Below are 72,089 nucleotides of genomic sequence, written 5' to 3'. Positions count from 1 at the left end.
GAAACTTCCTGCAGAACCAGACTCAGAGACTTTCTGCAGAACCAGGCTCAGAGGAGACTTTCTGCAGAACCAGACTCAGAGGAGACTTTCTGCAGAACCAGACACAGAGACTTTCTGCAGAACCAGACCCAGAGGAGACTTTCTGCAGAACCAGACTCAGAGGAGGAGACTGTTTCTGGAACCAGACCTGGATGTGGAAGCTATCTGCAGAATAAGACAAATGATAATCCATGGAACTGTATTTGAACGACACTCACTCCGAGGGCTGAGCAATTAATCAATTTTCAATCTTAATCGGATTATTTATAGAGCCAGTTATCAAACAGTAAAAATCAGGAAATCGATTTTTGAACAGTGAATTCAAATGTAGTATGAGACTCGCTGTGGGACGATATCGCCACCGCCGCTGTCAACAAAGCTGGAGACGCTTTGTTTTACAAAAAGAATAAAAAAACATCATAATTGAAAATTGAGTTTTCAGTGAAAACAGTCTGGATTTTGTTTTGGGGGCCATAATCGTGCAGCTGTACTCATTCATGCACATTGGGAATGAAGTCTGGCCTGTGTGGTCTGATCCAAGCCAGCAGCTGTTGCTCAGACTGCTGGAGGATGAATGCTTGTTGAGATGGAAAAGTGTGACGATGCTCAGTGCAGTGCTGAGTGAGGGGCTGCTCCGCCACAGACGGTCCGCGGCGCCCGTGCCGATCCCTGTCACTGCTAATAGCACCATCAGAGTAATGGGAAAAGGTGGCGTGGCCCAGGTAATCAAGTTCTTTGTTGTTGTTGTTGCTTTTACCATCACCTGAGTGCATATGTGTCACACACTTTAGGAACAAATGGCACCAGGATGCATTATGGGAGGAAAACGGTCTAGTAGAGGATTTTTGGTGTGTTTTTTTCTTTGTTTTTTTTTTTGTTTGTTTGTTTTTTTGTTTTTTTGCAATTTTCAGCAGAGAAAACATTTTCCTCTGAAAAGTACCACCAACTTAATCATTGTTGCTCCTCTCTGTAGCCACCTCTGCTAACGAACACAGTGATGAGTCTGAAGTGTTGACTCGTCACCAAGTGCCTTACTGTCCAGGCTGATCTGATCTGACCTGAGTAAAGCTCCCTGTTACTGCTGTTTCTCGTGTTTTGCTGGATCATAGACTGTTTTAGTTTCCCTTTCACTGACTTCTAGACCTCCAGCAGCCTTCGTTAAAGATCGCGGTCTGTTTTGCCCCATTCCGATGAGTTATATAATTCCAAATGAAGACTGAGGCGTAAACTGCAAGGCCAACAAATGATTCAAAAAACCATTAGGTCCTCTGTCAGCTTTGTTTTACTGACTGTGTTCAAAGTTATAGATGCATCCACCGTCCTCACTGAATACAGGCACAGTATTCAGAACCTTGACGGTTAGGGTGAATTTTCATTCGGGGCTTAGCGGGTTCGAATCCCAATACTGACAGGTGAACTCTGTGGCTCTGTGAGCCCACTGACCACCGTTTCCATGACAACGTTTCAAGTGAAAACATAAAATTTCACTGTGTTTTGGGGGTCCGTTGATGTGGATCCACCATGCACATTAAGAACAGTGTTTTCCTCCAGAGGGTCATGACTCCCAGTCCAGGTTCTCCTGGTCCTGGTCCTGGGCCAGATTCTCCTGGACTCGGTGGTTTAAGAGTCGACAGTCAAAGCATTGCCGTTTCCAACTTGTTGATCTGAAAATGCGAATGTCTGTGTTCTCATCAATGTTCATGTTCACAGTGTATTTTTCTCTGCAGACGTGTGTGTGTGGGTTCACTGTCACATTGACTTCAGCAGTGATTTAGCAGCCTTAAAGCTTATATGGTCACCTACTATTTCACAAAAAACTCTGAAAAAGCCTTCAACAATTTGTTTGAACAAGTTTGGCACAAGGAACATGAAGAGCTAATTAATTCAGTATTAGTCCAAGAAGGGAAATCCCTGAAACTGACCATGGATGTTTACGAACCTTTGGTCTGACTTCTTCTGCTCTCTCGTTCCAGTTTGATGTCGGGTCTGGCAGCCCTCGACGCCAAGTGCTCCAGCCGGCTCGGGCTCATCACTGTGTCTTATTACCTGTGGACCACCTTTGTGGCCGTGATCGTGGGGATCATCATGGTGTCCATCATCCACCCGGGGGGCGCCGCCCAGAAGGAGGACTCCGAGGACAGCGGCAAGCCCATCATGAGTTCTGCCGACGCTCTGCTGGACCTGATCCGGTGAGGCCATCGCCTGCGAAGAGTTCACTCAGATTGTAAAGGAAGATAATGGTTTGTTCCACCAACGCTGTTTCTGGCACCAGGCCCTGTTCACACGACAACGTTTCAAGTGGAAGTGCATAGTCGTGTTTCTAAACTGAAATCATGTTTAATCCAGTGAAAGGGAAGAATTTCTCTGGAACGTGCTTCAGCCAACAGGAAGTGGTACGAAGGGTCGAGCAGGTCAAGCTGCGAATGCATGGACTCACAACAGCAACAAATACCGCCTCATTTTTGTGATTTTATTTCAGAAAAGCTTTGCGTTTTGATGGCAACATTTTGTAAACAATCGCCTTGCAGACAGAAACAGCAGAAACAGAATCCAGTGCAGAGTGCTTCTCACCTCATCTGAGGCTGCTGTGGTTTTAATGACGCCCTCCACGTTTTGAACTTTCAAAGCACTTAACTGTGGCATCAATACAATAAAGTCACTCGAAATTCACTATTAGCCTATTTTTTTTCTCAAAATGTTGTCTCAAACTCAAAGTTTTCTCAAAAACTTTTCTAAAACAATGATAGCGGTCATCCACACCATCGACAAGAGACAAAACAGTACAAATGAGGTGCAAGAAATACAATTAAACATCCAAAAATATCTCATGAAATAAATACACATGAGACAGAAATATAGCATAAAGTGGTTCTAAGTCCGGTCGGCCAACTGAACGCTGTTAAAACTTTTTTTTTAAACAGCAGATCTTGAGCCTTGCTTCTGAATCCAACAATTCCGTTCTTAATAAATGAATTCCCTTCAAGTACAACAGAAGTATTGTGACAGCAGCTGGATGCTGAGCTCTACATTATGTCCTCTCCAGAGCATAACAATGAGTTCATTCTGAGGAGGATGCAGTGGGTTTCAATCAGTTATTTTAGGCCCAGACTGAATGTTTCCCAATCGTAGCCAAATGCCTCGAATACTAAATACAATTATACCAGGAAACAGGAGAGACGTGCATCTGTGTTCCAGTAAGACCAGGACCAGCCTTCCCCAGGGGTGGGATTACTTCTTGAGTCTGTTAGTCGTGATTTCATTTGGCCTTCTTCACAACACATCTTCAGGCCTGTACGATCGAGGAGTGAGTGGAAGATGAACTACCATCTTTCTCTCTGAGGAAACGTTGCCTGAAAGTGAAACTTCTCGCCCTGCTCGCTCCAAGCTCGTTGCTTTACCTCCTTACTTTCACTGTCACTGTCCTATATTCTGTCTTCCCGTCACAAAGAATCTGAAACGCCAAAGGCAGCATTCATTTCCCCGATCTCCTCCAGCTTTGGACTCACGTTTGGCTTTTAAATGCCACTGACTGCGTTCTGTAGGTGCAGCTCGGTGCCTCTCGTTCACGCTCTGAACCTTCGCTCACCTTCGCTCACATGTGGGATTAAACTGTCAGACACAGATCGTTTCAGAAAGTGAAGCATGAGAGGCGACCGTGAACAGGTCTGTTTGCTGATACTGCTTGTGAGAAGCTGAGTAACAACTACCTCCCGCTAAAGAAGATAAAGATCCTTTTTATTTTTTTGGTCAACAATGAAGTCATCCCAGAGTAAGAACCAAGTCACTTGAGAAGACCGATGTTTTTAATCCTGTCTCGGGATTTGTGACCAATCCAAACAGTTTGACCTAATCCCAGCGAGGGATGCTGCGAGGATGACGCGTGCTCCACAAAGGATCTTTAACTCCTGGAATTAATCGTCCAAATGTCCCCTCATAAACACATTAAACCGACCGAATCAGCTATTTATCTTTGCAGACCAACTTACAAGCCTCTGACCTTCACACAAAATGTGGAACTGATTCCTCATACCGACAAATAAATTGATTTTTTTACTAATTTCTTCTTAATTTCATAAGTGTTCAGCACTGTGTGTGAAGACGCTGTTGCCCATATTCCACTGGACGTGTTGTGGCTCCGTTTACTTGCAGCACGACGGTGGTTTTATATTTCGCGAGAGACGCTGCTGCTTTTATCAATTTCACCACATTCCCATTGTTCTGATTTCATTACTGTTTTGAGATCTTGATTTAAAGCCCTGCTTCCATGACATTTCAAGTGGAATTGCATCATTTTTGCATTTTCCATTCAGAAAACTTTAACGTTCTCACGGGAACATTTTGCAAAGTAGGCATTAGATCAGGGCTGGTAAGCCATGTGGACAACAGGAGGAACTTTCAAGCCGTGAGAATTACACGTAAAATGAAGTTAACCAAAATGTTTATTTAATGCTTAGTTTATTAAATTTAGCTGACACTATTTTAGCACAGGCATAAGACAGAATGCACAAATGGGAGTATCAGCATCAACGCTGCACTGTGGGAATATACAGAAATGATGAGAAAAGGCCTGTTGAAGTTTGAGAAGCACCAAGCGACAAATGCACACACCATCACTGGAGGGATGCTGGACATTTCACTGTGTTGGGCAGGTATCAGAGCCGATAATCGGATCAGTATGATGTCAAAGTCACATTTATATCTTCAGATTTTATGAGTGGAACCTTACTGTTATTCACATGCATGTTTTTGTACTCGTTGTGGTCGTAGTTGTTGTCTTTCCTCTTTGAAAAGCATTAGAATCCTGAACTAGAATGACCTTGAATCCCTCGATACCAGAACTGAGAGTCAGATCCGAATGCCAATAGGCATGCTTATTGAATGCCATAAAGACTTATTTACAGTCCATACACAAACGATATGCAGAGGCCTTGCCATAGTACTGGGTATGAGCTGGATCAGGGAACTTTCACGAGTACGACTACAAGGACTCCGTTGAGCATCGGATCAGCAAGGACTTGAGAGTTACTGCTCATACTTGAACTTGTGCTTCCCAAAAACATCCAAATCGAACTTCTATTGTCATTCTCATCACAGTGAAACGCTGGTGTGAGAGAGTGGGGCATCCATCAGCGCTCCAGTCATCCTGAGGGAGAGTAGAAATGCCCTATCTGAAAAAAAAACACACATCTGTTTCAAACTTTCACGCCCAGAACCTCAGTGATGTGCTTAAGCTGCTGCTCCTGGCAGGTTTAGAATATTATGACTTCTACCCACACACCGGTTTGCTAATGCATCAGCTGAGCACAGCCCACACGAGTGGGTGCCGCTATCGAGTCTCACAGGTCTAAAAGCTAGAAAATGCCAGCCTCTGCCTCGTCACCAGCTCGTTTTTCACTGCGTGCTGTGGTTGTCCTGCAATATTTCATCATGGGCGTGATGGATGATGTGTGGCTCCGCCTCGTTCGCCGGTCACAGTAAACTCAGTGCAGATTCTGGAGTGAAAGATGGGTTCTGTTTGTCCGTGATCGTCCAAAATTTGTCTTTCTGTCGAGCGATAATGTAACTTTGAAGGTTCTGCACAACTTTTAAAAACAAAATTTTAGGAAAACAGGAAATCGGAAAAGAGTTGAGGACCATGTGGACTGAAGCTATTGAGGCAGAGGGGATCCGGCGCATCAACAGCCGCAGTCAGCGCCGACGGGTTAATAAAGGACTCTGCAACCATCTGGAGCGTCGGAGTTTAACACAATCCTCCAAACAGACTGCTGACCAAACGATCCTCGGGGAATTCCAGCCCCTCCATCTGCATTCGAATCAGGGTCATCTGGACAGGCTGCTGCCAGCGAGCCTCCACGTCGCCCCGCCCATCAGCCTCGGCTCAGAGCACAGCGCTTTAAGGCTGGTCGTCGACGCCGCGACCGGCAGCCTCGTCAGTGCGGACGACTGAGCTGTGCTGTGGCTGCATCTCAGCAGGACATGACTCCGTTTACAGGGAGAGGGTGAAGTCACCGGCAGCAGGGTTCACCCTAACCCTAACCCCCATCCCGAATGTAACAACACCCCGAGACATCAGACTCGGGCTTCAGGAGGAGGGATATGGCCGGGGACGGCACGGGTTGGGTGTTCACCTTTTGTTTACAAGGAATCGGGGTCAGGACAACCCGACCTGGAGTATCCACAGGCAGCATAGCAATACGAGGAACGAAGAGCAGAGACGCCGTTCCCTGAAAGATGCAGCTGCTTGTGTCTTTCTGCTGTAGAGAGCAGATTGTTTGGAGGGCTAGGTGCATAACTGCAACCTGGCAGATCATCAGCCGAGCCTCTGCCCTGCATGTTTATTTATAAACAACTTCGAGTTTTCAAGAGAAGAAACAACTTTTCTGAAGTTACTGCACCTGCACAGTACAGCAGCAGCAAGTAGTTCTGCACTTGAGCAAGTCGAGCAACAATGAGAGGAATCCAGAGTGTTCGTGCGCTTCACTCTTTTAATTTTAACAGTGTTTCTCCAACAAAGTGTACATTTACCACACCTCCAGCTAAAAAAAATTGTTCTTACAGCAGATACTGAGTGGGTCAATGTCACAAACAAAAGCAGCTTCTAATGAGTACGAGTGCTCCGTGTAGTCTGGGCGTCGCAGCATCCAGATCTGAAACAAAGACAACACTGCGGTATTTATACCCACCTCTAATTTTGCTGTAAAACTGCCACAGAAATACAAAACTTATGACCTAAATACTGCTTGTTGGAGCAGCAGGAGCGTCTCTCTGAATCTTTCATGAATTTTTAGTGAATCCTTCAACATGTAGGCATCTCAGAAACAGATCACTGCCTCTGACTTGTATGACTGTTTTTGGAAAGTCACCTTGGAATTATTATTTGCGAATAAGTTCGTGATGAATGGCTCAGTCATGGTAAGACGTCTCTGGAAATGAAAACAACAGTGTTGTCCCAGAAAAAAGTGATGTGAAGTCAAGTTCAGCTTCTTTTTTTTTTTTTTAATTTTTAATTGCAAACACGAACAAACAATACAGATAGACAGAGACATGCAACACGACAAGCAACAACAGAAAACAGAGAGGAAGCAAAACAAAACAAAACAAAACAAAACAAAAACAAAACAAAAAAGAAACTAAACAACTAATGAGTAAGCTATTTGGTGTGTATGATGTGTGTGTGTGTGTATGTGTGTGTGTGTGTGTGTGTGTGTGTGTGTGTGTGTGCGTGTGTGTGTGTGTGCATAACAGAAAAACATACGGTCCACCCCTTTTTTCCACATATAGATATACACACACATTCATACCCGCATACATACATACATTCACACATGTGCACAATACATACATATACAAACAACTGTACAGAAAACAACACCCAAATAATCAAAACAACAATAATAACAGCAACAGAGCTCTGCCACCAAGAACAACCACAATATAACAACAACAATCACAACAATAACAACAACAATGATAACAACAATAGGAACAACAATAACAATAATAATAACAACAATAAGAACAACAATAACAACAATGATGACGACAACAACAATAACAATAACAATAACAATAACAACAATAACAAAAACAACAATAAGTATGCTATGTGAGAGTGGTTTGCTGTGGGTCATGACTGCAGAAAGTGAATGAATGTTTGCCAGATGGGGTTGTGGGGGATATCAGAGGAGTTTGTATTTTCTAGAGAGATGTAGTCGATGAGGAGGTTTTTCCAGTGTGTAATATGTGTGGAGTTCCGTGATTTCCAGTTCATGAGGATAGTTTTCTTGGCAACAGCTAGCGCCATGAGAAGTCAACGGTTTTGTGTATGACCTGGTTTTGATGTAGATAGGTCTCCTAATAAACAGAGGGTGGGGGAAAGTGGGATGTGGCAGCCCATGATTTGTGACAGGATGTCTGTAATGTTTCTCCAGAAGTGGTGGACAGGTGTGCAGTGCCAGGTTGCATGTATGTAGGTATCTGTGCAGTTTTCTGTGCAGTGTGAACAGTTATTGGATGATGAGAAGCCCATTTTTTGCATTTTTTGTCCAGTCAGATGTGTTCTATGAATGATTTTGTATTGGATGAGTCAAGTTCAGCTTCTGCAGCTGCAGTTGAACAATCCAGAAAGCCAGCGAGGTTTACTCTACGTTCCGTTTGTTTAGCTCTATCTGCAAATGTCATCGGGTTGTAAGAGACCTCAGAAATGGAGCTTTGTCTATCCTGTGGCCACAATATCATTATCTTTTGTGTGTGTGTGTGTGTGTGTGTGTGTGTGTGTGTGTGTGTGTGTGTGTTTTTTCCTTGCAGAAACATGTTCCCAGCAAATCTAGTCCAGGCCACATTTCAGCAGGTAAAACCCTTTCAAATAAAGGAAAACCCTAAAACATTCGTTTCATTAAACTTTTGAAGGAAATGTATTTTTACTCCCTGCCAACAGTATCGAACGAGCACGGAGTATCGTCTGAAGCCCAAGCCGACGGTGGCCCAGTCGGAGTCCACCACGCGGCGCGCGCTCATCTATGGGATCCAGGACGACAACGGGACCGACATTCAGAACTTCGCCCTGGATCTGACTCCGCCACCTGACGTGCTCATAAAAACCCGCGAGGGGACAAGTGACGGAATGAACGTCCTTGGCATTGTTATTTTCTCCGCCACAATGGGTACCATCACGCAACATTCAGTGAACTCTCTTTTCAGCTGCCAACGAGAATTAGAATGACGTCTGTGTTCTGTTCCCTCCAGGTATTATGCTGGGAAGAATGGGGCCAAATGGCAGCGCCTTGGTGAATTTCTGCCAGAGCTTGAACGAGGCCGTTCTTCGAATTGTCGCAATTGTCATTTGGTAAGTGTTCAGTGACCTTCATTACTTTGAGTTTTGAAAGAATGTAATCACAGACTATGGAGGTAACATTTACGGTGGCAACAGTGTGAGTGCATCAGACAAAATGTGAAAAGGAAAGGAAAAAAAAATCACACATTTCCTCTGTTGTAAAAACAAGAAACTTAGCAAAGTTGTTTTCTGCCAAAATCTACTCAAAAGATGCTATCATGATAAAAATAAGGGCATTGCCGTTAGCACTGCAATAACAGTCTTCATGATGCAACTCAGCGTGCCATTTCAGTGGCTAACATTAGCAGGAGCACTGCCTCGCGTTCATGTTCCCGATGTTTTGGTGGTTATTTCAAGCCAACAGCTTGCTAACAGCTTATCGAACCATCTAGTGGTATCTGCGAGATGCACTTCCAGCCACTCCGTCGGCCTGATATCAGCCAAGGCAGGCGGTTTAGAGGCTTATCTGTCAGGAGCATGAAAGACTTCACAGATAGCAGAGAATAAATAAAAAACCCGCTACAGCGTCCCGGAGATTACCTGTGGACACTCGGGGGATGTAGCAAGAACCGGAACCTGCCGGCTTGAAGGCAAATTTACTTTTGAGAAGTGAAAAGTGACGACTGCGTGGCACCGTGGAGGGGCAGCGCAGTGGTGTAGTGGTCATGTCGAGAGTGTGAGCGTGACTGTCTGAGTTTGTGCTCTCCTCTTGTGTAACCTTAGATGGACAGTACCAAGACAACTGTCAAAGGTGCTTCAATGGGCGTACTCAGACGTTCGCATGTTGACTTTCAACTATAAAACTACTAAGTCCAGGAGAATCTGGACTGGGACCCGGACCAGGACCAGGAGAATCTGGACTGGGACCAGGACCAGGACCGGGAGAATCTGGACTGGGAGTCCTGATGCTCTGGAGGAAAACACTGTTCTTATTGTCCATCTACTGAGCATGTGCAGAACTATTTACTGCCACCCTGGGTGCACGTGCACAGAAGCAGCATTTCCTCCGTCTATTCAGAGACAGAACCCGAGTGATTTCAGAAAGTTGCGTTTCACCCCATGTACATGGAGACAGCGTCGTCGTCTTGTAAACAGGGCTTCAGACAGGACTGGGCTGAGAAGACACGCATCCGTCATTCAGGCGAATAGAGAAAAAACTCATAACTACAGAAAAATAACCAAGGAAACTAAATAAGACTGGAAAAAACAGACTGAATCGAACTTAATTCAGTAAATATTAACAGAGTGAAATGTGATGAAACACAGCAGGACATAAATATGGCAGGAAGCTATATTGAGCATGGAGAAGAGAGGAGAAAGGACAAAATGACTCTGAAATAAATGCACAGAAACACACAGAATCAGATTAGCCACTGATTCTCGAACTGTGATACCTGCAAAACCCGAGAGACACCAGCTCCCTCTGCTGGTTCCAGGAAAAATGTTATTTATTTTAAAACCAAATCCATCTGGGAAATTTTATGTAATATCAAAATAATTAAAAACATAAACACTCACATTTGAAATGCATGTTTTCTTTCCTTCATTTCTGTTGAAGAATGGCTGCAGTTTGTTGGGATGAGTTTCTGTGTCTCCTATAATGCTGCTGCTTTCTTCACGGAGCCGATTAAAACAGTTTTACTAACCCAATAACAGCCTGAACAGACTTAGGCCTATGAACCTTCATGAAGTGATATTTTAGCATGTAAACATTCATTTAGAACTGAACCTGAATCCTAATGTTTCATAGATTTTGAAGCCAACAACAGAATGCTTGGCGTGTTTTGGTTAGATACAGAAAAGAATCCCAGAGGACGCTTTTTGGTCTCAGCTGATGTTTCTTTGTCTCATCAGGATGCGTGTATACGTTCAAACTAGGCTAAGGACTCAAACTGTCAACACCATGCAGGATGAGAGCAGAGGAGCCCCGGAAAATGGTTTTATTTCATTTATCCTCAGAGGGCGATCCCTGACATGCAAATCATCGAACATCCGTCAGTCCACACATGAATTATCTCCTGTGTGCTGAGAGCTCTCACACGTATTCCTGCCACTGCTCAGCGCATACACTCCACCATGATTGATCTCATGCATTATTCCTCCCAACCACATTAACAAAACCCAGAACAAGACAGGAGCTCGATGCCCACAGAACCGAACATCCAAACATAGCACAGCTTCAGACTGAAAGCCACGCGATGGTGAGACCAGGTGGAAACAGTCCGGCCAGCGGAGTCCAGAGCGGCACAGCTGCCGTGGTGCCCGGACCTGAATTTAACGGCTCGGCCCACACCTGTTACGCCTGCCACCACAGTCCAGCTACAAAGCCACTGGAATAAAGAGCATCTCTACTTCCTCCTCCGCACCCTCCGCTCTACCTCATGTCCAGAGTCTTCAGACCCGAGCCCTGGTGGCCTGCCTGTCCTCATCCATGTTAATCATCTCCACCGCCAGTTAGAGAGCTCAGCAATTCCCTCCCATGACTGCTTGGGAACGCCACAGGGAGTGAGGGGGCATGTTTGTGAGTGTGTGTCTGCGTGTGTGTGTGTGTGTGTGTGTCGTCTGATTTCTGGCACCTGCAGGTGCAACGAATGGGTTTTCTGTCCATTCTCTGTGTTTGTCCTTGAGGGCTGTATGCGCCAACCCCTGGGAGAACCATCACACAATTTACATGCTTATTACAAACTGAGTGACCAAACCTAAATGTTCCATCGTTCGGCAATAAGGGAAGCACATGTAATGTGTGTAAGTATTGTAACGTAATTGGGGAACATGTTCCTTCCATGAAGCCAAGCTGTTGTAGCTCCATGTGTTTTCTGAAAAGTACCTTCCTATATCATTACAAGACAGTGTGCTATGGTGTGACTGTTAGAACTGAGAGGTGACGATGATGATAACCATGTGACCTTCTGGTGTTGCAGCCTACTGTCCTCATGTACACAGACTCAGGGTTGATCGTCGGTCTGCAGAGCTTAAAACCTGCTTTATTAGTGCTGCAGCACATCTGTTTAAATAAAACAGAATGCCATTAACACATTTCAACCAGCAGCAGTAACAGGCCGTGTCCTGTTATTTTCCCTTTTTCCATCAGAAGACAGTGCAGAGTTCAGTTTGTCTTCAGGCCAACGACTCTGATCAGATCAAATAGTGACCAGGAAGCAATCTGAAGCTCCTAACAGCTGCGAACAGACTTCAGACGCCCAAAAATAAGAGGAAGTTCTCCTACTTTTGCCGTTTATATTACGAACCTTTCTTAATTCTGCGGCTTCACTGTCTTTCCAGGTACTTCCCCTTTGGAATTGTCTTCCTGGTGGCTGGTAAGATCCTGGAGATGAGCGACCCCTCGGCCATGGGGAAGAAGCTGGGCTTCTACGCCGTCACTGTGGTGTTCGGCCTGGTACTGCACGGCCTCTTCATCCTGCCTGCCATGTACTTCTTCATCACCAAAAAGAGCCCGATAGTCTACATCAGGGGCATCCTGCAGGCCCTGCTCATTGCTCTGGCAACCTCTTCCAGGTGAGAAGAAACTGTCACAAGTTGTAGAAAGGCGGTGAAGGCTGATGGATCAGTTAATCCTACTCATTCACACCACTCATTCATCTTTTAGAGGTAATGTTATTGTCCCTGCTTGGTTTTTGCTGAGTGACATTGTCGCTGTGTTTAGGGATGCGCCCATACCCGACCAGTCTGGAGTATCTGGTCCAATCCTGTGCTCGTACTTCATTAAACATCTCCGACACAACATGACAGGCACTGCCTGAGATGTCAGCTGCTCCGAGATTCTTTAATGTTATTGAAAATGGCAACAGGAAGACAGACGGTAAATAATGTTCTGCCAAAATATGAAGAGGTGGACAAAGATGGAGCAACAATTATTATGATGGATGGATGGATGGATGGATGGGTGGATGGATGGATGATGGATAAATAGATGGATAAATAGATGAATGATGGATGTTTCGTTGGTGGTGGTGATTGGATGTTTTCATGTTCTACTTCTGAAAGAGACAGAGAGGGTCAGTGTGTGTGTGTGTGTGTGTGTGTGTGTGTGTGTGTGTGTGTGTGTGTGTGTGTGTGTGTGTGTGTGTGTGTGTGGGATTCAAACAGCGTAATAAAGCCCAGTTTCAGGCTGACATGGTGCAGTGTGGTGTTGTGGTTTTCACAGCTAAAAGTGAAGAGATTGAACCACGGTAGAAAGCTCTGAATGCAGAGAAGGTTCAGGCTGTTGAAAGACAGTCATCAAAGAAAACTCCAGCCAGTCTACTTCTGCCTCGACTACATAAAAGGTATCAAAGCAAATATCCCCACTCCACCCTGCCAAAAATCAGAAAGAAAAGTTTCACCCAGGTACGTCAGACTTCTTTTCATTAGATTTTCGTCTCTATCTTATTCATCAGTCTTATCCTCAGACTGATGCAGCTTTCACTTCAATCCGACGGCCGTCCCAGCTTGAAGTAGTGTTCTGGCCGACACTCCAGAGTAGTGACAGCTGTAAATACGTCCCAGAGCCACACCGTCCATACAGCCCACCTCGTTCGAGCTGTCTCATCTACAGTAGCAGTCGTAGATAGGTCAGCTTCCTTTGTTGTTACTGCGTCTCTCTCTTCTTTCCTGAAGTGTGTCTGCCGCTTAAACAAGCTGTTTTCTTTGAAAGTCTAGTGCTTTACAGAAGCTTTGTATTTCTGCAGAAGCGATGTAGAGTGCAGTTACTTATAGGGATGATAGAGTATAGGCATTGCCACACAACAATGTCTGAAACTTTCTAGATCACAGCTGTGAGGGAGCAAGAGCAGTGAAAAACATGAATTCAGCTGAATCCTCTCATCAATGCCACAAGTAGAAATGTTTGACTGCTCACAAAGATTATGTTGAAAATATTAGAAAAACCTGTATTTGTTGCAGCCTCAGCCAAAACCTAGTCTAAACTTATTTATTTATTTATTTTTATTATCATTATTATTATTATTATTATTATTATTATTATTATTATTATTATTATTATTATTATTGTTATTATCATTATTATTATTATTTAATAATAGTCTAAATGATGTTTGCTCTCTCCTGGTGTAGCATGTTTTAAAACAGTGATTAAACTCAGTTTTGAAATAGGACCAAAAGCCTTTTACTTTTGACGAAAGTTTCAAGTTTCTTGTGGATGTTTTTGTATTTGCTGTCACATTTTAATCGAACTTCATTCAAACATGTTGACAGTAGATTTTCAAACTCTCACTTTTTGATTGGCAGGTGTGAGACCCTCGGCCCTGTTTTGGTGAAAACAGCAAACTTTCATAGCATTTTGTGGGTCTGGTTCCACCACAATGGTGCTCCGAGTCACTGAAAACGCAGCTTTTTAAAAATGCTCCATCTGTTTTGTCTGTGTAGTTTAATCACAATAATAAAAAAACAACAACAGTGGCCGAACATGAAAATTACATCATTTTAAGTGTTTCTAACGTTTTCAGGTCAACAGATATTTTATTCACAATATTGCTGAATGAAAACACAAAAACAATTTTTCCAATGAAACAGTGACATAACTGTGATGTCAAAACACACAGACTCACACGCACACACACACACACACACACACACACACACACACACACACACACACACACACTCACACACAGAAACACCCTTCCAGTGTTGTACAAGTGGATTTCATTTTCCAGAAAGCTGAAATCTGACTGGACAGAAAGGATTCTGGGAAAACGTCAGAGAACATGACCGTATCACAGGAGGCAGCAAATGGAGTTTGATATTCTGATAATCAGTAATTGACAGTAAAGCAGTTTTTCTTTTCTTTCCTAATCCCTCGACCTGTTTCTTCTTCTGCCCTCTGCAGTTCTGCCACTTTGCCTATAACCTTCAAGTGCCTCTTGGAGAACAACCACATCGACCGCCGCATCATCCGCTTTGTGCTCCCGGTGGGCGCCACCATCAACATGGACGGCACCGCCCTGTACGAAGCCGTGGCCGCCATATTCATCGCACAAGTGAATAATTACGAGCTGGACTTTGGCCAGATCATCACTATCAGGTCAGTCGACTGAGCGGGACGCCATCTGCGCCTCCTATAAGCTCATTAACAGGCTAAAGATATTGTGATCTGGAAGCGTTCGTGTCAACATGAGCATTATCCTTCATGGGACATTTACTGCAGACGCCTCAGACGTGAAGCCAGTTTGGAGATCGATAACACAGACTGAGGGAGATGACTAACTGGATGCTCATTTGTAAACAGAGCTTTAATGAGTGAACTTTGAGTCAGTGACCTCTGTGAGGTGAAGTCAGTATCACCGGTGACCTCTCCGTCAGGTCAGCCGTCAGTGGGAGGGACTCATCAGGTAGCAACCGAACAGTTTGTCTTCAGGCTTGATGTGTTTGAAGAAGGACAATTAGAGAGCGTTGAGCCAAGTATTCTGCTGATATGTTTGTGCCAGATAATACCTTCATGTGCCTCAAGGTCAAAATGAACGTTATTACCTCTGAGGTTCAGTTCGCGGTGCATGCGTCAGTAAAACACAGATAATAAAGACAACATTCATACAGGCAGCAACCTTTCATTGTCCTAGAAAATGACTTTGTAAGGAGATACAAACACAGACTAAAGGGCTCATTTTCTCCTTCAAACAATGAAAACTGTGTTGGAGTATGGCCTTGTTTTTCTCTGCGTTTCTAATGTCAGACTGTACGGCTCCACATCACTGAGATCCATTTGCACTGCATATCACTGCTGTGGTCGTTCCTCTACACCTTCCAGATATTCTCCTCTCAGCCGTTTGCATGTGGGCTGAAAATAGGGCCGGTCATGAGCCGACCAGTCCACAACTGGAGCTGCTATCAGTCAGATTTAATCATGTTTAGCCTGTAGCATCGCTGGAGTGCAAGGCCTGAACCTCTTTAGCATGTAGCATGTAGCATGGCTCAGAGTAAAATCCTCCTGGATCCACTGAGCAGTGAAACTACTGAGTAACATGGTTCGAGCTCTGCTGCTCCAAATGTCTCTGCTGATTAAGTTTCGGGTGTTGAACCAAGTATTACTACTAATTTTATTTGCTTTATTACTTTCAAAATTGCCAAAATTATTAGGTTGCCACATATGGACGTAGACAAGTCAAATCTCTGAATAGGCATCCAACAGACACGTGCAGGAATCAAACAGCTAACGCAGCAGTGCCTGTGTCAGGACGCCAGAAAACACTGTGACTCAGAAAAAGCTCAAAATCCACTCTTGTATTTCCGCGTGTGGCCGATAATCACGTCTGAACACGCTCGTTTGATTCATTAGAAACTGTAGGGGGATCTGTGATCGTATCAGCCTGCACTGTTGGACCGTGGAGACACAAAGCGGTTTTTATTTCTCCTGAAGCGCCGTGACGCGGTGGCCTGGTTGGGCTCGTCAGCGTTTGGTGCAACTTTAATGGACCATATTACAGAATATTTACCAGCTGTGGTTCAGGCCTGCTGCTGCTCTTCTGTAATTAGAAGCAATCAAAGGTTTCTATTTGTTTCTGCCTGTGAATCATTCTGATTCAGTCTCTGAGAGGAGCGTCATACCAACATTAAAAACATTGTTTTAGACTCCAAATCCAATTGCCTGCTTAAAAATTTGTCCATAATTGTTTTTAATATAGAAATAATCTTTTTTCCGCCAGCTGTCGACCACCTGCATGTGCCACAGTATGTTTTCATACATAATGCCTTATAGTGACTGTAGGTTGGAAATATCCGCTTATCTCTTTCTCTGAAAAGAGCCATGTGGCCTCAATAAATCACCATATCCCAGTCACGCCATCAACAGACTTCTGACCCCCAACCCCCAACCCCCATCCGACCACCGCGCTGCCGTGAGTGGTCGGATCATCCCATCCTCCACCTCTGGAGCCGCACCACGGATCACATGCACAGCGAAGTTTCTGCACTTCACACGGTCGAATCAGTGAGAAAGTGGGAGGCAGCGACAGAGGAACTGTTAGGTGTGATTATTATTTTCTGTGAATAAGCGCTGGTGTGACTCACAAGGCCGAGCTCGCATTCACATTCTGCTCTATGAGCAAATTACGACCTTCCCAACTTCCCTGAAGGGCGTGCATATGTAACAAAACACAGTAACAGACACAAAAGTGCGTCTTACTGCACAAAAGAACTGGTTGTACGGCCTCAGAGAAGAGCGACTCAACCAGCGTCAAGATGACGACGGACCGTGAAACAGTAGATTCAGAATCAGGGTTTTTTTCTTTCTCTCTTGTATTTGTATGCTGATCTTGTCTTGTGATGCAAAACATTTTGTCAGAAAGTCTGTTTTTAGTTTCCATAAGTCATTAAAAGGCTTCAGCAATGAGAGGATTAATTCTCACTTGTGATGACAGAGTGAAACTATGGTTGTAGTGCTTCTTAGGTATGAGGCCCATACCCTTGTTTGTTATTCTACTCAATTATATGAGATTAAAACAAAAAAACCACTCAATAGACTCTCTCAAGTTTTAGTTGCTGGTACTAGTGATGCATCAATACCACTTTTGTAAAGGATGAGTTCAAGTACAAACCTGTAGCTTCTTGCTGATACCAGCACCGGCACGAGTACTCATTAAATATCATCAAGCTTGATTTACGGTCTGTCTTACCTTTGTCCATCTTATGAATACTAAAGAGTCTTCAGATCATGGACATGGCTTGTCTCATCTACCTGGTGCCGATGTCCCATAGTCCTCACCAGGCTGTGTCGGGCATCAGCTATGAGTACCAGTATTTCGCACAGTATTGGACCCGAGACCTGATGCTGGTATCTGTGCATCCCTAGTCGAGCACTCGAGAAGCTCAGCGCAGCTCTCCCAGCAGCATGAAGCTACAGTAGCTGCGCTCCATAGTGAAGGGCTCCATGAACTAGCTGAAGGTTCAAACCTTAAGGTCTGTTCATGCTGCGAGACACAGAAGAAGAAAGTTCACTTCCTGATGTCGGCCAGCTGCCGAGGACGGTTCAATTCATCAAGACGCTTCAGGCTCTGTGAGAGGCTGCATCATCCATCCACCATCCATCCATCATCCACCATCCATCCACCATCCATCCATCCATCCATCCATCCATCCACCATCCATCCATCATCCATCATCCATCCATCCACTATCCATCATCCATCCATCATCCATCCATCCACTATCCATCCACCATCCATCATCCATCCATCCATCATCCACCATCCATCATCCATCCATCCATCCACCATCCATCCATCATCCACCATCCATCCATCATCAATCCATCCATCATCCAATCCATCCATCCATCCAGCCATCCATCCATCCACCATCATCCATCCATCCATCCATCCATCCACCATCCATCCATCATCCACCATCCATCCATCATCAATCCATCCATCATCCAATCCATCCATCCATCCAGCCATCCATCCATCCACCATCATCCATCCATCCATCCATCCATCCAACAATTCATCCATCGTCCATCCTTCATTATTCATCCATCCATCCATCCATCCATCCATCCATCCATCCAGCCATCATCCATCCATCATCATCATCATCATCCATCCATCCATCCATCGTCCATCCAGCATCATCCATCCCTCCATGTCTGTTCTATGTTTTTTAGAGAGCCTTCATCCTGTTTCCTTTGCTCTGTGCACATTTTAATCTTGACGTTAAAGCAGGCACAGCCAATAAATGTTCAAGGACTGCTTGGCAGCTAACATTGAGACTCAGGTATTTATGTTTGAGCCATGGTCTTTTAATCAAAAATGCTTCAAAAGTTCATCTTGACTTTTTCCATAACAGGACTGTAATAATAATAATAATAATAATAAAACAATCATAATATATTCCCTTGATGATGTGGAAAGGCAGAAATTTTCCAAGTCTTATCACAGTGAAGTGTCTACCAAAGCGCCAGAGAAAATAGACTGTAATTAAAACTGAAGCAGAGAGATGGGTGTGCAGGATGAAAAAAGGAGAAAAGGCGATATCATCTAAGAAGGTTACAGTGACATCGCTGCTGCTGCCGTATGGAGGGTCGCTTTGATCTTGTTTCCGCCTTCGCTCGGTAAATCACAGGTTATTTTTACCTCCATCTTCTCTCTGTTTGCTTCACTCGCCCTGGATCTTCCCCAGCATCACGGCCACCGCGGCCAGTATCGGTGCAGCAGGGATCCCGCAGGCCGGACTGGTCACCATGGTGATCGTGCTGACGTCCGTGGGTTTGCCGACAGACGATATCACTCTCATCATCGCGGTGGACTGGGCCTTGTAAGTCCTTCGGCACTTCGCTGTCATGCAGAGTTCTGTCAAAGTCACGCTAACGTGTGGAATGATCTCCCGCTTCGCAGAGACAGATTTCGCACCATGGTGAACGTGATGGGGGACGCGCTGGCCACGGGCATCATGGCTCACATCTGCAGGAAAGACTTCATGAAAGAAGGGGACGGGGTGAGTGGTCCGATGGCCTTGCTTCTGACGAGTCCACTCGAGGTCCTGACTTCTGCTGAGGAGTTTTAAGATACACACCGTCTCACGTCTCACTGTCTCACCGTCAACGCTTCTGCAAAACACTCCAAATAATAGAAACCTAGAACTGCAGAGGTTTATGTTGTGGTCTCTCTTTTTAATAGCAAAACCAAAGAACATCTCGTACATTTATGAACATCAAGGGAAATAATAATTTGGGTACAAAGGAGTGTAGACATCGTGCAGAGTGTGAATGAATTAAGAAGTTGTCCGAGCCATGCTGGGCCTGATGTTTTGAAGGTTGGCACTCGATGACGTGGTGTGTGCCGACGTGCAAAATAATAATTGCTAGTAATTAACACTTTCTCATGAATGCAAGGAGGTGTGTAAGTAACTCCTTTATCAGGAGTTTTTGCTTGTATATACTTTTACAATGTGGTGCAGTGTCTTTTGTAAGTAAAGTTTGCATTGTAAAGTTCTTTCAAAGGAGGTGTAAAGCGGCTCAGTCTTCTGCAGAGATTCTCCGACTGCGGTATTGACAGCTCAGCTGGAACTCCATGAAGTTTGTGGGGTTTGTTTCTGGATATTTTCTGTGTTGAATCCCAAATTCAATCTAATTACTCCAGTGAAAACTAAAGCAAACACAGAAACCGTTTGATTATAATCAGATAGTCACTGTGTATGCGAGACCTCTTGCAGGTTTCAGTATTTGCAGGTTTAGGCCCGTTTGCATGGCGTTTCAAGTGAAATCGCATCATTTTTGCATTTATGCTTTAAATAAAGTTTTGTTTACACAGCAACATTTTGCCCACAAAAAAAGTTCCACCTTGGCGGCTGTTCTCAAAAGTTGTATTTTCAGTGGTTTTGAGCACCATCGTCATGTAAACAGTCCCCAAAATGCAACAAAAGTTTTGCGATTTCACTTGAAAACACTGTTGTTTTACGGATGAAAATTTGATCAAATTTAATAAAAAACCAGATTTAAAAAATCAGACATGAACGTGGGGACTTACACCAAACATGACCGACACTTACCTCCATGGATTGAAAGACCCGTCCCACACATATTCAGCATTTCTTTTTTGACAAATATTTTTCTCCATCGTCTTCATCAACAAAATGAACACTGCTTTAGAAGTTTTCCTCATATGTTTGTGGAGTACAGCCAGAGGACTGCCAGCAGGTCAGAGTGTATAAATCACATTGTTGTCATGTAGTTCTGGTTTATTGGATGTTTCCCAAAAGGTGTCATCAGGCAGTGGTGGTCGAAGTACTCAATTTCATTACTTGAGTTAAAGTACAGATACTACCAGTGAAATACTACTCCAATAAAAATGTATTTATATTTTGTCAGCTACCAGCCAGTGGTAATCACGATCAGATAACCCACCTTCAACTTTGTGCAGAACATTGCAAAATAAGGCTGAAAGACAAATAAAGCCAGTGAAGGGTCTTATACATCAGCAAATAAAACAATTCACCAAACGGCACCTCCGAAACAACACAAGTCGTCATCTTCGGGTCCTTGAAAGTTTCATCCAGCGTACCTCAAACAGCGCCCGCTTGAGCCAGACGGCAGCACTTCCTGTTGACATTCTGTTTCAGTGCCACCTACTGATTTAAAATAGAAAAAAAGTGAAGTAACGAGTAATGAGAGCCTTTTTTAAATGTAGTGGAGTAGAAAGTATGATATTCATTTGCCAAATGTAGTGGAGTAAGAGTAAAAAGTACTCAGAAAAAATTATACTCAAAGTACAGATCCTTGAAAAATTTACTTAAAGCAACACCAAGGAACTTTAAGTTTTCGTTGATTTTGGCGGCGCCAGTGGACAAAAGCGGTAGTGTTTTGCCTGAACGAATACTACAGTTCCCATGAGGTGCGTGGCGTGGTAAAATGCTGCTCCCGGTGGCATGCTGTCGGACAGAACTCACCTTCATTTGTTTCCAGTGGCTGTGTGAAGGACGGATAACGACGAGGTCATGAATCTAATGGTGGCTAAACAATGTTATATCATGATGTGACGCATGCCGTAAAGCAGTCCGCACATTTGGAGTTTTTTAGTGTGCAGGGTTCCTACCACCCTCTGCACAGTTGCTTAGTCCAAGTGAAAGCAATACTGACGCCCTCAGACCGTGACAGGGGGCATTCAACTAGTTGTAAGTTGATGTATCATCACAAAAGGTATTAAAATGTTTTGTTAAGGTTGAAAAGTTCCTTAGTGTCGGTTTAAGTATAGTATTTAAGTAAATTTACTTTGTTACTGACCACCTCTGTCATCAGGTTTGATTGGCCCATCTGAGAGTTAGATTTCTGTCCTCTGAGAATTATTCAGTTCAGAATAATCTCTCTGAGTAACGAACGACTGAGACTGTGTGAAAGACTGAGAAGTGCGAAGGCCTCTTGCTCATTAGACACACTGGATTTGCAAAGTCTTCTGAATTTTGCATCGAGAAAATATTTCTGGATTGCTGAAGTTTTTCTCTGGGTGGTGTTTCAATCACTTCTAAAAAGGAGTGATGCATCTTGGTAAATATTACAGCAACATCAGCAGCAGGGAGACAAGCGATGTCCACAGTTTGGAGATTCTTTAATATTAAAGAGTTCCTTGTGTTCTCGGATCCTTTGGCTCTGCAGATGGGCTTGATTCTTTGTTCTTCTGTGTTTTCGTGTCACATATCTCGCGGCAGGTGCCTCTGATTTGTGAGACCAAGGCGCCGATAAGCACGCCGCCCCTGATGAACTGCCACAACAACAACGGGAACTACCGGCCCCCGTCCTCGGGGCTCAAACACGAGCTGGTCCCTCCGGACGTGGCCCGCCTCATGCAGCTGGAGGAAGGCGTCCGGCCGCACCCCGAGCGCAAGAAGCCCCCGATTCCTCCGCGGCACCTGAAGAAGAACAAGGAGCACTGCACCATTGACATGAATGGCCTTGAGACCAACGTATAGCCTCCTCCTGGAGTCGGACTCGTTGGTTCGTGCAGGGGTGCTGGTGAGCGGATGACAGCTCATCTTCATCGCTCAGTCGTCTCTTTTCAACTTCGGAGGTCATCCAAAACTTTCCAGCTGCTGATGGTGCCACGAGGACAACACTTGGATTCTTTTTTCTTTTTGTTTTTTTTTTCGAGTGCAGACCTGCAGGGTGAGCTCTCACCTGAACCCTTTACACTTTCACATTTTTATTCGATATTTGTATTTTTTAGGATTTCTATCTTTTTTTGGTCAGTGTGCATCATGCGAATGGGACTACCATTATATGTTGATTTTATATTACTGTTATGCAATCAGCTGCATGGAAAGATAAGACAGGACTGCAATTATCTGCTGTGAGCTGGATGACCTGGAGGCAAAGGTAAATGCCCTGCTTGTTTAATTTTGCCTTAACATAAAGCTGGTGGTGCTAGGGTAATGGTGATGAAGGGAAAGAGAATTACGGATTTGGAGGGTTTCATGTTTTTGGGAGCCTCAGGAGTACTTGATCTCATCTTCCGGGCACATAAGTGGATTTGTTTGTCGACCCAAACTCAAAGAGGAGATCTAAACGCTTCAAAGTCTAATGTCAGTTTAGCTTTCTAGCTTTCATTTTCTTTTCTTTTTTTTTTTTTAATTTCTACTCAGAGTTCAGAATCTTCTTTCACCCATGATGGACCTAAAACATATTTCACCCTACCCCAATCCCATGCAGGCAACGGAAGGCAGGAAGTAAAAGTTTTGCTCCTTCCACGCAATTTAATGCTGAGACAACTGGATGGGTGGATTTGCACTTCTTTCCAGGATGACATTCTTAAAAGCCGGCGTAATGCGCTAACTCACCTTTCCTCTGCATTTTTACGCCCGAGGAAAGCAATAGCAGCCCATGACTGAAAAACTGGCAAGTATAAAAGATTTGGTTTTACACTGCTTTACACCGCTCTGATCTACACTGCTGCATTATTAAAGTTTTTTACAAGGTTAGTATGTGGGTTGATTGACCTGATTTTGTACCTTATTGGCCCGAATATATGACAAGTCTGATTATAAGACGACCCCTATTTTTCACAGATCATTTTGTGAAAATAAAAATATGTTGAAGACAATAAGGTCACTCATAAAACAACTTGTTATTGTACAATTATTCTAAACACAAAAACTCACAACAGAGACAACATTTCACGTGATTTAAGATAAAAAAATATTACTGCTGCAGTATTAAATAAAAAATAGATTCTCTTTCTCTAAATAAGCAACAATAAACAACAAATAAGAACCTCAACGGTTCAATAACTGCATTAATGATGTGAATAGCTTTATAACCATCAAATTCAAGCTCGATTCAACTTCATGAGCATTAATAAATCAGTCTAATATATCTTGGCGGCTTGGCAGTTGCTTGTTGACTCTGCTGCGCTGAACCATCAGTTTAAAGTTTAAAGCATTAAAACTTCTCCTCTGCTGTTTGCTCACTTGTCTGGTTTGAGCCTCTTCGTTCCAGATGGTCACGTTCCTCCATTTTTCATCAGATTACTGTGACGCTTCATTCGCTTCCTGGTCGCCGGTACTTTGGCTCCATCTAGTGGCGAGGATGTGTAACGACAATCTAGTCCTCGATTATAGTGCGACCCCATTTTGGAGAATACAGTTTCTGGAAAAAAATATCATCCTATATTCTGGCCAATACGGTAATTCCATCTTCTCACACAGACTTCCAATTTTTACTCATGATTAGCTAATGAGCTCCAAATTTCCTCACACCAGTTGGTTTAAACACATTTCTTCAGGAGTAAATGACAAAGGAATTCAAGAGCCATCACACAATGTAGAAACATTGTGATAGCAGCATATGGTCTCTCCTACATTACTGGTCCATTGATACAGTAAAGACAACCCTGATTACCATTTTTACACCAAGTCAAAATTTGGGGTTTTGTGTGCGTGACTTATTTTAAAAACGAAATACATCCGTACATAACGCCTGGGACTACTGGATGTCACTGTATGACAAGAGACAGCTGCTGCAGTGCCACAGAAAAACTGCCATTGCTACTGGATTTGAGGAGCAATGAAAATGTCTCCAAAAAGAGAGAAAATTATAAAACTGTGAGGTAGAAAACTGAGAGAGCAGCAGAAATAGTTCTGGGTGTGTAGAAAACCTGAGCAGGACTGGAGAAAAGCTAAGAAACTGTTGTTGTAATCATGGTCTAAAGCACAACTGGGCATGGAACAATAAATACATCCTATATTACAGGGAGACTTACGGTTTGTTTGTTTTCTCTTTTTCATGGTGCATTCTTTTAATAGATCATCTGGAAAACAGCGTATTAAAGGCGCCTGCCTCCATTCACAAGGCTCTTATCTGGACACACATTAAATGATTTCTCACTTTCACTGAGCTTGCCAGATGTTTTCCTGTTGACCTGCAGTCTTTAGTTTCCAGCGCACTCAGCCTGTTTCTGGCGTCCTGTTTCACTGGCTTCAGCCGTCGTCGCTCCGGCGTCACCTGCTCCTCCCACTGAGACAGCCTGACGGTCCAGTCAGTCTACACCGCAACGACAGACACGCTGAAAACAAAGGCTTTAGCAAGCAAGGCCACGGCCCGGACCTGCTGGTTCCCTCGAGGAGCACAGGGACACTGGCTCGGAGGGATGACGGATCCGCTGTTCAGGATGACTGGATATCAGAAGAACCAGGCAGATTCAGTGTTTTAACTTCAAACATTGCAGGGGAGAAAACAAATCTTTTGTTACAGTAGATTTGGACATTTGCTGTGTCCTGACCCAACTGCTCGGCTTTTTATTTCCATGTAAATCTAAATATAACACGAGGTAAAACAGTTGGTCGAGCATGAGGCGTGCACAGAGCATGTTCCCCCTGCTCCAGGTGATTACAACAAAACGTTTGCTTTAAGCATTTGAAACGAGGACTTGGGTTTCAGCCACCGCGAGGCGGGCTGAGATCCAGTCTGACGCCAGCTGTGTTCCACGGTCTCAGCCGTCCAGTCTTGATCACTTCATCTTACACACCAGTGAACAGCTTTTACAGATAATCAGCCCAATTTGAGTCAAACGTTTGGGGATGAGATGAGATTTCTTGTGTAATCATGAAGACATGTTTGTAGAGAACCATGTTCATATGGCGTATAAATAGGAGACACTGATCTGTACATCTAAACCTGATAAAACAGGGTCACTCTTGGTCACTTTTTTTTTTCTTCATTTTTGCAGTAATAAACATTATTTTTTGAGTTTTTCAGTCACTCTTTGTTGTGTTTTGGGAAAGGCTTGAGAAGAAGTTTTAGACAGTAAAAAAGAGGCACCGTGTTGCATTTTTCAAAATAATGTTGAATTTTTTTTTTCCTGTTTTATCTGGAGCCCCTAAAAGAACATGGATTCTTTTAAAGCAGGGGTCTCAAACTCCAGTCCTCGAGGGCCGCAAACATGTACGTTTTCCATGTGTTGAAGCGGGGAGACATGGAAAACATGCAGGTTTGCGGCCCTCGAGGACTGGAGTTTGAGAGCCCTGTTTTAAAGGGGCTGTATCATGCAAAATTAACTTTTTGTATGTTTTAACCTTGTTATATAGTTATGTACTCACTGAAAACACCCCCAAAGCGTTTTTTCCTTCGTGCCTGCGTGTTTAAGCTTTCCTCCTGTTTGTGCTGCTCAGAGAGGCAGCCCCTCCCGCACCCGTGAAAACGCTCTGTTTTCCCACGTTCACGTCACACTGTGAAGATGGCTCCCCTGAGCCCCCCTCCCGCAGGCCCTCGGCAATCAGCGTTGCTGCTTTTTGTAACTCCGATTTCGAGGATAAACTTTGACCATCGTCTGAAAGCAACAGTCAAGCAAGAGCAAGAGTCTGAAGGGTCTGAAGGGTCTGCGCTTGGTGAGTTTCTCACAGGAAAAGATGTTTTTGCGTGTGGAGAAGCTAGAGCTAAAGAGCTAAAGCCAGCCAGCGTATTTGTTTTGAAGCACTGATTGGTTGAAGTTTGCTGTCAGTCAAAGTCCACAGGGGGAGAGGCGGGATTTTCAGTGAAACGGAGTGTTTTCTCTTCCGGGTTTCAGAATTAGCCCCAGAAAATCTTTTATTTCACACAAAATGACTTTTCCTTAGCACCAAAAATAAACTATTACCATGTTAATGCCATTTCTAGGGTGAGGACTAGCTAAAAAAGCATGATACAGCCCCTTTAAAGTGAGCTTTACTCGCTTAAAACCCTTAAGTGAGCTCATAAGCATTATCAGGAAGTACATGGATCTGTTGAGTCCAGTGAAATTGGCTTGATGTTCACAGCTTCGGACTCGCTGTCTCAGTAAGTCTTAAACAAAAGCTCAATAAAACACAAAGGAGGCCTGTTCCCCTTCGTTGTGAGGTGGAAAATACGCCTCAAGCTCATTTTCATTACAAGTATCCGTCTATCACGCAGCAGAAATAAAAATGATTTCTGTTTGGAGTCAGGGCCCATCTGCAAGTTACAAGACACTGCAGTAGTGAAGACAGATAACACAGAGAAACATAAAGCCACACTTTCTGATCGTAGTTTACTAGCTGTTTAATGTTATTTTATTTAAAGCAAATTATGAGGAAGCCTTCCTCATCACAATAATTACTGTAAATTGATCAACAGCACTCCTTTGATGGTTGAGACAAGTTTCTTCAGTTTACTTCATTACTCACAAAATCCACTCAAAATATGAAAAATCCTTTATTCTATAAAGTGTTGAAGCACGATCAGCAGGAGACAAGTGAAGATGACAGTCATTTTAGTGACACTGCAGTGAACACCAGTGTATCATGTATATTTTAGTAGTTTTAGTCTTCGCTGTTGCAGCATCTTCTAATTTACAGACGGTCCCTGAACACCGCAGCGCTGCCGTCTGCACAAAGAGATCAATAATATTCCTGCTGCGTTACAGACAGATGGCTTAGATTAGAGAAGAGCTAGTTGTTTTTATATCATATTTTCTGAGAGTTGAAAGAAGTCCGGATGTGTCGCTCCCTGTTTTATTTTGACTCACCTGTCCTGCGTTCCTCCTGGTGAGCGTCTCATTGGCTAATTGGTTAAGGAGCTTCACCTGCGGCTGTTTATTTATTTATTTATTTATTTATTTATTTATTTATTTATTTATTTATTTGGGACAGTGCATGTTAATGGACATACATAAAAAACATGAATGTAAAAATGCCAGATTATAGCCGAGGGCTAATTTCTGTCTGTTGTCGCAAAGGGCGGGGTCACACAAGGACAAGGACAATAACAAAATTACATTAAAATCACACATTCTTCACATTTGATTTAAAACACATCACTTCTATAAGTGAGTACAGACTTGGTTTGCCCATAACCAGTGTTTGACCTGAGCCTTAAATGAGCTGAATGTGGGACATTCTCTCAGAGTTTGTGGTGGACTATTCCACAGACGTCCACCTGGACAGACAAAACATTCTGACCAAAGGTCGTCCGTCTGTAAGGGATCAACAGGTCTCCTCTGGTTGTGGCTCGTGTAGTCCTGTCTAAGTTGTCTTTATGTTTAACAAACTCCTTTAGCGGCGGTGGGGCAAGGGAGCGTAAGACCTTATAGATCAGACAGACTCTTTTAAGATTAACCATGTTATTGAAGTCTAATAGTTTGTGCTTTTTCAGAACATGACAGTGGTGTGGGAAATGGGCTTTTTGTCAAGTATTTTTAAACTTCTTTTGTAGAGGTTTTCAATTGTTTAAAGTGTTGTTGGACAAGCTAGGGACCAAGAAGTCAAACAACAATCTATGTGAGAAATAATCATTGAATAAAAATAAGTTTTAGCAACATTTATCTTTAAATTATTTCGAATTTGGCTAAAATTTCGATTATTAAATTTGATAACTTGGGAAACTTTCTTTACATGGTTCCTGAAGGAACCTGGTTGGATCTAAAGTTACTCCGAGATATTTAAACTCTGAAACCACATCAAGTTCTACTCCATTTAGTGAGACACTTGGTTTGTTTCCTTCAGTGGGGCGTTTGGAGAAGTGCATACAGACAGTTTTTGTGGCGTTCAACAATAGGCATGAGTCCTTGAGCCCGTCATGTACAGCCGATAAAGCGGCTGTAAGTTCTTTGGCAGCCTGGTGAAAGCTTTTGGCTTCAGTATAGATAGTGGCATCGTTTGCTTATTAAACCTCTCTGAGGTTCACACACCAGTCTGCAGGGAAGACCAGGCTGAGGGCAGGAAGCTGTCCTCCCCGCACAGGATTCTGCATCATGAACCCCGAAACAGTGGGAATAAAGGTTAAGCAGCCCGCCGGAGGTGAAGCGGCAGCGCCTCGGGGACAGCCTGAGCGGCAGCAGCAGCTGGTGAAATCCCACGTTTGCAGTAGGAGACCTGCAGCAAAGAACTCTGCAGGCCCCAGCCACATTCTGGGATTGTTGGAAGGATGTGGAGAATAAACCCACACTAATGCACTAATGCACTAATGGGCGGAGACAGCGAGGAATATTTGCTCTTGTTGATACAGTTGCTCGTGTTGTAGCCGCTGCAGTCCGTGCCCTCCTGTGTTTTGCGAGGTGATCGTCCACGTCTGCACAAACAGCATGGCCTGCAGCCGTCGGAGAAGCACCAGGGAGGATTGTGAAGACCTGCCAAGACCTGATTCTGTGGGAGGCGGTTTCTATCAGTGGGCTGGCTGACTCTCTCTCATCGGCCCGGACGCCTGGCTTCAGCGGCGCCAGCACGGAGCGGAACGATGAGGCGGTCAGGCCGCTGCCACTTCAGGACAGCAGCGGGATGAGCATGGTGTGTGGAACTCCCCGGAACAGACGACCTTCGTTTGGAAAGGTCACCCATATCGTTTCCAATCACCAGGCCCGGTCAAAAGACTTCTTGCTGTGCATATTTTTATTGAGATTTTCAATGCTTTTTTAAAACATACACACATATACAAATACATTTGGCATGCTCATATCACACATAATATCACATATACATGAGTGTATATATATATATATATATATATACATAAAAAAGAAAAAAAGAAGAGAGAAAAAAGAAAAGAAAGGAGGAAGAAATAAGAAAAAAAAGGAAAAAGGAAATATACACATACAATAACAAAACAGGGCTCGAGATCATATGTTATATTGCATCACTACTTCAATATTTCTTGAAACAAGTATTTAAAAAAGTGAACGGTAGGCGTTCGGAGACATTACTTTCCAGTCATTGTGTCAAGTCGAGCAAGATAATCAACGAAGGGCTGCCAAATACTAAAATACTTGGCAGGATTGCCCATCAAGTCATATCTAATTCTCTCCATGTGCAGTTCTGATCTGAGCTCAGTTAACCAGGTTTTAAACAGAGGCACAGTGTCAGATTTCCAGAGATTTAATATCACTTTCTTATCAGTTACTGTACCATACATGATTGTGCACTGCACAGAGAGACTTTGACTGGAGAGAAATGAGAAATACCCAAATAATGCTATCTCAGGATCTGGTTTGAACACACAACCATACATTCCAGAAAACCAGTTAAATATTTCACACCAAAAGTTATAAAGCTTTGGGCATGTCCTAAAAAGATGGGAAAGAGAGCCCTCGGCAGACTTACAGCGATCACATAAAGAAGAGATTGTGGGAAAAAAAACCTATGCAGTTTAGTTTTAGAGTAATGAAGCCTGTGTATTACTTTAAATTGAATTAACTGATGTCTAGCATTAATAGAGCATGATCGGATTCTGCAAAGGCTCTCCTCCCGCCCGCCATCCTCAATCTGTATGCCCAGATCCTCTTCCCAAGCGCTTTTCAGGTGGAACGTGGCAGAATTTACTTGTTCAGAAAATACCTTCACAAAATCTGAAACTAAATTTCTTGAATTGGGAGGAGTCAGCAATAGCTTGTGAATCCTTTTTTCTTCCGGAAGAAACTCATAGTTAGGCACACACTGATGCACAAAGTTCCTTATTTATAAATATCGGAAAAAATGCGTGGAAGAAAGAGAGTACTTGTTCTTAAGCTGAAGAAATGAAGCAAACTGTTTCTCAATGTAGAGATCTTTTAAAGTGAGTATACCTTTTAGTCTCCAAGTGTTAAAAGCAGAATATGTGAAGGATGGGAGAAATGCATGGTTACAACAAACTGGCGTCTGTATAGAGGTGTCTGGCAGTTTAGAGCTCCTCTTAATTTGCTGCCATATTTTCAGACAATTCAAAATTATTTGATGTTTAACTTTATTGCAGACAGTTTAGAAGATGAAAAAAGAAGAGCTGGAAGTGAACTATTTTCAACATCATTCTTTTCAATGGCAACCCATGCCGGGGTGTTTACTGAAACTTCTCTCCCAAAACCTTCCTGCCAGAAAACAAGAGCTCTGAGATTTGCTGCCCAGTAATAATGCAGAAAGCATGGCAATCCCAGCCCACCTCTTTCTCTTGACTTCTGTAAATGTTCTTTTGATATTCAGTGAGCTTTAAAACCCCAAATGAAAGGCATTATTATTGTATCTAATGATTTAAAAAATGATCTTGTTAGAAAAATAGGCATATTCTGAAAAAGGTACAAAAATCTTGGGAGGGAGACCAGTTTGATAGCATTTATGCGACCCATCATACAGAGAGGGAGAGTTCGCCATTTATCAATGTCTCTTTTTAATTTCTCAACCCTTTCCAGGAAATTATATTTAAATATTAATTTTGGGTCTCTCGGTAAGACTACTCCAAGATATTTCAGTTTATCAGTTATTTTGAAGGGAAGATTTTGTAAGAATTCTGGTGCAAGTTCAGCACCAAAGGACGGAAATTCACTCTTTTGCCAGTTAATTGTATATCCTGACAACTCACCGAATAACTTTATGAGATCAAGTAAGGCCGGGATTGACTGCTCAGGCTGTGAGAGGAAAATTACAACATCATCTGCATATAAAGAAAGGTAATGATCCACATTTCCCAGCTGGATGGGCTTAATGAGAGAGTGCTGTCTAATACTGATAGCGAGAGGCTCTATCGCGATTGCGAATAAGAGGGGACTGAGGGGACATCCCTGTCTTGTCCCACGGTGTATAGAAAATGAGTTTGATTTTTCTCTATTGGTAAGAATGGAGGAGGATGGTTGGGAATATATTAACTGTATCCATGAAACAAATCTAGTACCAAATCCAAATGCCTTAAGCGTTTTTAACATATACCCCCATTCCAACTGGTCAAACGCCTTCTCTGCATCTAAACAGAGGGCAGCAACCTTATGGCATTTCTCATATTTATGATACATTATGTTCATTAACCTCCAAACATTAAAAAAAGAATACCTATTAGGGACAAAACCTGTTTGATCAACATGGATGTTGGTAGTTATATGATTATTTAACCTATTTGCTAATAGCTTTGTAAAAATCTTCAAATCACAGTTTAACAAAGAAATCGGTCGAAAAGATGAAGGTTCTGTCCCATCTCTTCCCTCTTTTTGAATTAATGTGATATTGGCCTCATATAGACTGTTTGGAAGTTTATTTGCTTCAAATGAGTGTGTAAACATCCTCAGCAGAAGGGGAACAATCTTCTCAGAGAATTTCTTATAAAATTCATTGCTGAAACCATCCGGACCTGCAGTCTTACCACTAGGGAATGATCTTATAGAATCTAAAATTTCCTGGGTGGTAATTTCTGAATCTATGGTGTCCTGTGCAACCTTACTCAGCTGAGGCAAATCTAAACATCCAAGCCAGCTTGATGCATCCCCATTTGTTTTTGACTTATATAATTGCTGATAGTATTCCTTAAAACAGTCATTAATGCCTTCAGGGTCAACAACCATTTCCCCAGATTTTGATCTAATTTTATGAATGGCTCTACTAGCCTGTAAACCTCTTAGCTGCCGGGACAGTATTTTTTGTGGTTTATCCCCTAGTTCGAAATGTTTTTGTCTTAATTTAAACAGTTGGTCCCTCACTTGGTCAGATAAGAAAGTGTTATATTCGTACTTTAATTTTAGAATATTCTGTAAAATTGAAGGATTTGGGGACAGCCTATAGGTTTTCTCTAATTGTGATAATTGATTCTCTATCTCTAATAACCACTTACGGTTTTCCCTTTTTTTTTGCAATTTCAAATGAGGTTATATGCCCTCTAATCACTACCTTAAAAGTTTCCCACAAGATAGAGTCACTGACCTCAGAGTTATCATTAGTTTCCAGAAACTCTGAGATTTTAGCAGTCATAAACTGGTCAAATAATGAATCTGAGAGCAAAGATGGATTAAAGCGCCAGTTATACTGTTGTTTTTTATGATTAACATCAAGGACCAGGGAAATTGGAGAATGATCCGAAATTAAAATATTGTGATACTTTACAGGGGTCACACTAGAAATCAAACTAGAATCTAGTATAAAATAATCTATTCTTGAAAATGTCTTATGTCTTGGTGAAAAAAATGAATAATCTCTTTTTGTGGGATACTGTAGTCTCCAGATATCTACTAGATTCATAGAAGACATTAAGTTCTTTATCATCATAGAGGATGCAGGCAAATGAGTAGTACTTGCTGACCTGTCCAGAAAATTATCGAGCACACAATTAAAGTCACCACCAATTATAATATACGTGTCTGAGAAGGTGGAAAGTAAACCAAACATCTTCCTGAAAAAGGTTGGGTCATCAAAATTGGGGGCATAAACATTCAAAAGTGTGACATGGAAGGAATAAATGTAGCCTGTCACTAAAACATATCTGCCATTGGGATCACTCACAGTGGAAACACGTCTAAATGGAACAGTTTTGCGAATCAGAATCGCCACACCCCGAGCCTTACTGGAGAACGTGGACTGGAAAACTTGGTTAACCCAGGAGCATCTTAGTATTTTTTCTTTTACAGAATTAATATGTGTTTCCTGCAGATAGACTATGTCAGCAGAGAGGGCCTTTAAATGAGAAAACACCTTGGCACATTTGAGTACGTGTCCCATTCCCCGGATATTCCAGCTAGTAAAAGTAATGCCACCGCCACCTTGTGTAAATGAACTAGGATGCATATCTAAATAAAGTTGTTTCAATGTACCTACACATAGCCCAAAGAAAAAAAAGGAAAAAAAATGCAATGCAAACCAAAACATTACCCCCCTCCTCCCGCTCCACTTTCCAAAACAACGTGAGAGCCTAAACCCAGAATACTCACACAGAGGTTGCTGGACCATATGAAACATTAACCTAAAGCTAAGCTAATATTGAAACCTCAGAGCTCCCTCTCAAGCAATATAAACAAAGAAGCAAACTGTAACGGTTATGAAAATGTCCATGCCTTATAGAGAAAGTCACGTACCAGGAAATGTCCAGTCAGGTGGATGGATGAATGGCCAATGTTCAAATCAGAGTCTCCACAAATGCCTCAGCTTCCCGCGGCGACGAAAACATCTTGTCCAAATCACCATGGGTTACACGCAGCTTCGCCGGGTAAACGAAGCCTGACCTTCCACCAGCATCCCGTATCTTCCTACGGACACCATCAAAAGCTTGTCGCTCCTTCATTACCTCCGCCGGGTAATCGGGAAAAACATGAACTGCCTTGCCTTTGTAATGCAGAGGGAATTGTTGACGGGCCAGCTGCAGTATCTTCTCCTTCATCTGAAAGTGATGGATCCCGGCGATCATTACACGTGGACGCGCGTCTTTACCAGAGGGCACTCTTCCCATACGGTGAGCACGATCAACTTTAAGTGACTTGGTGAAGTTGCCTGCACCAAGAAGTTCAGGAATAAACTCAGTCACAAACTCCGTGGGGCGACCGTTCTCAATCTTTTCAGGGAGACCAACAATCTTGATGTTTTGGTGTCTGGAGCGAGCCTCGAGGTTTATCATTTTCATGCGGAGCGCTGTATTTTCTGCTCGCATTTCCGTGCATGTCTGCTCCAAGGTGGAAAGGCGGCGCTCATAATCAGAGCTGGCTTCCTCTATTTCTTTAACACGATTCCCGAGAGACGACAGAGAAGCTTGGGTGGTTGCAAGAGATGCTTCCAAAATGTCGAACCGGTCAGACATCATTTTGCTCATATTCTCTATTGCAGCGAGCACGTTTACCGCTTCGGTTTCGGTTTCGTTTCTTGGCTCCGTGGCTGCAGCGGCGTGCTTCTCCTGCTCTGAAGGCAGCTCATCGTCATTCATGACTTTATCCGTCTTCTTGCCGCGGTCCGCTTTTGGCCTTGTCATGTTAAGACGCTTAGGAGTGTGAAGTTGTCCAGAAAAGTTGGCAGATCCTCCTTTAAATGAACTTTTTGACTGAAATAGTTAGGACTTGAGAGCAGCCTGGGTGAAACTCGTCTACTCCATATGGTGCTCACTAGCGCCCCCCGGTCAAAAGACTGCTGACCCTCTGGCACACCTGCACACCGGGAGTTGGATCCGATGGGGATCCCCCCCACCTTGGTGTAGGGGTGCCCCAGTCTGGTGGGCTTTGTGGGCGGGCGCCAGTGTCCCAGCAGTCCTTGCCCAGGACTTCTCCCAGTGTGGATGGCCCCAATGGTGGTGTTTCCCATGATGCTCAGTGCCAGTCCTGGCCCAGGCTTGTTGTGTGCCTAGACAAGCCCGAGAGGAGCGCCTTCATCCCACCTCGCGCCCCTCACTTTATTTGAATGCACTATTCTTCTGTACGCCCACTAGGGGGCGCATGGTAATGACTGATAACTGCCCACCTGTCAAGAACATTTGGGAAGGCAGTTCGGAGCCCCTCCTGTACTCTGCACCCTGGGCAGCCGCCTAGTTCGCTTATGCCCAGGGCCGGCCTTGCTCAGTGCCATGTAAGTGATAAAAGTGGGAGTGTGTGTGTGTGTCTATGTGCAGAATTATGGTGAAGGTGTACCCGGAAGGAATCCACGCACACTTGGGGAGAACATGCAAACTCCACACATAAAAGCCCCAGCCACTTGAAACCAGGACCTTCTTTCTGTGAGGCAAGAGTTCTAACCACTGCTCCACCGTGTGGCCATTTTTTTTAACACTGTCACACTGTTTTTATTTTTTTTCAAAAGTGTGTCAAAGTTTGATTTGATAGAAACTTCATAAAATCTTAATAAAATAAAATTTTGATAAATTCCTGATTCGTTCCTTGTTTCCTCTGACTGGTCCTGTTCTTTTCCTTTAATGACATGTTTTTGGCAGATACAACTTGTACTCAGTGAGGGAACTCATAGTCTGGAAAACACTGTTTCACCAACACAATGGTCACGTCATGTTGAACATTGATAACATTTTGGTGGTTAAAAAAACCGAGGACACAGCGTTGTGAAACCGAGCCGGTGAGCTGATCTGGGTCAGAAGTCATGAAGCTCAGGTAATTAAACTCTTGGTTGTGTCAAATAAGATTTCCTGCAGTAATAGGTTCCAGTTCCTTATGTTCATAATACAGGTTCTTCATAGAAATGGACAGAGATTTTTGGACGGATTTTCGTGGAGGACGTGAGCCACTCCGGGGACCGTGGCAGGTGGGCAGTTGGACTGGGGTGGTACAGTAACACAGGTGTCCTAAGGTGAGCTCAAGGAGGACAGAAACCTCCCGTAGAGCAGAAGGTCAAAAGCTGGCTTGATCTTGATTTTCAGTATGAGTACAGACCGTGAAAGTGGGGCCTCACCATCCTTCTGACTTTCTGGGTTTTAAGCAGGAGGTGTCAAAAGTCAGCAAAGCATCAACACATCAGCAGGGTGAAACCACTGAAGGGAAGAACATGCACAGAACATCCAATACATGTCGCATGAAGTGAAGATGTGATGTCTTTGCTCAACTGTGAAAAGTATAGGTGTATGCTCTCTGGAAATTATTGCATCCTTAGATTTGTAGTTTTTATTCAGTACATTTACATGCAGCCAATAACCCTTTTCAAACCCTTTTCAAACTCGAAACCCAGTAGTGCGCGTGTCCCATATCACATGTGACAGAGGACAATCCACAGCCACAGCACTTATAACTAGCAGACAGGGCTGACAAAAAATTGATAGCTAACAGAAGTATTGACAGAATACGAACAGATTATTATTATTATTATTTTTTGTAAGGTTAAACACTACACAATCAGCTACTACTACTACAAGGGTATGACAAAGGGCATCTTATTTTTTTCCCCTCTTCCCTGCAACAGATCACTATTAGTCTAACCCACCACAGGAAAACAATTTAACTAATTCCACAAGTAGAATGTGAAGAGTGATTAAAGATCAAAGATCAACGTGATCATGCAAATGTAATAGTGATAGTGACAGTGTTCATGCATATATGACCTCTGACCCCTGCGAAGGCCACAAGCAGGCCAGAGAGGCCCTCAGGGCCCAGGTAACTGGCGGCCATCCCAGAGCCCAGATCCGATCCCCTCCTCCAGGCAGACGCCCACGCTCCGGTCCAGAAGAGGGCAGAGGAACGCCTCGGCCTGGAGCCCCGGCGGCCCTGGGGCCCGGGCCCCAGGGAGCCACGGCCAGCAGGAGCCGGCCCACCCCGGGCCCAGGATGCCGAGAGCCCAGGGCCCAAGAGCCCAAGAGCCGACCTACCACCCCACCCAGAGAGAGGGCCATGGCCATACCTAGAAAAGCTGGCCCACACGGGCGGCTACCCGCCCCAGGCCAGTACCCCCCCCAGCGCTCCAGCCACGTACCCCGAGATCCAGGGCATCACCTCCCCCCCCCCGAAGCCCACCCCCCTCCACCCCCCAGCCCCCAACCCACCCCCCCGGCCGCATCCAGCACATCCCCCACCTCCCTCTCCCACCCAGCCCCCCCCAGTACTCACACACTCTCACACACACACATACAGCCAGTCAGCCCTAACACACTCGCATTCTGACACATTCAGAGTGTTTAGCTAGGTTTACACTTGAACGATTCTGTGGCACGCATTGCCATGAATCGAGTCGCAAACTACTCGTACAGTGGCGTGACGTGGCGTGAAGTGTGCGTAAACCCGTCGTGACTGCGTGCCATGTCAGGACGAGAATTTTGAAATGTTCAAAATTTTGGTCACGACAAAATATCGCAAACGGGCCGTGAACTATGCGCCAACTGTCCGTGGACTCCTCGTGAACTCGTCGGGACAATGCGGGATGATTGCGTGCCAGTCGTGGCCACCGGCGAGTACCCGGAAAAGGGCCCCATGCAGGGGATTTTCGACACACTGTCGTTGCAGCATCAAGTGTAGCGCCTTGAATTTGTCATTGAAATTGACTGGTGTCAGCCGTCCGTAGGGGCCCCCTTCAGCTCGGGGCCCTTGGCAGCGCCTTTTCTGCTGCTCTTCAACACAGAGCAGCTGCCAGGTACAGGCATCTTCTCTTCTCCGCAATGACGGTGTCTCTGGCATTCAGTATGTTGTCTGTTCCACAGCAAAACCAAAAATGACCCGGGGTTGGGGAAGCCCCCTTTTTACTCGTATATGACGTGCGTAATTGCGCGCGCAACCACGTGCCAATGCGGGAAACTCGTAAACTATGCGCAAACTATGCGTGAATGCGTCGTGCCAGTTCGCGACACTGATGGGCGCATTCGTGAACTATTCATGAACTAGTCGTAAACAGTGCAGGAGCCTGCTGGTTCGTGACTCCAGATTGGCACGCCTTGCCACGACAACATCGTGGCAAAAAGTCATGCAAGTGTAAACCTAGCTTATGCACGCACACACACACACACACACACACACACACACACACACACACACACACACACACACACACACACACGTGAGCAGGGTGAACCTGAGGGCTTAATGTGAGCAACCAGATCCTTACAGGATCTGGTTGCTCACATTAAGCCCTCAGGTTCACCCCGAGATGCTGTTCCCCCTCATCTCTTTAAAGAAATTTTTCCCTGCATTGGTCAGCTTGTCCTTGCTATCATTAACAGCAGTCTGTCCTCGGGTGTTGTCCCCTTTACATTCAAACATGCAGTGATCCAAACCCTTCTAAAGAAACCTGGCCTGGATCAGGCTGTCCTGGCTAATTTTAGGTCCATCTCAAAGCTGCCCTTTATTTCAAAGATCCTGGAGAAGTTTGTCTACCTGCAGCTGAAAAACCACCTGGACAATCAAAACATTCCAGTCTGAGTTTAAACCCATGCACAGCACCGAGTCAGCTTTACTCAGGATTTTTAATGACATCCACCTGGTAAATGACTCTGGTGACAATGCGATTCTAGTTCTGCTGGACCTGACTGCTGCATTTGATACTGTGGACCACAATATCTTGATATCCCGACTGCAGCACCTGGTCGGCATGAGTGATCCTGTACTGCAGTGGTTCAGGTCCTACCTGACAGACAGAGCTATGTGTGTTTGTCTGGCCCGCTCTGAATCCTCTTCCTCTCCTCTGTCTTATGGGGTTCCGCAGGGCTCAATCCTGGGGCCTCAGCTTTTTTCTCTGTATTTATTGCCACTAGGGTCCATCCTGAGAAAGCACGGCATCTCCTTTCATTGTTATGCAGACGACAGCCAGCTCTATGTCCCATTGAAAAAGAAAGAACCTTTCTCACTAACGCCTCTACTACGGTGCCTTGAGGACATTAAAGTCTGGATGGCCCTAAACTTTCTAAAATTTAATGAGAGGAAAACAGAAGTGATTGTCTTTGGTCCCAGTGATTCCTGTGAACCTCCACCTGCTGACCTGGGTCCCTTGACTCCACATGTGAAGGTGACAGTTTTGAATCTGGGTTTTAAAATGGACAGTGATTTTAAACTAGATTCACAGATAAGCGCAGTGGTAAAGTCCAGCTTCTTCCATCTCAGGAAGTTGGCCAGAGTGAAAAATATTTTTGCACGTGAGCACTTTGAAACAGTAATCCATGCCTTCATTACATCTCGGCTGGATTACTGTAATGCACTTTATGTTGGAGTCAGCCAGTCGTCCCTCGCTCGTCTCCAGTTGGTCCAAAATGCTGCAGCATGGCTATTGACTGGAGGACGTAAGAGGGAGCACATCACTCCCATCCTGGCCTCCCTCCACTGGCTACCTGTGCATTTTAGAGTCCATTTTAAGGTTCTTTTATTTGTTTTTAAATCCCTGAATGGTCTCGCCCCGCCTTACCTCTCTGAGCTGCTTCACCTCTACACTCCTGCTCGGTGCCTCAGATCAACTGATCAGCCCGTCCTAGAGAAGCCGAGGTCCAAGCGTAAGCTCAGAGGGGATAGAGCTTTCTCTGTTGTGGCCCCCAAGCTGTGGAATGAGCTGCCACTGCGCATCAGGCAGGCCCCCTCACTGTCCATTTTTAAGAAAGATCTTAAAACACATTTTTATTCACTGGCTTTTAACTCAGCCTGAGACTCCACCCTTGTTTTTTTAATGTTTATTTGTCTCTTTTTTGTTGTTGTTTGTTTTATGTTCTTTGTACTACATGTATTTGACTCTTGCACTTGCACTTATATATACACTTGTGTCTCTGTACAGCAGTTTGTGCCAGCTTTAGTTGTTTTTAAAGTGCTATATAAATAAAGTTGAGTTGAGTTGAGTTGAGTTGAGTTGAGTTGAGTTGAGAAGGGAACACAGAAAACCCCATTGCCCTCTCCTGCCCCGCTCATGAGTGTTGATGTATATGTTGTTTGCGATTAAAACTGAGGGGCAGTAACCACACTGTGCTGCGAGCGAGGCTAAACGAACAGTCCCTTCTACCTGAACAGCCCCACCCCCGACACGGTGCACCAAGACCCCCCGACGTGTGTGTTGTATGTATTTGGTCATGTTAGATGACGAAGTGCAATTAAGACTGAGAGGCGAGCCACCGAAGGGTGCAGTGATTGAGGCCACTTATACCCCTTTCCCACTGGCCAAAAAAACCCGTTTAAACCCGGTAAGTCGTGGCAGTGGGAAAAGGTTTGACCCGGGATTTCGACCCGGGTCGTTCACCCTGCAATCGACCTGGTAAATTCCCAGGTCAGCTTTCTACCGGCTTTTAGTGGGAGGAACTCACATGATGACGTTGACGCAGCGCGGCTAAGTTAGCGCGCTAGTTGTTGTTTCTGGACACAGCGTGAGATTTCCTTCGTCCAGACGACCCAGAAATGGCAAGATAGCGAGACCAGAGAGCTTCCCCTGATCCGTGGGGAAGAGGAGATTTGTCTACAGGTAACAGGGACTGTTTTCCGCTGCATTGTTTACTTTTGTTTTGCTCCGTCGTGATGATGATGTCATCAACGTGGGACACCATCAGTGTGGGAAAATGCAGCGATGCGGCTCGCCAGCAGGAGGTGAGATGCGGGTCAGCAGGCGGTGGGAAAGGAGTCTAAAAAGGCAATAGTTAGCGAGTCGCAGACACGGGTCGACCTGCTAGTTGCAGTGGGAAAGGGGTATTAGATGGCCCCCTCCATCACACCCAACTTGATAAGCCAGCCTCCCAAAGCCCTACGTGTGTGTGGATGAGAGCGGGGGGAGAGGGGGGTCCGGGGATGCCGCAGCACCCCCGCCCCCCAGGAGCCCCCGGATGAAGGACAGGGCCAGGAGCACCAACCCCCCATGATCAGGGCAGACAGCGACCATGGCCAGAGGGCCACCGACCCAAGAAGCAGACACCCATCATGCATCAGGAGGAGTGAAGGTGAGGACAGACCGGGGGCAGTGGAAGGACCCAGACCCAGGGCACACTGTTCCCAGCCACACACCCCCCCGCCCCCCCCCCCCCCCCCGCCCCCCCCCCCCCCCCCCCCCACCACCACCACCACAGGGCACCACACTCTCTCCTCACATACCAAACTATCCCACACACACATGCACACACACACACATGCACGCGCGCGCACACACACACACACACACACACACACACACACACACACACACACACACACACACATATACACATTAACACACACACACATATATATACACATTAACACATGCACACACACACACACACACACACACACACACACACACACACACACATACATCCATACAAACCTCAGTCATACCACCTACCACCCCCTCGCACCTCCTCAGCCCCCCCGTGCCCAATCCCCCCGCTCCTCACCACCCACCTACCCGCCAACACATTTTCACTTAAAACACTGTCGACTAAACGGGACCTTTGAAAGCCGCTCTTTTAACCAGTTCTGAAAAGGAAGCACACAGTCTTCTTCTGACTTTTTAAATAATTTATTGCTGTGATCAGTGACTGGATACTGGATGTGACAATACAAGACTTATTTATGTAGAAGTGACACAGCCGTATAGCAGGAACTCGTGTATTTTCCATGTTGAATATGAATAGTGGTGATCCGTGTTGTACGTGACTACGGAAGCAGCTTAGACTGAAGCTCTGAATATCAAAACGTGGCTTTAGTGCTTCTTGTCATTCGCAAGGAGAAGACAACAGTCAGGTAATAATACGTTCTCATGCATACTGTGGGAAATTCACTGAGCTACAACAGTATTTCTGTATTTCAAAAAAAATTCAAAAGGACTCTGAAAAAAATGACAATTTAGTGGAAGAATATAATTACTTGAACTTAGGATCAAACACCAAAAGATTATAACACTGTAGTTCCTTATTTGATATCTTCTGTTTCTGCATTAAAGAAAGTTTGCATCAAAAAAAATGCATGTTCTGTCAACCAGGGGGCAGCAGAAAGCTCCTGTTTCCATTTTAATTATATTAAAAAACACCACGGGACAGAAGTGCTAAAGGAGAAAAGTGAGTTTTGTTAGCCGTTGCATGTATAACTCAATGTATCTTTTAAATATCTTTAAAAACGTTGAACTTTTCAGTCCATTGATCCCATTAGTGATGCTGATGGTGCCCTCTAGTGGATGAAAAGATTAACTGAAGGACACGAGAACAGAATAGAATAGATCACATTAGAAATGTTTGAAGGGAAAACACTCGTAATAAAGTTTTCTTTTTTTTTTTTTTCGTAATAAAGTTTTCAATAATAAAGGCCCTATTGATATGACAACATTTTCAAGTGAAAACACAAAACCTCTGTTGCTATTTTGGTCTGTTTCCTTGACAACGGTGCTGTGAGCCACTAAAAAATGCTACTTTCTGAAAACACTCTGACTTCGTCTCCATGGAAACTGGGGAAACGCTGCACCATGACCATAGTAAATAGTTCTTCTGCACATGCTCAGTAGAGCACACTCAGCAGAGGGTCATGAGTCCCAGTCCAGATTCTCCTGGTCCTGGTCCTGGTCCACATTCTCCTGGACTTGGTAGTCACTGTAATAGCAATTCCACTTGGCGGTCTGGCCATACGAATATCTGTGTCCTCCCATTGTTTACGTGTGTGGTCGTAATACAAAGATGAACTACAGCACCCTCTAGTGGCACCTACATGAAAACATCACTGCCATTTCTGTTGAAATGAACATCAACTTCAAAATGTTATCATGGAAACGTGAAACATTTCTGAAATGAAAACACCCACACAATGCAATTTCACTTGAAATGTCAGGGAAACGGGGCCAAACTTTACTCAGTTCACGCTCTGCAATTTTATCCTATAGCAGTCGCTTCTAAATGTTAAAGGGGCTGTATCAAGCTTTTTTAGCTAGTCCAAACCCCATTATTGGCATTAACATGGTGATTGTTTATTTTTGGCACTAAGGAAAAGTCATTTAGTGTGAAATAAAAGATTTTCTGGGGCTAATTCTGAAACCCGGAAGAGAAAACGCTCCGTTTCACTGAAAGTCCCGCCTCTCCCCCTGTGGACTTTGACTGACAGCGTACTTCAACCAATTAGCGCTTCAAAACAAATACATCATGCATTAGCTTCTCTAAGGGTTAGATTTAGCTCTTTAGCTTTAGCTTCTCTACACGCAAAGACACGCGAAAACGTCTTTTCCTGTTAGAAACTCACCAAGCGCAGACCTTTCAGACCCTTCAGACTCTTGCTCTTGCTTGACTGTTGCTTTCAGACGATGTTTAAAGTTTATCTCCATAATCAGAGTTACAAAAAGCAGCAACGCTGATTGCCGAGGGCCTGCGGGAGGGGGGCTCAGGGGAGCCGTCTTCTCCGTGTGACGCCAACATGGGAAACAGAGCGTTTTCACGGTGCGGGAGGGGCTGCCTCTCTGAGCAGCAGAAACACGAGGAAAGCTTAAACACACAGGCACGAAGGAAAAAAACGCTTTGGGGGTGTTTTTGGTGAGTACATAACTATATAACAAGGTTAAAACATACAAAAGTGAATTTTGCATGATACAGCCCCTTTAACCGAGACAATCCGAAAGAGAAAAAACTGAACAGCAAGACATTGTTAATGAGAAGAAATCTCATGATATAAAGTCACAGAGAATGTCCCTTTTATTTTGACCTTTTGAATGTAATTTCAACTGCAACCACACCCCAGTGTTGATGCTGGCAAAGCCCTTCTTCAAATTGAATACATTTGAGTGTTTCACCTTAGAACATCTAGATTCACACAAAATGTTTCACAAATTTCATTTCAACGACATGAATTCTTCATTCTTTGACTCTTTTCCAATGGAAACTGACAATTACATCAGAGATTCCCGGCGATCTTTGCTGGTAAATATGAAAGCATTCCGTCAAGGCTTCCTTGGGCCGTAGAAATAAAGTATGTTCATGTTTAAGTGATGCCTTTTAAATGTATCCAGTGCTGACTTTTAATTTAATGGTAATGAAATAATGGAATGAACAGACATACATTGATCGTGGCACCTAATATGTGAAGCATCAGTCAACAACTGGATCTGAAAATGGATGTTAAAGAAGCAGGAAAAAATCAGCAGGAATAATTATTTGAGTGCATTAGATGAGAGCTAACTGTTGAGGGCTAGAAAACCGAGTCAGTTCAATCTCAAATCTCCAGTCCTCCAGAGGTCTGTAGCTGTCCGAAGTGGTCCGAGAAAGGAGAAACTGAGTCCTGAATGGTCACAGCCACATCAGGGGGCGAGTGGACTGAACGACAATTACAACACAGATGAGAACGGCAAGCAGCGCCAACGTTCGCCGTAAAGGTCGAGTTTGAGCCGCTTAAATCCAAACCAGGCCAAACTTCTCAATGCTTGTTCAAGAAAACTGTGCAGTCACTATTTCGTCCATCTTCTCCCGAATAAAGACAGATTATGAAGGCAACTGAAAAACATGAATTACAAAAGCCCCAAAACACAAAGGCTGGTTGTTATTCCATCCTCATGCACTATTTCACTGGAGATGTCTTGATTTAATTAGATAAAATAAGTCATTTTAACAGTAATTAATAAAGTCTCTAAATGAAAATTCATGGAGATTAGTTTAATTTAATTAATTGTTGAAATTGCAGCATGACAAATATCTGGAGGGACTGAAAAGGAATGGCAAACTGCTTCACAGTGAAATCATTTTTTTAAACAGGAGCAATTAAACAGCTGCGGCAGAAACAAGCAGAGAAGGATGAAAACACCAGAGAGCTGAATTATGTTTCTCTACCTTCTTGGAGTTGATTCAGAAGCATCCGACAAGTCTCACAAGCCACCAAAAACAAACAAATAACCATCGTTGTACAACTAAGAAACCATAACCAGCCCAAAAAATGGAATTTATGGGTAATTTAATCCGGTATCCTGCACCAGAAATACGCAACTCTGGAATAAACCATGGAAACGACTTAAAAAAGCCAATTTTCTACTCCTGACGCACACCGCAGTCCAAGAATTGAGCTTGTCTTATGTTTCTTCCTCCGCCTCTTCCTCCTCCTCCTCCATCATCTTATCGGCGTCGAGCTCATCTCTCTTAAAGGGCAGGTCGCCGTTTCCCGTCCCGAGCTCCAGCACTTGCAGGTTGGACAGATGAGCAAACGAGCTTTCATCCACTGAGTCCACAGACAGACGATTAAACCTGAGAAGAAGAAGAAATAAGAGAGAAGTAACTTAAAGATGGAGACATTTTTCTTGGATTTCAGAGGGAAACGGCTAACATAGCATCCAGGAAAGAGGTCTGGAAGACAGCGGGTGGCATTTATGAACCTATCAGCGTCAGACAGCTCCCCCGTGTTCAGCTATCGACCACGCTGAGCGGACAAACTGGGCCGGGCCAAACGCTCGGCGGAGTTTAAACAAAAAGCAACTCACACCCAAAAGAGCTTGGAGAGTTTCACGGCCTGTAAACACCAGTCACACAGCAGCCGGGCTGAGGTCAGACCAGGAGGCAAACAGGACGGAAACAAAAGGCTTGAAAACGCTCGCCTTGGTCCGACTGACGGACGTAGGCCCGCACTACGCTGCGTGAACCAGAGGAGCACATCTGCAGAATGAGCAAAAGATGAAGGCGACAGAGAGACTAGATGTGGTACTCTGCATAACCAAGACCAGCACATTGTCTTTTTTTCTTCAGATAACTGATAAGGTGACTTTTACTGGACCTCAAAATCTGTCTTCTGAATGAGTTGGCAGCAGGGCCGTCACGCAATAGCTTTCTAGATGAACATTAAAATGATACGCAGAAGAAAACACAGTAATCCCGCCGGATCGAGGTGATCGACCGACTCATCATCAAACATCCCCAAGAAGAACCAGAATCACAGGTTTACATCAAAACGGTGGAGCTTCTAATAAAGTGCAGTGTTGTGTGTAGATTTACTCCACCACTGTCTGGATCGCATGTGGAGAAACATTTCCTCCAGATGCTGAGTAGGAAGACTGACCGAAGGCGCTTGAATGTTCTCTGTGAGCGCGAAGGCGTGGCTGCATCGACACAGCGCCAGCCAGCGGACAGACCGCCGGCGTACAAGCAGTGTAGGCGCCCTCACTCAACATTTTCAAGTGAAAACACCAAACTGCCTTTGTGTTTTGGGTGTCCATTTACACTGGTGAGCAGAACTTTTTGACAACAGTTCCCAAAGTGGAACTTTTTGAGCATGCTCTGACTCCATCTCCGTGGAAACGGGCAAAACGAAGCTCGTTGAGAAACAGTACTCGCATTAGAATCCAAATTCAGTCCTGTCCTTGTTGTAACACTTCTAGCAGGTCATGTGACACATTTTTGCTCGTGCGGAGGCCTCGTTCACATGTTTCAAGATAAAATGCATCGCTTTTGTCTTTCATTTCATGAAAGTTTCACATTTACTCATTTGGACGATAATGTCTGGTTCCACAGTAATGGCACCAGCGCTGGGAAACAATGCAGATTTCATATTGGGCCACGAGTGGATGCTGCTGTTTACTTTTATAAAGAGGTCTCACACAAACACAAACACACACACACACACACACACTGAACCACACACATTAACAACGATATATTTGGATTGCTATTCTTGATTGGAGCCGTCACACTCTGGATGGTCTTATTCTTGTTCTTATTATACTGAGAATGTGCTGAAGAACCACACGAGCACGGAGCCAGGACGTTTTCAAATAAATCACATGATGTTATTTATTAACACCTGTTTTATTTATTAACACGCTGTTATTATTAACAGCTGCTTTCAAATCTAACACCCATTTACATAACGACAGAGTCAAAAGTTCCACCTTGAGAGGCGTTATCACAAAGTTTTCACTGACTCCGCACAACAACAGTGGAGAAAACAGACACCTGAAATGTCACAAAGGTTTAGTGTTTTCACCTGAAAGCGTTGTCGTGTATCTCTGCATCTCTGCCGTGCATTTCTGAGAAAAGTCGCGTTTAAATCTGTAACTCAGAAGTCAGATGATATCTACGACAGAGTAACGACAGAGAAGGAAAGAAACTGTCCTGAGTGACCTGCTGCCAAAGCTGGACAAAGAAAACCTGCAGTTGCTCCCCCTGTCTTCCAGCTGTAGATCACTTCCTTGAGGTGGGTCAGCGAGCAGAGCTGGTGGGGAATGGCAACTCGGTATTCACGCCCACCAAGGCCTGCTTTCTGCTTGTGTCATCCACCAACCTTGAAATTCAATAACCTCATGCCAGCTAGTGCTCTCAAGTCTTTGAACTCAACCTTCAGCGCTGAAAGTGCCTGTACAAAAGCCACATGTTAGAAAAATTGGATGCGTCTGTGATGAAACGCTAATGGAAGCCGTGGCGTGAAGGCTGCCGAGTGCGGCGCCCCGACGAAAACAGACCCACAGTTTGTATCATATCATATCTGTTCACTCTGCTCTCATTTTCTCTTGTGTTTAAAAAAATAAATAAATAAACTGAATTTTCTGCTCGGGCTCACATCGATAATCTTCTAACCTTCAAAGCCTAAAGTCAATAATCTGCCCCATAGTTGAGACTTTCCGTGTTTGTTTCTTCAAGTGGAGCTTTAAAAAAATAATCCAGGGCATGTAGCATCTAACAATACACAAAACCTCCAACCACCTCAGTCATTTTTAAGCCAGTAGCTGGCCAAAAGCTTCATAAATTAATGTTAAGCAGCATCTATTAATTTAATACACTGTTACATTATTGGTGCAGCACAATACATGTATGTATATGTGTGTATGTGTATGTATATATGTGTATGTATATGTATATATATATATATATATATATATATATATATATATATATATACATATATGTGTGTGTGTGTGTGTGTGTGTGTGTGTGTGTGTGTGTGTGTGTGTGTGTCACACACACACACACACACATAAATCTAGAACAAAAACAAGTGGAAGACAAATACACATATATTTTAATAACATAAATACTTTTCTTGACATTCTTTTGCAGTTGTTGTGCAGTTTGTTTATGAAAAGTAGGTCAAGCGGAAAGAAAATTTAACCATCCAATCATCCATTCATCTATTCATCGAACTAATCAAATGCCAAGAGATTTTATACAGCACCCCCCTCCATCTGCAAATTACATACATTATGCTTATTAGAGAAAATAACTCTATATATGGTACATTTACAACTGTCCAGGCCGGACCCCGCCCCCCCACATCAGATAGATGGGATTGGCTGCCGACCCCAAGACCTTGAAGAGGATGAGCGTTACAGAAGATGAAGGAATGAATGGATAATTAACAATCTATTCATGCTGACGTCGTCAGTGTCAGCCCCAATCCTTGGCCCAGGTTTCTTTGGTATGATCATTTCTACTGATACTAATTTGAAATTGCTTTACATTTGAACCAGTGTGTGCTTTTCCAATTCAGAAGCTTATCAATTGATAGTATTTAGCATAATTTCATTGAAAGAGAATTTGTTTTGTACCTACGTTGCTCAATGGAGCAACTCTGAACCCTTGGCCATCTCAATGTGAGGCAAGAGCACTAACGAAAAAGCAAAATGTCCAACTCTCTCTCTCTCTCTCTCTCTCTCTCTCTCTCTCTCTCTCTCTCTCTCTCGGCTGTATTTGTTGACCATTTTATCCTACTCTACAGTATTTTAAAGCCTTCCACTTTACAGGCTGCTACACAGTTTACAGGCTAAACAGAAGCGTATTTGGAGAAAATGCCAGAAAAAGCCAGAACGTGCTCGAGAGCAGCGTGAAGGAGGAGAAGCGGCCTCTCACCGGAGGAAGATGCCTTTGATGTTGGGAGTGCCTTCGAAAGCTGAGGCGGGGACGCTGGAGATGCGGTTACTTTGCAGATACAGGTACTCCAGGGACTCGGGCAGGTCGGAGGGAATGTGTGACAGAGCGTTTCCCGACAAATCAAGCGTCTGAAACGGCAAGGTGCATAATGAGTAACGGGCATGCAGAGGCACTTTCAGCAGACAAACAGAGGGAAAATCCTTTATGCACGAGTTGGAGCTTTGATGTTTCTGGCTCTGTCAATCATGACTAATCCAGCAAATGTGTTCTGTTGATAACAAACATGACAACATTCAGCTTATTAACTGTAAACTCACCACAGTTTGCTTCTGAATGCCATAAGTCACAAACATCCTGGTTTCTCAGATTGATTTTTACACTTGATTCAGTTTGACTATAACAGATTTTGGTGAACCTACTGAACAGGAACACTATAATCACAACGGTAGATAGGATGGGAAAGATTTAGCTTCACCGCTCAGTAGATATTGGTTGGTTGTAACTCTTACAATTCTTTCAACACACCTAAGAGCACAGACAGCTTCATGTTTTAGTTTAGCTTTGTTGATGTGGCTTTCAGCTAGGCTTACGAATGTTCATACAAACCAAAACTAAATACATTTTTTGTCCACACCCTGAAATTACACAACCTTTATTGCACAAAGGTTGGCATGATGTGTAAAACCAAAATAAATTCAGGGTGCAGTCACAAAAACCAAAAAGTTTTAGTTACAATTTTGTCAACTGCGTTTGATGGCAGTAAAACATGACACTGAAGCTGGAATGTGGTACCAGCTGAAGAAGCTGGAAGAGCGCTGGAGCGATGTGACTGGCTCAAACCAGTTCTGTAGGGCAGCGGTCTCCAAACATGATTTCCATGGATCCACGGACCAGGACCAGAAGCCTTAACAAAGATTTTTAATGAAAAATAAGTGAGAAATTTACTGCAAAAATACTAAGAAACATCCACTACTTCCTGGTTCCTGAGCCAATCATATATGAGTTCCAAGGCTGCCAAGCGGCGCAGCTTTTGGTGTTTTAAGTCTTTAAAAGAGCAGCAGCCTGTAGAGCTGGGATTTCTGGCTCTGTGAAGGGAGCCGGCTCGTGAGGAACCGTTCCTTTGAAAGAGCCGCTCAAAAGACACAAACTTTTTTTTTGTAATTTAAATTTCATTAAGTTTTCATTTTTGTAATAACAAACAGAACTAAAAAAAAAAAAAAAAAAAGAAGACAGGTTTTTGAAGGAAAGAAAGAGAATGGGCATGTCAGCAGGTGATTAAACATCTTTCTATATATGAACTCACACATACTTCTATATGAATGGCAGTCCATGAACCGAGTGCAGCACAGGCATTAATGCAGCACATTTTTATCAAATCAGTATTGTCTGTATACATTCTAGCTTTCTGTCTCTAATATAGATCTGCTAAAACTATCTCATTGGCCGTTGATTACATCAGTTTGATTGTTCAATCTCCCAACATCACACATGTTGCTGCTTCCATCATCTGAGTCTTCCTCATAATCAGCCGGGGGATCTGGGGATCTCTCCAACAGAATTCAGAATTGTGATGAGGCCAGTTTTTAAAATTCTAAAGATGTAGTTGCTTAAATGAGGCACCGTAGTTTTGTTCCCTAGGAGACAGTCCTGGTGATCTGGGAAGTTCACAGTTCAGCTGTTTACCAAAACAATCTAAAACAGTTTCCCAAAAGACTGGCTCCCCGACGAACGTCCTGTGACTCTATCAGGGACATCAGCCTCATCAGTGTGGAGTCAATCCCTTATCTTCTGACATCTGACACTGTTACTGTCGGTTATGAGTTTCCATCTGGTTCTTTAATTTGTTTAATGACAGATTTAAGAGATGTTTTTCCGACACACATTACATTGTGGTTTACCTTGAACGTCACCCCCAGAGAAGAGCTTCAAAATGCTGCTACGTGTCCTTTGAGCAAGCATTTTATGTGTGTGTGTGTGTGTGTGTGTGTGTGTGTGTGTGTGTGTGTGTGTATGTGTGTGTGTGTGTGTGTTCCATTGCTAAAACCTCTGATAAAGCGGTAAATACGATGTTACAAATGAACTGGTTTCCTTGTTACCTGGTGACTGACTTCCTTTAGCACTTCCTGCTGCTGCTGTCAGTATTTAAATCAGACTCGTAAAAGGTCCGACACGACTTTTTGTCTGGTTTTTAACATCTACTAGCAACAAGGGACATGAAAGAAAACCAGTGGCCAATTGAAAGGGAAACCAGTTGTTCCAAAACACCGGCTCCTCTCTGGTTTCTGGACACTTCTCTGAGTTAGTCTGCTGCGTTCAGGTGACTGGAGCGTCCTGCAGAAAACTGAAACTAACGTTTAACAATGCATGAAAAAAGTGATGGAGTAAAGCAAAGGACTTTAGAGTTGGTGGAAGTGAAGCATTTTTCAAAATAAAACTCAATGCCAAGTCTCAGAAATGTAAATGTACAGTTTAAAAATAAATTTCCAGCTCAGTTCCAAGTGGCTGGGGATCCCTGCTGTAGGGAACAAACATTTCTGAAAATTTAACAGAGCAGAGGTTCACTGTTTCCAAGCAGAGCGTCTCACGGTTGCGGGACATTCAGGTTAAATTGCTCCTGAAAGTAAAATTGAGAAAACTCGAGAGGACCCAACCTTTCAGGAATTGTGGCTACAAACAGGTTGCGAATGCAGAGCAGAAGTGTGTGTAACGTCACTCACTGTGAGCGCACTGAGCTCCATCCAGGCTCCTTGATAGACCGAGTTCAGCTTCAGCTGGTTGTCGCTCAGGATGAGCTTCTGCAGCTTCTCCATGCCCGTCAGAGCGCCGTCCGGTATGGAGTTCAGCTGGTTGTTCTTGATCTTGAGCACTTGGAGGCTGCGAGGGAGACTGACGGGTAGGGAGAGCAGGCCGTTCCCCGACAGGTCCAGGGTTTCCAGCAGGCGCAGGTTCCTGAAGGCGTCGCGGTTCACCTTGGAGCTGGTCAGCTTGTTGTAGCTGAGGTTGAGTTCTGTCAGCGTGTACAGCTGCGCCAGGTCATTGCGCTTGATTTCTGTGATGGAGTTGTGCAGCAGCATTAGCGTCTTGGCTCGCCGAGGCAAACCCCGAGGAACGCGTTCCAGCAGGTTGTTGTACATGTGGAGCGTGTGCAGCTTCTTTAGACCCTGGTCAACGAGCAAACGAGCAAACCATGAGAGGCAAGCGGACGCCAGCTCTGAACCCGCCGGGCGCATGCAGTCGAGAAGAAGCGTACCATGAAGGCGGCTGGGTGTATAGAGCGGGAGCGCAGCTTGTTGTTGTGAAGAAGAAGGTACTCCAGGTTGCGGACGGGCGTGAGAGCATCCACAGGGATGCTGCGGATGGAGTTCTTCTCCAGGTGCAGCAGCACCAGGTTGCGAGGCAGACCCTTGGGGACGACGCTCAGGTTGTTGTTTGACAAGTCCAGACACTCCAGGCTGCTGAGCTGACTGCGAGGAGAGCAGCAGATCCACACACAGATACGTCATGTGACACTGCGAAGCGCGCCCTACAGTTCACGTGTGAAGATGTCCTTGCTACCTGAACGTGTTGTTGTCCATGCCCTCGTTGGTGAGCAGGTTGTTCTGCAGGTACAGCTCTCTGAGGTTGGATAAGTTGTCAAAGGCTCCTGCTGGGATTTTCTCCAGCTTGTTGTTCTGAAACGACAGACATGATCATTATGTTGTCACCTTTCAGTCCCTGTAACGGCTACATGCTGAGGAACCTCTTTAACTAACGTTAACTGATTGTAACATCAATTCCAAACCCGGCAGCACTCGCATGACACTTCACAGAACACACACATAGAAAAGAAGTGTAGATACTCTGATGGAATACAAGGCGTTGTTTCCATACCTTCAGATGAAGGCGATAGAGAGTGGGCGGCAGGTTACTGGGCACAACCTGCAGGAAGTTGCTGGACATGGTGAGGATCTCCAGACTGTCAGACCCGTTGAACATGTGTTCAGGCAGCCCTGCGTCTGTCAGCTTGTTGTTGTGGAGATACACAGACCTGTCAAACAAGATCGCAGCACGCGTCAGCAGACAAAGCTGGGGCTACCACATGTAAATCTTTCATAAATATAAATAGATATGTCTTCACACCTCAGCTTTGGCTTGTATCCAAATGTATATGGGTATATCTTTGTGAGCTGATTGGCTGCAAAATCAGCGCTCATCAAAGATGGTGGTAGAGCCTTTGGCGCTGAAGTCAGCTGCAAGCACAAGAAAACCAACATTGCGAGACATGCAGCGGTTTTATGGATGTAGTTGGCAAAACGTTTGTTAATATGCAAGAAAAATCACGAACAGTCGTATTTTGTCTCCTCTCAGAAGACACCGCAGCGTTAAGAGATTATTATCGTTTCATCTTTTTCTTACGACGTGTGAAAATGTACACAAAGACAGAGGACTGAACACAGCAGAGTGCACGAGGAAAGCTGAGATTCTTTTCCAGCAAAACGCCGTGATAGTGCAAGGTGAAACCTGCAGTCAGATATTTATTAGAAAGGACAGAGAGAGAGAGAAGTGATAGATAGGGCATGGCAGAGTGAGAGGAGGACGGATGAATGCTAGTCTGAGCAGCCATCAAAAGCCCCAGCTACCCAGAACACCTCAGGTCGAACTGTCTGCAGAGAAAACAACAAGCACGACGAGAACCTGCAGGGATGGGACAGAAAGACCACCCGCTGTCCACCCTATTTCCACCCAAACCTCACACCTCACCAGCCGAACGCAAGGCCTGCCGTGACCGAACACTGGGGAGAGCGCGGCAAACCCAATTCACACACACTCCAAGGGGCACAAACAAACAAGCAAGTCCCAGACGCTGCCCGCCTGTCCCCGTGGCGAGACCCAGACCAGCCGAGCGATCGGTCCTCCGAGAGGCAGGGACAGGAGGGTTCCCTCGCAGACTCCCTGACCACAAATAATGCTGACAGTCTTTAGACAAGCAGTTCATGCTTTGATAAAACAAAACATTTACATGGAGGAAGTCCCAGCCCCATTTGCTCTGTAAATTAAGTGAATTCAACAAAAAGTGTATATCCTGAACCTTCTTATACACGCTGCAGGAAATCCTTCACAGCCTCAAACAGCAATGTCAGTCAGTCGGTCAGGGCCGGCCCGGGCTTCAGAGGCGCCCTAGGCGAGCCCGAGACGAGCGCCCCTTGGGAGCGTGTTTTTCGAGCGGTCCCGACATTTGTTGAGCGGGGGGGGGGGGGGGGGGGGGGGGGGCGCTGAGGAGCGATGCCGAACAATACCGATCAGTGCTGGGCAGCGCCGAGGACAAGGAGCGCGGTGCGTCGGACCGCTGCACAGCGGGGCACACGGAACACAGAGCGTCGTGGCGCCCCTTGTACGACCGCGGCGCCCCCCTCGGGACGTGGCGCCCTAGGCGGCCGCCTAGTTCGCCTATGCCTAGAGCCGACCCTGCAGTCGGTGACAGTGCTGGATAGAAGTGAGAAGACGATCAAAACTCAAGTTCTTGGCAACAGGAAATCACAGAAACTTTGAAAACTGAGATCCAATACTGACCGGACTCTCCCGTTAACACCAGCTTCCATTTCACACAGAATGACCATTCAGCTCAAAGTTTCCACGTTTATTACGTAATCTGAAAAGAGTCCATTTAGCTTTTCACACCAACATGACCGCAGGAAGCTGTGGACTGAGGGAAAACCCAGCATGCAGTTCAGCGACAGCATGACTGCAGGTTAGTCTTACTTTGAAGGGTGTGCAACTACAAACCCTGGCCAGGTAGGTCTGGCAGTCGAAACTGCTGCTGAGAAGCCAAGTGTGCTGTAATACTCATTCAGGAAGTTTTCTGATGCTCGAGTTGTTTTAAATATTTCCTTTCCCAGAATGTGGGTAATGTTGGACTAGTCAACACTAAGAGCAAGCTTTTGTCAGCTCCTACCATACAGGAATTTGACAAGTGTTGCTGAGATTCAAAGCTCCCTGCTTTATCATATGAGTCATGGATTAAGGCGGCATGGGTGTCTCTGAGGCTTTAGCGAGCGTTTAAGAATCCTCTGTTCTTCCAGAACCCCGCTTGCTCATACCTCGAAGGAACAAACAAACCTGTCCTTCCTCTCGCTGTCTGCCTCTCAGTCATATTTCCGCTGCGACCAGCTGGCAGCGCCACACGGGGAGCATGATCCGGAGCATCAGCTGCAGGCACAAGCAGCTTGACAATGGGGAAACCCACCAGCGCTCGCTACAGCTGCTTTACAGCGCAGAGACTCAACCATTCTCGTCAAAACGCAGAGATTCAGTTGTGTTCTGGATGTCCATTTACACAGCAATGGTGGAACGGCTGGAAAATGACCCGTCTCCATGGAAACAGACAAAAACACAATAATTCAGGCGCCTTCTCCTTGTAGATGCTGGTACTGCACAGGTCCACCACGACTGTAGCGAACAGTAGTTCTGCACATGCTCAGAAGACGAACAGATAGAACAGTGTTCTCCTCCATGACTCCCAGTCCAGATTCTCCTGGTCCTGGTCCTGGTCCTGGTCCTGGTCCTGGTCCTGTCCCAGTCCAGATTCTGCTGGACTTGGTAGTTTTAGAGTTGACAGTCACCGTAACAGCAGTCCAACTTGGTGGTCTGTTCGTGTTCATTGTTCGTTTAGAGCGTATTGTTCTCTGTGTATATGTGTGTGGTTTCAAAATAAATTAAAAAAATCCAAAGTGCCCAGTGGATCACGTGACCGCATTTCACTTATAAGACAAACAAGAAAGGTATGCAGTGTGACTAACCTTGTTATTGGCCAAATATAAATAGGCCAGCTGTTCCAGCATCTCAAACCCTTCATCTTCAAGGCCTGTTAACAAAAAATAAAGAAGAAAAGATGACGTATTGGCTATAAGGCAACACATCTCCCATCGCCTGGAGTTGATTCCTCATCGAGCGGCAGGTAACACAATCTGCTTCACTGCTACAGGGTGTGCCAAACCAAGGCATTTTTAATCAATTCCCATTTGATTAATTGGGTTCAGAGAGAACTGTTGTTGAACTTGGCAGCCCGGAGAGGAGCTGGGAATGTTAATGGACAACAGGGACTGAGTCAGTGCAGAAAGAGAAAATGAGTCAGGAGACAGCAGATGTTACTCACAGGTGTAGCTACACGTGTTTCCTTCACATTTAGTTTTCACAGTTTGCTTAGCTGCATGCTTCTGCTGTGCCTTGGATTTATTGCTAGCAGTTTGCTTGTATAGAAAAAAAATTATTATTTTTTTTAAACTGAGTAAAGAGATAGTGAAGTGGACATGAAGTTTCTCTGAACAGTGTGTCAGAGGCTGAAATGTGCATCACCTGAACTTAAAGCCTGCTGTAGGTTCTGGATTTCAATGTCCTATTTGGCACTGAGGGAACCTTCCTGGATGCCTCAGATATAAATACATCAGGGACTTTTTCCACTCACAGCAAGCTGCATGGTCCCTTTTCTCTTTCCTGGGCAGGAAACAGTTGACACGGTTTCCAAAAAGTATTTCAAACGTTGATTCACCGACCACAGAACAGTTTTCAATTCAGCTACAAAGCCAAGAAAACAGCAGTGCCTTGGACTGTTTTCACGTTTGTCCTTTCTCGTTGCAATAAACAACTCTGACTTGTACTGGGCGATTGCACGTCAAGCTGCGTCGACCTTCCTGAGCCCTTGCAGCGTTCCAATTGTGAATTACGTTTGTAAAGCGGCGCTATCCGGCTACCCACCTGACGCCAACGTTCAGGCTTGATCTCCGGCTTTGACCCTTGTTCTCAGAGGTTTGACCTTGATGAAGCGCTCTTTGAATCGCTTCGCTGGTTTATCCACTGGAGGCTGAAGGATCTTTAGAATTTAACTCTGAGAAACTTTTTTCTGAAATTATTTCCACAGTTTGTGGGAGAAAATTGCTGCCGATCAGTGAAAATCTGTCCATCATCTGAGAGACTGTGACTCTCCAAATGCCCCTTTCACACCCGGGCATGTCGCTGCTACCAGACTTCCTGCTGTCAAATCCTCGTCTTTTGGTTTGTGCCACACAGTTTTGTTGCCAGTGATCCAAATATTCTGAAATGTGTTCAATACTTTCTGTGAAATTACAAATGGCTGACATATTGTTAATATAAATAAAGAATTATAAACTTGCAAATAGTGCAAACTGCAGGTATGTTTGCATTAAAGACGATGTCCAAACCTTGATTTTAAGGTTAAACACCTAAATGTAAAGGGGCTTGTAATAGTGACACAGACAGAAATGTTTTGCTAAATTACTAAGAGTAAGGCACTTGTGGTCCTGAAGGGCACAGTTTTACCTCTTTACCTGTTTTTAATGTTTTCAGTCGAATGAGTGCATCTTCAAAATGCTCCTAGGAAGCCTGCTTTCAGCAGACACTACAAGTCTGCAGCATGGGCAGTTTTCAGGGTATCGGCAGATGAAGCCTGAAGAAAATCAGCTATTCTCAAAGTTCACCCTGAAATGAGAATTCATTTTGCTGTTCCCATCAGTCAGGGGAAGGCCAGGCCCACTTTCTCTCTCGGTGCTGAGCAGTCCAGAACGTCGACGCCACAGGAGGGTATTTCTAACATTTATAATGAAGAATCTGATCCTCATAATTCAGCTGAACTGCTCAGAGATGAAAACAACAATAAAGTCGGAATGACTGTGAAATGAGTTTTCTCTCCTCTTTCTTTTCTTTCTTAACCCTAATTCTGCGATTAATTACAGTATTTAAAAGGTAACTGTCGACAGCCCTCCATGAATTAATTGTGATTAATGCAATTAAAATTGACAGCACTATTTCTAACATATTCTTTTGTAAGCAGATGTGTATAGTTATATTACAAAAACAATCAACAGCACCAACTAGTGGACTAACGTGAAAACTGCATCGTTTTCAGCGTTTCTGCCGTTGCTGTATAAACATGAAACTTTCCTGAAGCAAAAATTTGAAAAAACCATGATGCAATTTAAGTTGAAAAGTTGTGTAAACGGAATTTTAGAAAACCATTTTTCCAGCCTGTTATTAGAACGAAGCACACACTCTTCAGACTTTTCAGATCATTTAATCCCCTGTGATCAACGGCTGATACTGGGAGACTTATTGGGTGTAAGCAGGGTCCGTGCTCGAAGGCAGCCCAGCTGAGCAGGAACAGCATGGACATAATGACAAGCGGTCGCAAAAACCGGTCGGCAGCCCGTCCTTCATTGGAGCGCCGGGTTCCTGCTGTGTGTTTGGATTGTGTTTCCGTGTTTACCGTTTGTGGTGAGCCAGTTATTCTGCAGATTAAGAGTTTCGAGCTGATGCAGATGGGAAACGTGCTCCACTGTGATCTCTTCAATCTTGTTGTTCTGGGAGTGGGCAACAAAGCAAAATAACAAAATAAATACAACCACGTTGACACGTTACACACCCATTTCGTGTGTGTGTGTGTGAGCGACCTGAAGCGAGAGGTGCCGTGTGCCGTCTGACAGCTTGCTGGGAAACTCCGTGAGGTCCACTCCGGCGCAGTCCACCACCCCCTCGGCGGCACAGCTGCAGTCCAGCGGGCATTCCGTCTTTTCAGATTTGGGCAGCACTGTGGTGACGTCCGCCTCGCCCGTGGCTTCCTCCTTCTCCTCTTCCTCCGGGTCGACGGGGGGCTGGCAGCGCACCAGCGCCCCGGCCACGAGCAGCACGCTCAGGGCCTGCAGGAAGGAATGCTTGGGAAAGGCCATGTCCGCCGCTGAGCGCTCCTGTTGCACAAGCACAGCCACGGCAAAAACATCAATCCACCCAGGCTTTTGTTTCTGAAAACACGGCCGAGTGAAAGCTGCAGGCTGCTCATAATTGGCTTTTAAAAAAGCTGTGAGACTTTCGAAATCACTACTCCGAACACACCATAAATGGATCGCCGTTGAGCTGAAGCTCGGTCTGGTGGGTCAAATCCCCGACACTAAATGTGCTAGCGGTTTTATCTCGGTCTGTTGTTTTTTTCTGCGTCTATCTGTGTGGTGAATTTAGGGAGAAGAAAGCAGAATAACAGCACAATAAATGTCAAAGTTGCGTCGAGTAATAATTACCCCCATTTGAATTAGTTGCCAGCGCTCTAATTCAAAGATGTTGGAACTGGAACAACTTAGCAGTGAGGAAGCGGAGCAGAGCCGAGCAAAGATCATATTAATCTGCATGAAAATCTCAGTCCTCATTAAAATCCGAGCAGGTCAGCCAGTTAACCAGTCTGTGCTAAAAAAAAAAATAACTCCGCTCATATGAGAAGGTAATGAACATGGACGTGGGAGGAAGTCTAAAACGCTGTGAGGATTTTACTCTCTCTGTTCTCCGAGCTAAACAGGACAGGGACAATCCATCATCAAAGGTGGTGAGGGCGCACAGGTACAACATGCAGTCTCCAAACGGAAAAGGAAACAGCTGCTAAACTGAACTAGTGTCAAGCTTCATTCACGCCACAGCGTCTTAAGTGAGAGAGCATCTGTGGCGTCGTTGACACAACCAGTGTCCGGACTCTTCTACTTCAATAACTTTCCACTAGACCCCACCTGAAAACTCTGTTGTGTGACCAGGTCCTCATCTGATGCAGTTCTAATTTACAGGACGTAAGCAGTCTCTGAGACAGGTTTGAAACATCAATCACGACTACATGCAACATCAAAATCTCAGGGATACTTTGGCAATCCATGAGACTCACATGGGGAAATCGTGAAGTCCTGCAGAAATGATCTGAGGAATTTTGGAAACTGGACACGGCTCACTGATACAGGAGACTAAACCCTGGACACGGAGGGACGCAGATTTACGCCAGCAGGCACTTATGAAACCATTAACTGAGCTAACAAACGTGCCGTGGAATTGTTGGGGTAAACCTGAGTATCCTGCAAACATGCAACTGTGGAAAGAACATGCAAACTCTCGACGCACACACTCCTCATCTGCAAGGATCGTCGTCTGTCTTGTCATTTAAATTAAGCTGGAAAAGCAACAATTTATGTCAAACTTTCTTTGGTGCAAGGAAAAAGTTTTGGAAAAACAACAAAAGTCAGCAAAGACTTGAAGACGTATAAAAGACCAGAGAGAACTCGTTTAAACTTGAGATTTTTACCGGGACGAATCCGATGGGGCTCAACCTCCGGTCAGTGAATGAACCGCACGCTGCAGTCGCCATCGAAAACATCCTCCCTGATTCTTTCACAACACTCCCAAATCTCCAAACTTCCTCCCAGTTCTGGATTTGTTTTCAGTCTCAACATTTGAAGCCAGCAGTCACAGACTCCAACACTATGCTGGAAACAAAGAACAGTTTGTGTGCAGAGAAAAACCTCTTTTCCTTTTTTTGAAAAAAAAAAAAAAACCTTTTTTATTGCTCATTTCCTGTGTTTGGCACCTGTTGGCCTTAAACCTTAAATTGGATGTGATTTCGCAGCAGATTGCTCGTCATCATGAGCGGCAAGCGGTTGTGTGGGCCGCTAACAGATCCAGAATTAAGACTTAAGAACCAATTTCTTCTTAGGGAGGAGGCATATGGGCACTTTGCAGGCGCACAATGTGGGGTTTGAAATGCAGAAATCCAATTATGGAGGCAGGAGGAGCAGCATTCCCTCTGAGGCTGCAGGGGAGGAACACTCAGTCAGGGATGAAATGGTAGAAAAGACATACTGGCTCTGGAATCTGATCACAGCAGCATGAAATTTAAAGAAAGCCTGTGAAATATGTATCCGGTGTTTCAAATCCAGGTGAAACTCTGACCTTGCTGTTCCAAGCGTGGCTCTTGGGACAATAGTGTCGGTCTGTTCGTCCACACTTTCAGTTCAGACTGAAACATCTCGCCTCTCATTCAGGCATTCACATCCCACGCAGGCCAAACTCACCGCTGGTCTAACGCAGCTCCTTCACTAACTCCATGTTATCAATAAATCCATGTTTTCTTCGAGGCTTCACGCTGGAATTCAACAGGTTGAGCACTGAAAATGTTTGCTTTGCAAACTGAGATTGGGGTATTTAGGTCAGACGGTAGAGACAGTACTGGCAGTCCGGAGACTTTACAGCCAGTGAAAGTGTTGAAAACATGCTGTTTATATTGTTTTCCGGGCACAGCGATAAATAATTCACAGCTTTGAAGCAGGAATGGCTCCCGAAAGAGGACGAGGAGCTTAGAGCCGTTGTCATTAGTGAGTGTGTCTGAATCCTGGATGCGTTGAAAACGTGCCTTTTAAGAGAAGTCCCGTCATCTATGCAGACGCCGCAGATATCGCGGATATCAGTGTGCTCGGATGTAGCTGACAGTTTTACTGTCTTTTCCGAGCAACAACTGTCAGGAACGGTGGAAGAACCGAAACGCAGACAGACACGAGGCTGGAGTAGAGGACACACACGGGGAAAGACATGGACACAGGAGAGGATGGGGGACTCAGCCGGGGGCCGGGACCACCAGGGTCCTGACACCTCCATACGTACAGGTACCTTCATGGTGCCACTTTCAGATTACAGTCATTATCAAGAAGATGGTTCTGCAGTTTCCTCTTCACTGATTTCACGTTGGACACAGTCATGCGGGAAAATAAACGCTCCTCTTCACACCGCAGAGAGAGGGGAACTGTCTGAACTGAGCCCATGGGACTCCCTGGACTCCCAGACTTCATCACTCGGCCTCCTCCTGTTCATGGGCGTTAACCACGTTGCCCTGTCTCACGCGTCGGTCAACGCCGCTTCTTTTCGATTAGTGCACAGTGGGAAACGTTGCGCCAGGCAGCGCTCAGACAGAACGTTAAACCCTGAGAAGTTGGGATGGTGAGGCTGTCAGAAGTTCTCCTGTTGTCTTGGACCAGCTTCATCCGTCAGCCTGGAAGACCGATTCGTCAATCATCAGTCTACTGAGCAGACTGCCGTCGCTCCGGAGTCTGCGGCTTTCACGAATCTCTCCTCGACTCGCTGCTTGGCATTCCTCTCAACCATGCCATGAATCCACTTGTTCAGAGCAGAAGCCCGGCTGACTGGCAGCACCGCGGTGGAGTTGGGTGAGCTCTGAAGAACAAATTGTTCTTTCACTTACGTTCAAAGAGGCAGAGCCGCTGGATTTTACGAGCCTGAGGCAACGACGGCTCCACTACCTGAGCTGTGGCCATGCAGTCCAACTTCATCTGTTAATAAGTCGTCGTGGAGCGTGCCCAGCAGCAACAGAAACTTCAGGAGGTAAAAGCAACAGCTTTACAAGAGCTTCTTTATTGCCAGCACACCAGAATTACACAGAAACTTCACAACTTCAAAAGGTCCTGTGTTTGATCTGCCCATGACTCTTATGTTTCTGGGGTTTAAATTGCTGAGCGTTGTGAAAACACGTCTGATTCATGCTTTTCATTTCAATTTTTACACCTTAGGGTTCTTTGTTTTTTTTTTTTTTTCTGGCAACGTATTTGATCACACACGCATGGTAGAAATAGAGTTAGTAAAAAGGCATTAAAAAATCAATTCTCAGACAAATCACCTGCAGGACCCCAGTGAATCAGATGCGTAAAAGTGATGTTTAACCCTTGACTGGACTTCAGAGAAACGTTGGCAAGACATGAAAATAAAGTGATTCACTTTTTTTTCAAATATCCACTGACTTTAAAATACAGGGAAATGTATTAATTACTGAATAACACAGCCTTGGAATAACAAATGAAGAAATCACTTCTGTCAGTATTTCAACAAATGCTATATAAAAGGTAAAATTGGGACGCTATATGTTCCTCTTTGCAGATATAAGGAAACAACGACATGCACAAACTGCAAAAACTGTGTGCAAGCTCAATGCACAAACTCTTTGGTGCTTTCCTGAAAATCGGGATTCATCATCGTTAAAGGTTAGTTTTAAATCTGAGTGAAAGAAGTGATATAAAACCACTTTCTGTAAAGGTCTCTAACAACTTCCCGGTTGACCCTCGGTGTTTTGTTTTGTTTTTTTTCTTTTTAACCAGCAGAGCCGCGGTGACATTTTTCCGGAGTGTGTGTGGGCTCGTGAGGCCGCTGAGCTTCCTGAAATGCGAATCTGTCCAGGAAAACTTCCACGGAGGGTTTTTGTTGAAACCTCATCGATATATGAGCTTCAGTCTTCTGTATTGTATTATGTAAGTTGTAAATATTTTAACTGCTGAGTCATTTCAGGACACATGGCTTTGGTATTTTCATGTTCTGGCTCTGATTTTACAATAAGGTTTCTTTCAAATAGCTAATTTTATGCGGTAACAGTCTAAATTAACTGTACGAAGACACATCCGCTCCTGATTACCACAACTGGAATTAGGGAAGCAGCAGTACGGGTACAGTGTATCGGGTCGATGCAGAGAATGTGAGCAGGAGAAAGATGGTTGGTGCAACACCAGAAACATAACCAACAGAGACTGTTGGACCAGCAGAGCTAGAACGATGTTGCTCACTGCATCGATGCATAGAGGCTCTTTGACATTTAATGAGTACCGTAGTCTTATTGGTGCTCTGTATCGACAAGTAGCTCAACCTTAGTACCTGTACCGGTCCTTTAAAAAGCATTCCTATTTGCAGTAAATACCCCACGTTCAATAAGATTCTGCAATATTTCACAGTTTTCCCACCATAAAGGCCTTAGGATGAATGTGAACAGAAATATCATCAGTTTATCCAAACCACCAGATAATTCGCCATAAAGAAATGTTCCTCTTTGAGTAAAATAAACAATAAAACATGACAGACCACACAAAATGTTTGCCAAATGCTTTTGTGCAAAAGTGGTGGAAAGTGTTTTTCAGTCAATTGAAACATGATGGTGCCACATCGCATCGACATTTTTCCACCAAAAGCCCAGCGGAGTCTCTTTGTTCCAGCGTGGACAGAAACATTTAACCAGGAATGAAGCCGTGCTTTGTTTTGTCCCAGCCAGCTTAACTAGGTCTGCTTTAAGAGCTCCAGTAATCACAGGGGATATTTTTTTGTTGGTGTTTTCCAGCGATAGCAGAAACAACGGTTCCATTTGAACCAAACTAACAACTTGCATTGATACTCTGTGATTGATATGAGGTGTGATTGCTGCTTTTTGTCGGCTATAGTAACCAAAACAGGCCTGACATTAAAGCCCGTCTGATTATCAGCGACAAACACTGAGAAGCAGGCCTTCGTTATCAGCCAGGATGGTAATACTTTGCATTTTCTTTGGTTTAAAACAATCAGTTTTCATTATTTCTCATGTTTCAGGAGAATTTATGTCAAACATAACGAAGGTTCTCTGTTTTTACTTGAAAACGTGGTGTAAACGGGGTCTGAGTCCTTCCACCAGGCTCCAGCTCTATCATTCAACGACAGACAGTCAAACACTGATCTTATTGGTTCTTTTTGACGACTTAACACTAACCTCGTCACAGCTGTTATTTAAATACCAGAAAGCTTCAGAACAATCTTTTAATTTATGAAACTACTACACTCTATATCATCCTGGTTACAGTCATGAATTCCTAAAGCCCCTCGGGGACGCATCCACAGGTTGAAACTATAAACATGATGAGCAACAGCACAAAGTAGAATGAAGGTCATCCGCGAATCACAGTCAGACCAGAAAATGTTCAAACCTCATCCAAACCCGGCAATAAGGTAGCACAGATTCTGTGCCTGTACACCTGCTATACTTCCACACATACTGGCACTGTCAAATAATGAAAGAAAGAGTCAAAGGAGTGGCGCTTTGCTCTTCTTTTGCATTTGAAGTGTGTGCTGTCACAATGCTGAGTCTCTCCAGAGCCTTCAGCGGAACGTCTGTGGGTGTTCAGGAGTTCAGAAATTATTTTCCAAAAATGTATCTGCTGTTGGTGTGGAGTTCAAACCACTGCCAAACGGTCTGGAAGTGATTGACTCGGGAAGTTGAGCTAAAGAGCAAAGTGCTTGATGCCAGACGAAGTCTCCCAGAACCCTGAAATGTGGCCCGAGCTGTCCCAATCACAGGGAGGCCTCGCTAATTTGATCTGCATGGAAGGAGCGGGAGTTGATACGCAGGCATGCATATTTATACGTATAAACAGACACTACGTCAACATCCCTGGAAAAAATATATAAAGGTCTTCAAATATTCCACCCAAAGAACGACATGGGCCAGAACTCCAGTGACCTACATGACAGCAGCTGTTACATAACACAAGCGACATGAGCAGGTTTAGCAATAAGGAAAATCTAGAGTGCATACATACGTCAGTGTGTGTGTGTGTGTGTGTGTGTGTGTGTGTGAGAGAGAGAGAGAGAGAGAGAGAGAATGACTTGCTGACAGGAACTTCCCGCCCAGGCACATCTCGCCCTCTCAGGCCCCGTTTATAAAACACTTTCAAGAGAAAACAAAAAAACCTTCATTCTGTGTTTTCCTGTGAGTTTACTTAACAACGGCGCTCAGAGCCACTGAAACCACAACTTTTTGAAATCAGCTCCCAAGGTGGAACTTTTTGAAAGCGCTCTGGCGCTCTGAGCTGGGGTCAGACCGCCATGACAGGCTAGTTTTACCCAACTGATGATGTGCTGTTGCCATAGTAACTGCAGTCAACGGAGGAAAATGCTACTTTTTGAAGATGCTGCTGCAACACGGCCATAATAAATAGTAGTTCTACACGTGATATGTCGACGAACAAAAAGAACAATGACTTCCTGTCCTGACTCCCGGTCCAGGTTCTCCTGGACTTTGTAGTCGCCGTAATAACAATCCAACATGGTCATCTGTCTGTTCGAATGCTCTCAGTGTTGATGTTTAGAGTGTATTGTTTTCTGCATGTGAGTGTGTATTTGGCTTCCTTCCAAAAAACAAACAGCACCTACTAGTGGCTGAACAGGAAAACTACATCACCTTCAGAATTTCTGCTGTTGCTATGTAAACAGATATCGTCTAAACACAAAACCTTTCTAAAACCAAAGAGCCAAACGACACGTTATCTCAGCGTTGCGTGGGATCAGACCCCAACCCATCCTGAGGGCACCAATAGGGGGAACGGTGACACGAGTGAGACTCAGAGGCCCCTCCAGGCCCACCCACTACCAGGGCAGACCAGACCCGGGAAGAAGAGCTGCACCAACGCCGGCCGCTGATGACTTGAGTTTCACATGGCGGGATGGCAGGAAGCTCCAGGAGATGGCGAGGCTCAACGCTACCGCCACCACCCACCCACCGGCGTCGACGTGAAACAACCACAGCTTTGTCTCAAATGTTCAATGAAAGTTTGGCTCAACTGCAGTTTAAGAGAAAAGAAGAAAAGTTGTGCAAGTAGTTCTTTCAGCAGTGAATGTGAAGTTCACTACATTCACACAAACCTTTGGCTATACAGCAAAAGGATGACCGCAGTTTGATCACAGAAACAAAGGGTGTGTTAAGAAGCAGCTTTCTGCTTTGTAAACTTTCAAGAGCTTCAGGAAGCCCAGCTCTCTGTTAGCCATGCAGCAAGTGGCTGTTTTAGGTGCAGACGCCGCCCACACACTTCTGAGGGCCGACGCTCACCTTAAACTCATCGGAATGATTCAAGGTCCAAACATGAGAGCAAAGCAAACCACCATCTTCACAGCCACGCCTTCCTTTATTGAACAAACGCTGATCGACCTCAGAATATTGAACTCTGTAAATTCGGAATTCGGAATTCGCATCAACACCTTTACAGCATCAAGATTCGTGCCAAAGGAGAAAACCCTCTCTGTTTCTGAAACACCGGCTTTCAATGACTCCAAGGTCAGATGTAAGGAAGAATAAGCATCAACGGATCCCAGTTTCATTTCTCCAGTTTGTCACTGTTACACTCGCGTGTTTCCAGGAGTCGGCGGAGCAGCCAAAAAAGGTGGAAAACCTTCGGCTCATTGGGGACGAATAACAAAACACAGCTGTAGATCCTTGCAGGGCTCCGTACAGGAGGAAGGATGATGGTGTTTACCGGGGCTTTGTGCTGGAAAGCCCTCTAATATCCTCATCCTCGCCGATAAGAGGGCTGTGTGTGTGGAGGCAGACGGCTGAAAGCCCTCGCTGCTGCTCGCCGCGCCGCAACAACCCAGGAGGGAGAGGCACACCCACGGGGAACGGCAATTACTGTGCAGTGCCGAGCGTGGTCAGAGTCGAGACATGAAAGCATCCAGAGGTCAAAGGAAAGTTAAAAGCCCTCTGAGAGCAAGCAGCAAAAAAATAAACCTGTCGTCTCCTTGTGTTTCAGAAAAGAGCAGAGCTGCTCGGTAGGTGTGTGTTGCATTTGAAAAGTTTTCATGTTGCACTGCTCTTCAGATTATCATGCAGGTGTCAGTGACACACACACACACATCTAGCATTTACAGTCCTGTCATTAATTGTAATAATTCAAAATAAAAACCCATGCAGCTCCAGTAAAACACACAAAAAAGTGTGCAAAAAAAAAAAAAAAAACAACACACCACTGCGGTCTGAGTACCTTACCCCGTCCAAACCACGCTAGCCGAAACGCGCTGAAGTCTGACGTCCAGTCCAAACACCAGCCGTCCCATAGCACGGCGTGCACAGCCACATCCAGATGTGAGGCAGAAGTAGGAGTGGGAGAGGGGAAAGTCAGGGGGAAAGGAAGGCAGGCCGGAGTGAAGGAGAAGGGAGTGAGCAGGAGAGACGGCGCTCAGCTGACAGCCAGCCAAAAATACAAATTCTTTCCTTCTTTTCTCCATATTTTCTCCACAAATATTTGCTTTTGTTCTCCTCCGCGACACAGACTGTCACTACAATTTAAATGCAGAGAGATAAGGTCAGGGCGTAAAGGACATGGCCATGCTGCAGAGCTGGGACTGGAGGCAATTTCACATTAGATAAGACGCTCAGAAACGGCTTTGTTCTCCTCTCAGTGGAATATTACTGGCTAGAAACCGCAAATATGTTTTTTTTTAAAAGAAGATTTGTGTGTGTTTTCTGAAACTGTTGGAGGATGGCCTTCAGAAGAAGCGGGCTCATGGATGATAGATGATAAATTAAAAAGTGGACGAGGGCCCAGGCCGAGAGGACCGACAGGATGTGATCTCATGTCCCATGTGCTTTTTGGACCGGCTTGTTTTTCACTTCCCATCAGGGACAAGTGTGTGAACATCTGCTACCATCACGGTGCGAGTGTGGTGCAACACGACTCACACAACACACAGGATGATTCACAACAACACAGACCATCTGCTCCATTCTCTCTTTTTCATTTTTACCTCCACACCTCACTGCATATGTCATAGAAGTTACTTATTCTCTTCTGGGGAACAAAACTTGTGGCGTTCTGCAATTATTTACAGACTTTGTTACAAACTGTGGCTTGGAGAGAGAGAGAGAGAGAGAGAGAGAAAGAGAGAGAGAGAGAGAGAGAGAGAGAGAGAGAGAGAGAGAAATTTTAATCATATTTAGGCTCTGTTTACGCAATATTTTTAATTGAAAATACAAAACTTCAATTTTGTTTTGGTCCTTGGAGTCACTGGAACTTTTTGAAAACAGCCGCCAAGGCACAACTTTTGAAAATACTAGAGAGTCTGTCTTCGTGTGAACGAGAAGGGAAAAAAATAATAATAACGATTTTCTCAACTGCAGGGTGAATGTGGCACAAAATAATTCAGCTGTGAACTGTCAGCAGCAAATAAACTTTATCTGTATTTGAGACTTGACATCCAGCACCTGATTTTCCCCGTTTACACAGCGACTTCAAATGAAAACGAAAAACCTTGGTCATGTTTCGGGGGTCCGTTTACACGACAGCAGTGCTGGAAGTTACTGAACGCTTAATAACTTTCTGACAGTGGTCTCAACGCGGAACTTTCTGGGAGCTGTGGTCTCCATGGAAACGAAGGGAAACACAACTTTTTCAATTGTAAACACGCATCGTTTCAAAACTGCGTAAATGTGAAGCTTTCCCGAAGCGAAAGCGGCGAAAATGTCGTCGTGTAAACGGGGCGTCTGAAACCACAGGTGCAGCATGTGCACCATACCACTGAGGGTTCCCCGCCCTGGAGGCGAGGGGGGCGCCGGAGACGCCCATAAACTTCACCCAGCAACCCCACAACACAGCCTGAGCGTGGCCCCAGTCAGGCCTGCTGGTCTACTGAGCGTGTTCCGTCCAGGCGGCTGGAGACGAGGAGTGACTATCACTGTTCAGCAGGACGCACTCAGAGACCGGGGAAGAAAAGCAGACTGAAGATCATGTTTAAGAACTGTGAATAGCCGTAGAAGAAGAAAACAGTCTCACTGTGTGTGTGTGTGTGTGTGTGTGTGTGTGTGTGTGTGTGTGTGTGTGTGTGTGTGTGTGTGTGTGTGTGTGTGTCCTTTATTTTCCTCTGGACAATTTCCCAGCCACTTCCTAGAAAGCAGCTGTTACCAAACTGTCAACTTCTGACATTTCAGGAAAAAAAAGGTGAACAATTTCAACTAATTAAATGAAAGTGGAGAACTACAGCTGACGATTAAATAAAATCTTTTAAGTAGATAAATAAGAATGGCCCTGTGGCTCAGACAGGAATGTGAAAGTCGGCTTTAGTCTCACATATAAAAGGCCGTGACTCAGAAAGATTTCAGCTATATCAACACAATCAGCTCCTTCTCCCGTGACTCTTACATCTATCTGTCTGGGTTTCAAGGGGCTGACATTCAGAGAGAGCCGAACGCTTTCGTCAAGTGCATCTGGTCTTGATATTGTTCTCGATACGTCTGCGTCTCCAGGCCGTTCTGAAGGGCAGACGCGAGGATGAAGCCAGGGACGAATGTTTGGGGCTGACGCTGGCAGTGTTCGGCTCGTAGTGAATCTGGTGGCAGGATTCTTCGGTGCCAACTGAGCCAGCATTTTCAGGGCGAAGGAAAAAAAGTGTAGCAGCAGAGAGGTGTCTGCTGTGTGTGCCCTGTGCAGGGTAAAGCAGCCCTCCGCCCGCCAATCATCCTGTTGCGCCCCTGCTGGCGCTGGTGCGTCATTTCCGGGTCAGAGGCTGCTTGATGGACAGGTGTGGCTGCACACTGCTTCAGCTTGCAGACTCACTGAGCTTACCGCATCGGTGCCTGTTTGTATTAGTCTGGCCCGTCAGCCAGGACCTGTTTCACATGGGAGACCCAAGCAGGGGCATCAAGCCCCAGGCAACATGGCTCCTGGGATCATGCGGGGTCTCAAACTCCCCCACCACATTAAAGTGGCAGATCAGGGTGGAGTATGTTTTAATTGATTTATTAATACTCAAATCTACATTGTGTCTAATAACAAGCTTATTTTCAGTGCACTGATATGGTTGATGGGAATTCTCATTTTTTTAGGGCAACCAGTTGTCCGTAACTTCACCAGTCCGTCATCTGTTGTCTGATCTCTTGTGTGATGGCTGTGGCATGAGGAGGAAGTAGATTCACTTCTGGATCACTTGGGAATCTGTTGAGTCAGTGGAATTACAGACAGTGTAAAATGGTGTTTATTTTTTTCTGCTGCTCTCTTTTTTTTTGTTTTGCTTTCTTCCTCTTATTTTGTCATTTCCAGTTGTCTTTTTTTTTCATTTCCTGTTGTGTTTTTCTTCATTTCCTTCCTTTTTTTTGTTTCTGCGTCTCCACATGCAGAATATGAAGAGTGCAGAGTGATTTAAGATCAGTGATCTTTGACCTCTCTGGCCTGTCAGACCCCACCCTTCCCCCCACCCCACCTGTTCTCCTGCCGCGTACCCCTGGAGCCAGGCTCTCCCAACCCCCCTCATCCATCCTGGATCATCCATCCAGCATCCATCTGGTATAATGCCACCATAGATGTTGTTGCAGACGTCATGTTTTTGCCGTTGACAGGAGAAGTGACTGGTCCCACAGCAGCTTCTTAAGCCAGGTTTACACTTGCATGACTTTTTGCCACGATGTTGTCGTGGCAAGGGGTGCCAATCTGGAGTCACGAACCGGCAGGCTCCCGCACTGTTCACGACTAGTTCACGCACAGTTCACGGACAGTTGGCGCACAGTTCACGGACCGTTCACGAATGCGCCCGTCAGTGTCGCAAACTGGCACGGCGCATTCACGACGCATTCACGCACAGTTTGCGCATAGTTTACGAGTTTGCCGCATTGGCACGACGTGGTTGCGCACGCAATTACGCACATCATATACCAAAAAAAAGGGGGCTTCCCCAGCCCCGGGTCATTTTTGGATTTGCTGTGGAACAGACAACATGCTGAATGCCAGAGACACCGTCACTGAGGAGAAGAGAAGATGCCTGTACCTGGCAGCTGCTCTGTGTTGAAGAGGCGTTATGACTGTGCTGTGGAATTACATGGCGGCAATAACCACTAACAATGAAGATAAATGTGCATGTTTCATAATAAAACAATTGCCAAATATCACCGAAAGAGTAACTATTTGCCATTTGGTGCCTCATTCTAGCAGCACTGTGCGGCTACGCTCAAAGTAACATATCGTTCGAAAGCTTGCAAGACGTAGAACGTCAACAAACTTTATTTAAACTCCCAAAATTAACGACAGGTTATGGCGACAAGGGGCAGCACATCTAATTCTGGCGCATGACGCTCTTTCACCACTCCAGAGGATTATGAAGTTAGTTTTGGTCAGAGGAGAGCGCGGATAGATGGAAAATGACCACAAAAAGGTAAAGAAATAAAATATGTTATGTTTGGTGTGAACAGCTTTGAGATTTGGTGAAGAACTGTGTGAGAAACATGCGATCTGAGGTGCTGGCTGTGACATGTAAAGATCGGTTTCGGGTTGTTTTGCCGCTGAGGGGAGGCGGTCGGCTCAGAGAAGATTCTGGTGTCTCTTAAAGTGTAGATTTTCTAGTTTCATACGATATCCAATATGTTGGGGTGGAGCAGACGGATCTTGCGCTCTGTTGTGTTTTGTGTCTGGAGGTGTGGGTGAGGGGGGCGTGTCGAACTGTTGCATCTGGATTTTAAAGTTGTTCTAAAACAAACACTCGGTGTCAAAGTGCAGCTGTGCCTCAGTTAGTGAGATAAGGCTTCTTGTTTGAGACACAATTGAAAGAAAAAAATCCATGCAGCACTTTGTCCCCGATAGCGGTGCTAGGTCTCCGGCCGTTTGTTGCGTTTCCCCGGGGGCTGGCCGGTGCGCCCCCCCTCCCGGCCGCCAGGCACGGCCAGCGGCGGAGCTTCCCTCAAGCCTGTGGATTTCCGAACCGAGCCGTGAGGCTGCGGCTCGGCTGTGGTTAGCGAGCGAAGCCCCGAGCCTGAGGCTGGATAAAGAGGGACAAAGCAACCTGGATCCAAAACGAAGCAGCATCCAGCGAGAGCCAGGAAAACAAAACCCGGTGCTCCTTAAAGTTTTCTAAACTTCATGTTCAAAACACAACACCTCCGGAAAAAATTATTTGTTTGGTGAACACAACACATCATATTTACTGTTCATACTATATATAAATGCAGATATTACAGAAAAAAACTGGATAACAGAATCCTTTGAGGGTCTTTTTGAGTAGTTAATCCAGGTTACATCA

The 72,089-nt window shown here is 44.8% G+C and overlaps 2 protein-coding genes across 2 annotated transcripts in view; one reads left to right on the top strand and one right to left on the bottom strand.

The window, feature by feature from the left end:
• The window catches only part of slc1a7b (solute carrier family 1 member 7b), a 69,771-nt gene extending 47,470 nt beyond the window's left edge, over nt 1–22,301 (top strand). Inside the window, exons 3-11 of the mRNA XM_030083916.1 lie at nt 2,013–2,228; nt 8,347–8,389; nt 8,477–8,702; nt 8,785–8,884; nt 12,155–12,388; nt 14,721–14,915; nt 19,007–19,141; nt 19,222–19,321; nt 22,028–22,301. Of these exons, the coding sequence (XP_029939776.1) occupies nt 2,013–2,228; nt 8,347–8,389; nt 8,477–8,702; nt 8,785–8,884; nt 12,155–12,388; nt 14,721–14,915; nt 19,007–19,141; nt 19,222–19,321; nt 22,028–22,288 (1,510 nt within the window). The 3' untranslated portion in view covers nt 22,289–22,301. The remainder of the gene's footprint in view (nt 1–2,012; nt 2,229–8,346; nt 8,390–8,476; nt 8,703–8,784; nt 8,885–12,154; nt 12,389–14,720; nt 14,916–19,006; nt 19,142–19,221; nt 19,322–22,027) is intronic.
• A 21,021-nt stretch (nt 22,302–43,322) lies between these two features.
• On the bottom strand, nt 43,323–67,204 carry podn (podocan). The gene is made up of 11 exons (XM_030083722.1): nt 67,078–67,204; nt 58,115–58,408; nt 57,931–58,024; nt 55,451–55,515; nt 52,794–52,903; nt 52,545–52,701; nt 52,230–52,345; nt 51,925–52,138; nt 51,392–51,835; nt 48,654–48,802; nt 43,323–45,065 (listed from the first exon to the last, which is right to left on the bottom strand). The coding sequence occupies exons 2-11, from the start codon at nt 58,388–58,390 to the stop codon at nt 44,894–44,896; spliced, it is 1,797 nt and encodes a 598-aa protein (XP_029939582.1). The 5' UTR covers nt 58,391–58,408; nt 67,078–67,204; the 3' UTR covers nt 43,323–44,893.
• Between the last annotated feature and the right edge of the window lie 4,885 nt (nt 67,205–72,089).

This window comes from Salarias fasciatus, chromosome 23, assembly GCF_902148845.1.
Source record: "Salarias fasciatus chromosome 23, fSalaFa1.1, whole genome shotgun sequence".
NCBI classification, from domain to species: Eukaryota; Metazoa; Chordata; class Actinopteri; order Blenniiformes; family Blenniidae; genus Salarias; species Salarias fasciatus.
Note: the sequence above shows the minus strand (reverse complement) of the source record. Positions and strands in the feature narration are given on the sequence as shown.

What these genes read in the sequence shown, in the direction of transcription:
- podn (XM_030083722.1), bottom strand. Translation starts at nt 58,390, where the DNA reads ATGGCCTTTCCCAAGCATTCCTTCCTGCAGGCCCTGAGCGTGCTGCTC. An exon ending in TAACTGGCTCACCACAAACG is followed by an intron (nt 55,516 to 57,930) that starts GTAAACACGGAA and finishes TTTTGTTAACAG; the next exon opens with GCCTTGAAGATGAAGGGTTT. An exon ending in TACACCCAGCCGCCTTCATG is followed by an intron (nt 51,836 to 51,924) that starts GTACGCTTCTTC and finishes CTCGTTGACCAG; the next exon opens with GGTCTAAAGAAGCTGCACAC.